The 72,089-nt window shown below is 38.4% G+C and overlaps 1 protein-coding gene across 1 annotated transcript; it reads left to right on the top strand.

Annotated features, from left to right (window-relative positions):
- The first annotated feature begins 45,550 nt into the window (after positions 1-45,550).
- Positions 45,551-59,901, top strand: LOC140870766 (myb family transcription factor PHL5-like). The gene is made up of 6 exons (XM_073273157.1): positions 45,551-45,607; positions 52,002-52,078; positions 52,681-52,720; positions 52,847-52,874; positions 58,412-58,481; positions 59,781-59,901. Exons 1-6 carry the CDS (start codon positions 45,565-45,567, stop codon positions 59,862-59,864), a joined length of 342 nt encoding a protein of 113 aa, XP_073129258.1. The 5' UTR covers positions 45,551-45,564; the 3' UTR covers positions 59,865-59,901.
- Positions 59,902-72,089: the final 12,188 nt, after the last annotated feature.

Here is a 72,089-nt window from a genome sequence, read left to right as displayed (position 1 = left end):
GCAACCTCCACGTTTTTACCTCATGTCCAATAAGGGCCCAATAATATGACGCCGATTATTGTGACATGTCAAGATGACCCATCAATATTAAGTTGTGATGGACGGTCGCCATGTGGATCCCCCAATAATATGAGCCGATCCCATGGGAGTTCCACCCAACTTACAACATGTGTCGATCTAATGTACAGCTTTCCGACGAACGGGCCCCCCCAATAATATGAGCCGGACCGTATCCGCGGGTAGCATCTCATACATTGATCGTTGATGGAAGGTAGGAATATTTAAACAAATTTAAATTTCCTTTATTTATCTTGATATCAATTTTAAATCATATTTAAAATGAGGGATTTTTAATTATAAAAATTTGTCTCATCATTTTTTAAAATTTTGTATGCTTGTCGGATTCACACAATTTTGTCTAAAACATGCATACAACTATAATATCACATATTATATAGGATGATCGATTCCATTTCTAATCGACCCGTGGTTGCCAATCACGAGTCTTAGTCCAATCCTAGGTAATATGCAGTATGCAATGCAATCCTATTACATTTGCTTCCAATTTACATTTCTTCTGTCTTTATTGTCTGCTGGGCCCACCTCCATCTTCAAATCTTGATCTCCCACTAAATCTAATGTATTTACAATAAATAACAATGACAAGTAGGGGATACATTTTTAAGGGGTGGGAATGGGCCATAAACCAAGCCCACTTTTATTACATATGACATTCATATTGGGCCATAAACCAGGCCCATTAATAAAACCAACAACAATAAAAACAAATGTAAATTCCTAACATACACCTACAAAATTGGTCATGGCAATCGATCATCCTTATCCAATAACATTTAATTCAAAATTAATTTATTGGATAACATGCAATGGCAATTTAAATTTAAAAGGATAAAATCATATTTCATACATAAAATCTTATTTTACATACAAAATCATATTTTATCTTTTTATCAAATAAAATCATATTTTATCTATAAAATCCAATTTTATACATAAAATCATATTTTACTCAATATATATCCATAAGATCATATCTTATCATCAATTGTACCAAAAATAATTAATTTCAAAATTCAATTAAAGGATAAAATATTAAAATTTTCCAAAAATTCAAATTTATCCAAAAATCAATTTTAAAATTTTCGGACTCGAACAATTCGATCCGACGCCTCGTGGACCAATCAAAACAATTTTCGATCGGACCAAAAATAGAATTTTAACATATTAAAATTTAATTTAAAAATTTAAAAATAATTTTTCCCGCGGGCCGCCCGGGACGTTCCCGGGCCGGGCAGCCCGGCTGCCCCTAGGGCAGCGACGATCGCTGCCCAGGGCAGCGATCACATCGCTGCACAGGGCGGCGCACGGCGCTGCCCAGGGCAGCGCCGCTGCCCTAGGCAGCGATCACATCGCTGCCCATGGGCAGCGCCGTGCGTTGCCCGGGGCAGCGACCATCGCTGCCCCTGCCGGGCAGCGATCCAATCGCTGCCCGGGTTTTTGCCCGAAAAAAAATATTTTTATTTTTAAAATATTTATTTTGTTTGAAAAACCGAGGCCTAAAAAAATTTTTGTACAATCGATTAATTTAATCGCTTGATCTGAGCAACCTTGCTCTGATACCACTGTTGGAGAACGCGGCCTTCAGATCAATTATGATTGATACCCGGTGCAGCGGAAGTTTAAAATTTTTGTATGGAACAATTTCATAATGGGTATCAACCTTACGATTAAATTGTGTGTGTAAAAATTAAATAACAATTATAAAATTTTTACCTTTAATCTCGAATCGAGATTTTGGACACCAACAGATTTCTCTGCTCTTGTTGTATATCCCTGGAACTGATGGACGAACTGTTATTCAATCAGGTCCACGAACAGAGATTTAATCCCTCTAATAGATTGCACTAGAAAATCTATCAGAAGTTTTCTACGAAGAGATTAACGAATTTGATCCGTTAAACCAGACTGTAATTCAAAATCACAGGCTGGATTTTTCTGTCAGACAGAGGGTAGGGGGCGGCCACTTTTTAGAAAAATACTTAGGGTTTTCGAAAATTGTGACCTGTTGTGTATTATTTTTGTACTGCAATAACTTATTTATAATGTAGGCCACTAACAGCTTAGGGCCCATTAGTCATAAGTTCAGGCCCGACAAGCAAAGCCCGCATGTTCAGAAATTAATATAAAATTCATCGTGACTCCGATTGATAAACCGATTTCACCAATGTGAACAGAAACCATTTCTGCACCTTTTAAAGTCAAGATAAAATTTTCTGAATCCGAATTCAGTGATTTCCAAAAATGGCCATCCCTATGTCATTTTAGGAAATCTTACTCCTCTACTCTTAAATAAGAAGTCCAACTTCTTCGTTCATTAAATTTAACTATCTCAACGGGGATTAAAAATCCATTACACTGTGTGACCCTCAATGGTTCAGGGATACAGCTAGCCGTGGGCTCACAACTCCTTGTGACTCGGAACAACAATTTCCGACTTGCCCATCGAATCATGGTATGAGCGCCTAGCAACATCGCCCCATGATTCCCTAGGTATCACTGATAGTGCCTACAAGAACCAGTAGATTTTGGTTAGCGTACAGTACGGTCCCTTCATCCATATATCCCGATCGAATCAACAACCATTGGTATATCGAGAGTCGCTCGAGATTCGATAACTATGCAATGCATCTTGAAGATCAAATAGTGACATCGCATGCGCTACTAAGAAACCATTTCTTAAATCACATCATGTACTCTGGCCAGAGATTCGTCACACTAATATCTCCTCAGATCGCATAGGATATCCACACTCGCAAGTATGTGGTGAATCCTTGACAACAAAGCATCGACTCCTACATGTGTTGTAACTGTACCCAATCCCGACACCTGATGACCCCAATAGAGTCGGTAAACGAGTCAAAGCACAGTACTAGCATATAGAGTCTCAATGATGTCTCAAGTAGTAAGGACTAATGGTGTACAACCAAAACCGCGGACTATATCCACTCGATAAGTGATAACCACTTGGAAAGTCCGGATAGGGTAGTTCGATCATTCATCATATGAATATCCATTTGCATGCTTTGAACATCTCTATGTTCCTTACCAATGAAACGTGGTACTCCGCATCGCAAATGCTAGTCTCAAACTCGAGCGATCCTTATCCTTATTATCGGACGGCTCAATCGACTAGGAACAGTTTAGAATATACAGTGACTATAAGATGTGTTTCATGATAGACATCTCCATGTTCTACCACATCTTACATACACTATAGTATATTCAAGGTCTTTATCAAAACAACAATAGTATATCACAATATAACAATATGAAGAAAGATAAAGTCATTGCCATTAATAAAATTGTAAATTATATTAAACAAAAGATTGTTTATACAAAGAGTCATCAAAGCCCTTAGCCACAAGTTGGCTCACTGGGCACCCACTCTTTCACATTCTATTCAGAATTGAATGATAATTCAAAAATAACTTTCTTGTTGACAAGTCAGTAACAACTTCAAATGTTATATCGATCATTCATTTACTAACTCTCTTCATTCTGTATAGATTCATATTCACATTCTCTACATTTCTCAAATCCAATCATACCTGATACTTCTTAAATATCATTTCAACACAAAGAAATCTGATTCTCGTCTCATCGAATATTCAAATCTCTATTCTGATATCACTCGATAGGTTAAACAGGAATCATAATAATCAAATGGCAATTCAAAAAATCAATTAATACAAAATCAGGTATTAGAGTTCTGAGAATATTCTCAAAATCTGGAAAATCAACTCAGATAGTCCAGTGATCAGAGAAATGGTATAATGTAATCACGTATAACTAAATACTCAGAACATCGATCACGCAATGCCACAATCGATTAAATAGATCTAAAGTTTCTATCATGACAATAGATTTCAATCCTTCCTGTAATTTCATCATATTATGAACTTCTTCTGATTCGTCTGTTCGGACTATTCATTAATCAGAGAATAATATGTTGTATTCTCAGCTCTCAAAGTACTTATATCATGTCAGATATAGTTTATTCTTGAATTCCGATTCATCTGCCCTGACTATTCTTCAATTCAAAGATAATATATTGTACTTTCTCATCAAAAAGTACTCAGAGCCTTTTGATCATCTGTATCACATTTCAAAAGTAAACCAGTTGTCTTAATCTAAAACAATATTTCTTGGCTTACTGTTCATCTTGCAACAAGTCTGATCACAAGTCAATGATCTAAACATAAATACAGATCATCTTATTCAGTAACTGCAATCAATCTGATCATAACTACCACCTGTTTACATCATATATACTATTTCATCTTGGTAGTTTCGCAAAATATTCGTTCAAATCATGATCGCGTTTCCAATTCTGGAGTTTCTAAACTGTCATTGAACCTATCTGGTCAATGTTTTTCAATTTCAACTGAAACTCTCTATGCGTTTAAGCTCTAGAACGCACAAATTCTGTCACATCTGTTTGCTCTATCTTTTGATAAAACAATTATTGGATGAATATTGAACTCATTATTTTGCATTTTTTTCCAAATCTGATATCTCTTTTTGGAAATAGCAAGCACAATCAAATAATCAATCACAAGAAATTCATCCACTCTGAATCTGAGGCTTCAATTCATATCTCAATCTGGTATTCTTTACTTTCTGTGTTTCTTTCATCTTCTTAAAAATTCTGGCTTCTTTCCAATCTAAAATCATTCAGATTGGGTATGTATTCATTTGACTACTCAAACCAGAATACACAGAAATTAGAAATCAGTTGATCGAATGACTATTTCATTTCTCATTTTGATTTCCAAAATACTGACAAATCATACAATCAATCCAAAATCTGGATAATATTCTAATTCTTCTATCAGTTACGAGCCAATAATCTCAAATACGCTGAAATATCCATCAAAGGAATCAGTAATTCTCAAAATCAAAAGAAATAAATCAAGATTGAGAAAATCTCTCAATCAAGGTCATCCAAAATCAAATCTTCTGGATAACAAACTCTGCAAAGTGAAAAAAAATCACTTGCATCTCATAACTCAGAATGAGTAAATCAACTCAGGCTCTATGAACAAAACAAGGAGAGCCACTCAAATCAAATATTTCAAGAATCATATTTCCAATTGATGTAATCGATTCAGCATAATCAGAGAAAAGACTCAACTGCAACTGATTTTCATATCGTCATCTATCTCATAGACCTCAAAAGCAGTATTCAATTCATAAACTCATCAATGCACTCTTAAATTTCAGTTCACAACTTAAACTACAGTTGAAATCTTACTGAAACATATCAACAATCTTCACTCATTGGCATATCTACCAATGCTGGTGTAGATCGTGAACATATCTAGTGCATAGAATATACTTAGTTCGGATCATTTCTGTAATCAACATCATATACACTGAACCGAAATCATAGAATCTTAATTCCAGATCCCATATTATATCATCATATTCATATGCACATTATGTTCTTGTTGCTCTAATTCAATCATTTCTTATCATCAATCTTCTGCTATTCATTAATTCTATTTCAGTCCTCCTTTGAGCAGACTATTCATACATTCTCAATAACTCGAGTTCTGATCAAGAACTAGTTCTACTTTAGTGACACGGAATACATGCTTCCACTCAACTCAGATATTCAGGTAAACATGTACTTGGTAAAGCATAAAGCATGCTGATTATTTAAAAATCAAGTGATTCAATAATCTGAAAACATCACTAATCAGCACTTGGTTATAGAATCATCATCTATCATGCAACGTAACCAAATATCTCAAGTATGAACAAAATCATGTTCAATTTCATTTCATTGAAGTAGTAGTTCAATTCCTAAGTTCAATTCCCAAATTCTCTTTTCTGATACAGAGTTTAGGATATAGCAAAGCTTTCAGCTATCATATATCTTGTGAAGCCTCGGGTTGCTAATCTCATTCTTAGTGCAATTAGTAATTAAACATTATTAATAAACAAAGGAAGTACTAAGATCAAACAAAAAAAAAAATTTCAAAGGGGGGTGCGCGGGGTCGGTCAAAAAGAGCAGACCGTTCGCCCCCTTAACCCAACTCTCGGGTTGGGAACAAAATAGGCAGCGCTCGGTCTGCTAAAAAGAGCAGACCGAGCACAACACTGGGCAGCCTTGTGCTCTGGTTTTTTACAGCAAAATTTGATCCTTCCAACCCCTCCATTTCAACATAATGATGTCCCAAAACATGTAGATATATATAGAACAAGATCTAAACATGTTTATAACAAGCTAATATATCAAAGTAGAGGTTTGAATCCAACCAAAAGAATGAAATTATACAAAGTGTTCATCAATTCTTCAAGACAACAACTAGAGTGTTTTTTAACATGCTTTCTAGACTTAATATACATTATTGCAACTACAACAACCCGAGTCCACATCTCTAGACTCTCTCATGAGATACCCTCGTCGACTTTGGCCAGCTCCTGCTCCATCTGCTGTCATGCACACATACAAAACAAAGCAACAACCAGATAAACTCCTGTGAGAAAACATTCCCAGTATAATCGACATATATAAAGAGTTAAATAAATCACATCGACTCTATTCATTTTGACTCAACAATAGAGTAAATAACACATATATCGATTAAGAATTGATTCATAATTTGTCGTTGCCATCAAGATTCGTAACCGATCTTGACATGGATATCCATCTATCGTAGTCATTCTGGACTAGAAAATAAGATCGCCTCAGATCTTGGCATAGAATCAATTCAATATCATATCATATCATCATCATATCTACTCAAACTCAAAGATCCACTACCTGAGATGGATCGACAACATCAAAATCAAATCAAAACATAAACAAGTATGTGATTTTGGCGGGACAACTCAAGAAACGTCATCTCGAGTTTCAAATCCCTGACTCGCGATGTCGTCATTATACCTTCGTATTTCTTGGTCCTGAATACTTCAAATCTGAAATATAACAATCAGAACATTCATATCAAACTTCATTCAAGATGATCAATCCAAAATCTGATCAAACTCATCAATATAACTTCAATACAATCACTTCAAACCTCAAGCAAACTTCTTCGGTTCAAAGTCGGGCTTCCTGAGTTGATCGAACATGAAACTAATATGAAATGTAACGATTATGATCAAGAAACATCAGTATACAATCACAAGATACTCAGCTCAATCATAGGCTAGCAGAACAGTCTCAAAACACGATTTGACGGCGTAGCGATTGAAAATCGGTAACCGACAAAATATCGAAAACATTTCTAACTTCATATACGATTCACCACATAATAAACCTGCAAAACATCATTCACATCTTCTTATCAGCAGCTATAACAATTGATATACATGCTGGAATCATAAGTGAATACAATTAACATGAACTCTTCAATCCGGTTTCGATATCGAATCATATAACCGTTGAAGAACATGATCAAAGTGTAAAATCTGATCTCTGCTCATATACTGATCTCGAAACCTAAACAAACATCATAATACTTACAAGAGATCGAAGCCCTCGTCACAAGGATTCCAGAACAATTTACGGAATTGAAATCGGACGATCGGATCAAAAGATACGGCGATTTGAAAATCGGAATTTCAAATGAAAATGGAAGATCTCGGTTTCTCTGTTCAAGTTTTGAAATTTGTATAATACATACACGTTGCAAGCTGAGTATTACATTTAAAATCAGATAACTTCAGCCAATATTGCCATTTAGTCCCTTAATTATTTAGAAATTGCAATTAAGTCCTCGGCCATTATTTTAATTTAATTTCAATCCTAAATAATTTAAGAATATTAGAATTTAAATCAAAACTCTAAATATTCCCAAATTAAATATACTCGGATTAAAATTAAATTACCTCGGATTACATTAAATAATCTTGGATTAAATTAAATAATCCTGGGCCTTACATTTCTCCCCCACTAAGACATGAGTTCGTCCTCGAATTCATAAACAGTATAGAAATGCAGTTTGTATACTCATAAGAATAAATAATAACTGTAAACTGAATAAGAACTCACATCAGTGAAATAGATAAGGAAATCGTTGTCTCATGTCGACTTCAGCTTCCCATGTCGCTTCTTCAACTCCGTGCCGACTCCATTGAATCTTCACCAATGGAATGGTCTTTGTTTGGAGTTGTTTTACCTTCCTATCGAGTATCTGAATCGACTGTTCAAAGTAGCTAAGAGTTTCATCCAATTCAGCTTCATCGGGTTTTAAGATATGAGATTCATCAGGTTGATACTTGCGAAGCATCGAGACATGAAATACATCATGGATACCAGATAAAGATATAGGAAGAGCGAGTCGATAAGCAAGATTTCCTATCTTCTCGAGAATCTCATACGGTCCAATAAATCGTGGAGATAACTTTCCTCGCTTGTCAAATCTAACTGTGCCCCTGAACGGTGAAATCTTCAAAAACACTCTTTCTCTCTGTTCAAAAGATAATGGCCGACGTCGAACATTCGCATATCTGGCTTGTCTATGCTGCACTGTTCTCATTCTCTGCTATATCAACTTCACCTTCTCAGTCATCTGTCTAATCATATCCGGCCCTAACTCAGGTACCTCAAACACATCATCCCAATATAATGGTGATCGACACTACTTCCCATATAACGCTTCAAATGGTGCCATCTCTATACTAATCTGATAACTATTGTTATAAGAAAATTCCACGAGTGGTATAGAATCTTGCCATGTAGTACCAAAATCAAGTACCACAGCTCTCAGCATATCCTCGAGCGTCTGAATAGTTCGTTCTGATTGACCGTCAGTTTGAGGATTGTAAGCGGTACTCAAATGTAAGCGCGTACCTAGAGCTTCCTGTAGGCTATGCCAAAAGTGCGAAGTGAATCTTGGATCTCGATCAGATACTATCGACTTTGGAACACCGTGTAGTCTTACCACTTCTCGAATATAGAGATCTGCCATCTGATCATGACGATAAGTCATTCGGTAAGGAATAAAGCACGCAGATTTTGTCAATCTGTCAATGATCACCCAAATAGCATCACATCCTCGGGATGATCGTGGCAATTTCGTCACAAAGTCCTTAGAAATATGATCTCATTTCCATTCAGGAATAGACAAATTCTGTAATAAACCACCTGGTTTCTTCCTCTCAGCCTTCACCTATTGGCAATTCAAACATTTTGATACAAATTCAGTCACATCAAACTTCATTTGCTTCCACCAGTACTGAGTTTTCAAATCTTTGTACATCTTTCTGCCTCCAGGGTGAATACTGAATCGACTACAATGAGCTTCTTTCAAAATATTCTGTTTCAAATCTGAAAGATCGGGAACAACAATTCGGTTATTCACATACAATACATCAACATCACTAACCTTATATTCAGACTGATGTCCTGATCTGATCATTTCAATCGACCTCTGAACATTCAAATCAAATTTTTGTGCTTCTTTGATTCGAATCAATAGTTCTGGCTCAGCACTGATCGCATATACTCTCATCGGTCTTCTATCTGTCTCAAATATATATCCAGAAATACAGCGATCTTCAATAAAATTAGATACACCTATAGTAGACAAGGACAAAGCACATACCTTCCTACTTAGGGCATCTGCTGTTGCATTCGACTTCCCTGGATAATATTTGATTTCACAATCAAAATCTTTCAATAAATCGAGCCATCTTCGTTGTCTCATATTTAGTTCTAACTGTGAGAACAGATACTTCAAACTCTTGTGATCAGAAAAGATTTCAAATTTCTCACCATATAAATAATGTCGCCAGATCTTCAATGCAAAGACGATCGCTGCCAATTCAAGATCATGAATTGGATATCTAACTTCATCGGTTTCAGTTGTCGAGAAGCATAAGCGACAACATGTCCTCTCTGCATTAATACACATCCCAAACCTTGGTGAGAAGCATCGCAATAAACAACAAAACCACAAATACCTGAAGGGATTGTCAAGACTGGTGCTGTAGTCAATATTTTTTTCAGCTCTAGAAAACTAGATTCACATGCTTCAGACCACACAAACGGTGCATTTTTCTGTGTAAGATGTTTAATAGGCTTTGCAATAGACGAGAAGTCTCGAATAAATCGATGATAATATCCTGCCAAGCCCATGAAACTTCGAATTTCTGGCACAGATGTTGGCCTCTTCCAACTAATCACAGCTTCCACTTTTCTTGGATCAACTGAAATACCATCTCCTGATATAATATGACCCAGAAATACTACCTGTTTCAACCAAAACTCACATTTGGATAGCTTAGCATACAGTTTCTCTTCTCTCAATGTCTTCAAAACTGCTCTCAAGTGGTCAGCATGATCACACAAATTTTTAGAGTATATCAAAATATCATCGATAAATATGATCACGAAGTCATCTAGATACTTTTGAAATACTCTATTCATTAATCCCATAAACACTGCTGGTGCATTCGTTAGACCAAAAGGCATGACTATAAATTCATAATGGTCATGCCTGGTTCTAAAAGCAGTCTTAGGGATATCCTCGTCTCTTACCCTCAATTGATGATAGCCAGATCGTAAATCAATCTTCGAATATACTGACGAACCCTGCAATTGATCAAATAAATCATCTATACGAGGTAAAGGGTATTGATTCTTTACCATTGCTTTATTCAATTGCTGGTAGTCAATATATAGCCTCATCGATCCATCTTTCTTTCTAACAAATAATATCGGAGCACCCCATGGGGAAACACTTGGTCTGATATAACCTTTGGCTAACAACTCTTCAAGTTGTTCTTTCAGTTCTTTCAATTCAATTGGTGTCATACGGTAAGGTGCTTTTGATATCAGTTGCGTACCTATCATCAATTCTATGCTGAAGTCAACCTCTCGAAATGGAGGCAATCCCGGAATCTTATCAGGGAAAACGTCAGCGAATTCACTAACCACTGGCAAGTCATCCAATTTTGGGCTAGTTTTCATCGTATCAACTGCATAAATCAGAAATCCTTCTGCTCCGTTCTGCAATATATCAGTCATAGCAAGAACAAATATCAAAGGAATTTTGGCTTGTGAACCCTTACCATAAAATTTCCACTCGTCAGCCATATCAGGTCTGAATTCTACAATCTTCAGAAAACAATCAACTGTAGCTCTGTACTTGGTTAGCATATCGATACCGATAATACAATCAAAATCAGATAAACCAAGAACAATACAGTCCAGCTCAATGTCAAAACCTTCATACTATAGTACGCAATTCCTGACAGACTTCACAAATACTAAACCTTTTTCCCAACGGTGAAGATATAGACACTACAGTAGCTAATGGTTCAACAGGAAATTCATGTAACGCAACAAATTTCTCAGAAATAAAGGTATGTGATGCAATAGTATCAAATAAGACATATGCAGGATAACCATAAAGGAAACAGTTACCTGCAATCACATCATCAGGTGCCGCTTGTGCTTGCTCCTCAATCAATGCAAACACCCTAGCCTGCTGCCTTGGAGGTTGATTCACTGAATGACGTCCACCTCCTCCTGCTCTACCCTGTGCTGCTGGTTTTGGTTGAAATGAATGCACAGAAGATCCTAACTGATCCACTGGTCTCGATGATCTAGTACCCTGTGCACCTCCAGAACCATGCTGTTGGCAGACTCGTGCAAAATGACCTGTCTGATTGCAAATGTGACAAGTACCAAAAACTCCTCAGCATTGTTCACTAGTATGATGTCCTCCACACTTGGTACAGTATACTTCAGACGTCTGTCCAACTCTCGACTGTTTGGATCCACTTAAACTCAAAAAGCTACCACCTGGATGCTTAAACTGTTTGATTTTGCCCTTAAAGAAATTTTTCTTACCACTACTACTACCTCCAGCATCAAATCGAGGTGGTGGTGGAATCTGTGGCTGCTCTTGTGATTGTCTCACTGGCTGCGGTACAAACTGTGCTCGTCGTTGCCTCAGTATCCCAGCTTCAGCTCCCTTTGCACGATTCAAAGCATCGGCAAAGTTATTCGGTATTCCCAAATTTACAAGAGTGAACACATCTGGATTCAAGCCATTTATAAATTGATCGGCTTGAGCTTCATCATTGACAGAAATATGTGGAGCAAACTTCAACATGCTAGTGAACTTTGCAACATATTCTTCGATATTCATCGGTCCCTGTTGCAAACTCGCAAACTCTGCTCCCTTGTCCTTACGTTAAGAAACAGGAAAGAATCGCTGAAAGAAAGCAGTTTCAAATACATACCATGTGATAACTGTACCTTGATGGTCATATGCCCTCTTTGTCGCTATCCACCAACTCTTTGCAAGTCCATGTAGTTGATGAATCACCAATCTCACACGACGATCATCTGTATAGTCGAGGGACTCGAATAACTGCTCAATATCCTCTAGCCAATTCTCAGAGTCAACAAAATTTTCAGTTCCTTGCAAAGTTGGTGGTTTGAATGACTGGAATCGTTTCAGAAGTTTTTCCATCGGACTAGCATCACCAAACACATCAGCAGAATTACTACTCTGTCCATGTTCAGGTGATGTCGCTGGTATTTGTGCAGCATTAGTCTGTTCAGGCTGATTTACTGCCAATGTCTGTCTAACTCTCGGTGTTGGTCGGTTAGGCATATCTGATAATCAAACAGATTAGTGTACAGTTCACTATCATATCATAACACATTTCTGTTTCAGTCCCTTCTCTGATTAGCACTTTCATGCATCTTCAAGAGATCGAGTTCTGATTCATACTTATTCAATACATGCTGTTACTCAACTTCAGAAAATCAGATAGCATGTAATTTGAAATAATGTACTACATACTCTTCTCATTTAATCACATAATCATGTGATCATAAACATCGGAAGGTAATAACTCATATACCATACAAGTATGAAATCATTAAATAAAGCAATCAATCAAACTTGATCTACCCCGCTCATCTATTCTCAGTCCGAGAAACTTAATGCTCTGATACCACCTGTTGTGAAGCCTCGGGTTGCTAATCTCATTCTTAGGGCAATTAGTAATTAAACATCATTAATAAACAAAGGAAGGAATAAGATCAAACAAAAAAAAAAATTTTTTTTTTCAAAGGGGGGTGCGCGGGGTTGGTCAAAAAGAGCAGACCGTTCGCCCCCTTAACCCAACTCTCGGGTTGGGAACAAAATAGGCAGCGCTCGGTCCGCTAAAAAGAGCAGACCGAGCACAACACTGGGCAGCCTTGTGCTCTGGTTTTTGACAGCAAAATTTGATCCTTCCAATCCCTCCATTTCAACATAATGATGTCCCAAAACATGTAGATATATATAGAACAAGATCTAAACATGTTTATAACAAGCTAATACATCAAAATAGAGGTTTGAATCCAACCAAAAGCATGAAATTATACAAAGTGTTCATCAATTCTTCAAGAACAACAACTAGAGTGTTTTCTAACAAGCTTTCTAGACTTAATATACATTATTGCAACTACAACAACCCGAGTCCACATCTCTAGACTCTCTCATGAGCTAACCTCGTCGACTTTGGCCAGTTCCTGCCCCATCTGTTTCTATGCACACATACAAAACAAAGAAACAGCCGGATAAACTCCGGTGAGAAAACATTCCCAGTATAATCGACATATATAAAGCGTTAAATAAATCACATCGACTCTATTCATATTGACTCAACAATAGAGTAAATAACGCATATATTGATTAAGAATTGATTCATAATTCGTCGTTGCCATCAAGATTCGTAACCGATCTTGACATGGATATCCATATATCATAGTCATTCTGGACTAGAAAATAAGATCGCATCAGATCTTGGCATAGAATCAATTCAATATCATATCATATCATCATCATATATACTCAAACTCAAAGATCCACTACCTGAGATGGATCGACAACATCAAAATCAAATCAAAACATAAACAAGTATGTGATTTTGGCGGGACAACTCAAGAAATGTCATTCTCGAGTTTCAAATCCCTGACTCGCGATGTCATCATTATACCTTCGTATTTCTGGGTTCTGAATACTTCAAATATGAAATATAACAATCAGAACATTCATATAAACTTCATTCCAAATGATCAATCAAAAATCTGATCAAACTCATTAATATAACTTCAATACAATCACTTCAAACCTCAAGCAAACTTCTTCGGTTCAAAGTCGGACTTCCTGAATTGATCGAACTTGAAACTAATCTGAAATGTAACTATTATGATCAAGAAACATCAGTATACAATCACAAGATTCTCAGCTCAATCATAGGCTAGCAGAACAGTCTCAAAACACGATTTGACGGCGTAGCGATTGAAAATCGGTAACCGACAAAATATCGAAAAAATTTCTAACTTCATATACGATTCACCACATAATAAACCAGCAAAACATCATTCACACCTTCTTATCAGCAGCTATAACAATCGATATACATGCTGGAATCATAAGTGAATACAATTAACACGAACTCTTTAATCCGGTTTCGATATCGAATCATATAACCGTTGAAGAACATGATCAAAGTGTAAGACCTGATATCTGCTCATATACTGATCTCGAAACCTAAAAAAACATCATAATACTTACAAGAGATCGAAGCCCTCATCACAAGGATTCCAGAACAATTTACGGAATCGAAATCGGACGATCGGATCAAAAGATACGGCGATTTGAAAATTGGAATTTCAAATGAAAATGGAAGATCTCGGTTTCTCTGTTCAAGTTTCTGAATTTGTATAATACATACACGTTACAAGCTGAGTATTACATTTAAAATCAGATAACTTCAGCCAATATTTCCATTTAGTCCCTCAATTCTTCAAAAATTGCAATTAAGTCCTCGGCCCTTATTTTAATTCAATTTCAATCCTAAATAATTTAAGAATATTAGAATTTAAATCAAAACTCTAAATATTCCCAAATTAAATATACTCGGATTAAAATTAAATTACCTCGGATTACATTAAATAATCCTGGATTAAATTAAATAAATCCTGGGCCTTACATATCTCTTGCACCAATAGCATAACATAAACAAAGTAAAAAAAAATAAATCTGTTACCTGCAACCTCATTTCCAAGTGCACTTTCATTCTTATACTCTGTCTATTTCTGGAACTATTCTTCATTCGAATTTCCTCTAAATCTAATTCCAGATTTCTCTACACCAATTGTTAGGATGTCTCCTGCCACAATGAGTGTAATAATCAATAGCATACTCTACATTCAGACTCATACCAATCTGTCTTAGTTCGCTAGAGCTAAAGAAACTACTTCCATATATTTTATCTCGTATCTGCTCTATCATGAAAATTGTAGCTGAGATGGTGATTGTCTCACATACTATAACATGTCTACAATTTTATTCATTCTGCCTCATCACTCAGTTTCAATTCTTTTGGCCCTTTTCTTCGCAAAATGTTTCAATCATCAACATTTGCTCAAACAAAATCTTAAGATTCAAGCCATGAATAGACAACTCAATCTTGAGTTTTTCATCATTCAAAATTCAATGAATCTTAGTAGGCTTACCTTCAAATGAGCATCTCCTGTTTTCTTGGCATAATCTTCTATTTTGCATGATCATTTCTATCTATGTTGTATCAGAATTTCTTCGTCACAATTCATTCGCTGGTTGCTAGGTTTTTAAGTTGATATACAGTCCATCTGTTACAACATTCATCTGTATCTTTCAAGGATGTAAATAACTGATCAAGTTCTCCAAACCAACTTCTACCTGCAAGAGCATCTATTTATTCGCTGATATACTATTCTGTTCAATCGGAGATACTTCCTTCAGCTGAGCAATACAATTCTATTTAGTCTGACCATACAATTCTATTCAGTATGGGGTGCTTACGTCACCCAAAGAACACCGTTCTATTCAATTCTGGGTGCTTACATCACCCGGGGAATATTTAAACAAAATCAGTAAGAAATTGAGAAATTACAAATCAGTACATGTAGTAGCCCGTACCCTAATTGAGTAATTAAAGGATTAATGCTAATTAATTGAATTGGGTATTGGACGGATCGGAAGCTCCGAAGGCACGATCGGAAGCTCCGAACAGGATCGGAAGCTCCGATGAGCGATCGGAGGCACCGATGTTATTACGTCAGGCATGACGTGTGGTTGGATCGGAAGCTCCGATCAGGACCGGAGGCTCCGATCACCCCTATCCGGAGTCAACAAGTGATATTTTGACACGTGGCAGATCAGGATCTTCGAAAGCTCCGATGGCAGGATCGGACATTCCGATCGAGGTTCGGACGTTCCGATCAAGGATCGGAAGTTCCGATCGTTGTCTATAAATAGAAGGCCGAGACTTCACTTTCAATTGCCAATTCCGAGTTCTCCTTTCCTTTCTAGTCCTTTTGGAGCTGTTCTAGTCTTCTTAGGCTTGGTCCGGAGGTCGGCGAGGCATTCGGTAGTCGTAGCGGAGTTGTGCCCAAGTTCTGGAGGCATCGACATCAAAGGACTAACGACGGACGAAGGTATAGCTTTTGCTTCCTATAAATATTTAGGAGTATGCAATAGCTTAGTTAAGGCTTTTAGAGCACTTTAATGATAGTAGTATCATTTGGCAGTGTAGAGCAGACTAGGCGTGGACCTAGAGTTGGTAGAGCTTGCACTGTTTTGAGGTACGAAAGTACTGTTCGAGATATCCTGACTGAGTATGCATGTATTATGTGACCGCATGATTTATATGCCATGATATTATGCTGCATTCATTTGCATCTTGTTGTATCTCCTTCGAGATGTCTGTTAGTAGGGTTGTACCCTATCCTATTAGTGGATGGACTTCCATCGATTTGGGTCCGGTGTTTCCACGGTTATCGGTATGGGAGCCACCTCCTGAAGCGACGGCACAGCGTGCTACATACCAGGGCCCAGTCTGTCTCTGTTATCTGATCCTTGACCTCGAGTCTATAGGAAGTTCACTTTGCATGCATGTATACTCGTACTCTCGCACTGAGCGTTTTATGCTCACGTCTCGTACTCTGTATTTTTTGGACACCCTATTCCATGGGGCAGGTTTGCGATTGGACGAGGAGGGTGGATCCAGGAGGGGCTAGTCAGTGGTTGGCCAGCTGGAGCTTCGCTTAGGTTTTATTACTGTTGTTTGGGTTTATACAGCTATTCGATTTGGTTGTATATTATTGGATAAATTACAGATTCCTTTACTTGGGATTGTATAATGTTTATGGTTTCCGCAGTTTTATTCTGATATCTGTTTTATTAAGTTAATTGCATGCCTAAGTTCTGTTTAGTAGGTGATCCGGGTAAGGGTCACTACATTTATGGTATCAGAGCATGCAAAAGATTTCTTGGGATTTAGTCTCATCTTGAGGTATTTTTGTAGATGTCAAATCGTGACGACCAGAGTTCTCATGGCAGTGTTGGTGGGCGTTGGGGTGATGCCGACCGGGAGCCTCGTCGAGAACGGCGTCATCGTCACCATGACGACAAGCGTTTCACTGTGCGTCGATTCTTAGCTATGGGTCCTAAGCCCTTAGTTGGAGGTGAGTCTCCGGAGGATGCGGAGAACTGGTTAGACCGCATGGAGACGACTTTTCAGACTTTCCAATGCACCGATGAGCAGAAGGTGGAGACCCTTGGCTATCTTCTGGATGGGCGTGCGCGCAGGTGGTGGAGGTTTACTTCTGCACCTTTTGTTACGGCGAGAGGAGTGGCCACCTGGGCCGAGTTCCGCACAGCTTTCCAAAAGCGGTATTTTCCTCCTGCACTCCGTCAGTCGAAGGCAGGCGAGCTACTGAGTCTGCGACAGGGAGCCATGTCTATCGATGAGTATCAGCAGAGGTTCTTTGATCTGCTATCCTATTGCCCCGAGATTGCTGATAGCTCAGAGATGAAGTATAATCTGTTCCTTCAGGGCCTTAACCCTGAGATCCATGACCGTGTGGCGGTTGGCGACGACATGTCCTACGAGGGTTTGGTGAGCCGTTGTCACCAGGCGGAGGACAGCATTCGGCGGAACAGGTCTTTCCCTCAGTCAAGGCCTGATAGTTCTTTGGGTTCCCGTGCCCAAGCTTTCAAGAAGTCTGGATCTTCTTCTTCCTCTGGTTCTGGGGGTGTTGTCCGTTTCGGTAAGAAGTACAAGTGTGATCACTGTGGGAAGAACCATCCATTCGACAAGTGCCGTAGAGCTTCTGGAGCTTGTTTCCGTTGTGGAGAGACTGGTCATATCCGGAGGGATTGTCCACTATCTTGGGGAGGCTGTTCTGGTTCTGGTTCAGGATCAGGTTCTCAGGCCACCGTTCAGCAGAGGTCGCAGGGACAGTCTGCTGGGAGTTCTCATTTGAGGCCACGAGCTTCTGGCCAAGTGTTTGCCCTAAGACATGATCAGGCGGTGGAGGAGAATGAGAAATTCATCGCAGGTACATTTTTGCTTTATGGTATACCTGCTCTTGTACTTATTGACACTGGTGCATCTCATTCCTTCATTTCTGCACGTTTTGTTAAGAGGCATAAGTTACCATGCATTGCACTAGACGTAGTGATGTCTGTTTCTACTCCGACGGGCCAATCTGCTTTGGCTAAGCGTCTAGTGATGGGTTGCCCTTTAGAGTTCGAAGGGAACATTCTGTTAGCGAATCTCATGGTCCTGGCGATGGACGACTTTGATTGCATTCTGGGAATAGATGTGTTAACTACCTATCGAGCTTCAGTGGACTGCTATCAGAGATTAGTACGCTTTCATCCAGAAGGGAGTGAGAGTTGGTTTTTCTATGGTGAGGGAGCGCGACCCCCGATGCCTTTGGTATCAGCTTTGAGAGCCTGTCGAGCTCTAGAGTCTGGCAGGGAAGGTTACCTTATCTATGCAGTTGATTTGTCCGCTGAGAGTATTGGGATAGAGAGCATTCCTGTTGTGGATGAATTTCCAGATGTATTTCCTGATGAGATTCTGGGTTTTCCTCCTGCTAGGGAAGTCGAGTTTGGCATAGAGTTGATGCCGGGTACTTCGCCTATTTCTAGAGCACCGTATCGTCTGGCTCCGTCAGAGATGCGTTAGTTGAAGAATCAGCTACAGGATCTTTTGGATAAGGGGTACATTCGTCCTAGTGTATCTCCTTGGGGAGCTCCTGTTCTCTTCGTGAAGAAGAAGGATGGGTCGATGCGGCTGTGCATTGACTATCGGCAGCTGAATCGAGTCACTGTGAAGAACAAGTATTTGTTGCCTCATATTGATGACTTGTTCGATCAGCTGCAGGGCACGTCAGTTTACTCCAAGATTGACTTGAGATCTGGGTATCATCAGTTGAGAGTCCGTGATCAGGACGTAGCCAAGACTGCATTCCGTACTCTCTATGGGCATTACGAGTTCCTAGTGATGCCATTTGGTTTGACTAATGCGCCGGCTATATTCATGGATTTGATGAACCGTGTCTTCAGGGAGTATTTGGACAAGTTTGTCGTGGTCTTCATTGACGATATCTTGGTGTATTCGCGTAATACGGAAGAGCATGTTTCTCACTTGTGGTTGGTACTGCAGACTCTTCGAGATGAGCAATTGTACGCCAAGCTGAGCAAGTGTGAGTTCTGGATGGATAGAGTGGTCTTTCTTGGCCATATCATATCCAGGGAGGGGATTTCTGTTGATCCAAGCAAGATTGAAGCGGTACTTAATTGGTCGCGTCCGACGACAGTTGCTGAGATCCGTAGTTTTCTGGGTCTAGCAGGGTATTATCGTCGCTTCATTCTAAACTTCTCTCAGTTAGCTCGACCGTTGACGCAGCTTACCCGCAAGGGTGTGGATTTCGAGTGGTCCTCCGAGTGTGAGGAGAATTTCCGTGAGCTTCGACGGCGGTTGACTTCTGCGCCGGTGTTGGCATTACCGACAGGATCTGGAGGGTATGTAGTTTACACGGATGCTTCTCTTCAGGGGTTAGGTTGTGTCCTGACTCAGAATGGGCATGTGATCGCATATGCTTCTAGACAGCTGAAGCTTCACGAGGACAACTACCCAGTCCATGATTTGGAATTAGCAGCCATTGTGTTCGCTTTGAAGATCTGGCGTCATTATCTGTATGGCGAGAAATTTGAGATCTTCACCGACCATAAGAGTCTCAAGTATTTGTTCACTCAGGCAGAGTTGAACATGAGGCAGAGACGTTGGATGGACTTGCTTAAGGATTATGATTGCGAGATTAAGTACCATCCGGGAGCTGCTAATCTCACCGCTGATGCTTTGAGTCGCAAGGTGCGACTATCCGCACTTCAGGCTTGTTCGATGTCTAGTGCGATCAGTGACTGTTGTACTTCAGGTTATACCTTCAAGCATAAGAAAGGTATGCATAGAATCCAGATGTTTGCGATATTATCTGAGCCAGCCTTGTATTCGCGGATTCGAGATGCTCAGATGTCTGATTCGAAGACCCAGCGTTTAGCTCATCTAGCTAACGAGGGTAGCTCGTCTGGATTTCATTATCAGTCAGATGGCTTTCTGTGTTTGTCTGGTAGTCTTGTGATTCCGCAGGATGAAGAGTTGCGAGAGGAGATTTTGTCTCAGGCGCATCGCACTAAGTTGAGTATTCATCCTGGGAGCAACAAGATGTACAAGGATCTACGTACTCGTTTCTGGTGGAAGGGAATGAAACGCAGTGTTTATCAGTTTGTTTCGAGTTGTTTGGTGTGTCAACAGGTCAAGGCAGAGCACCGACGACCTGGAGGATTGCTTCACAGTCTGCCTATTCCTTAATGGAAATGGGAGTTTATCACTATAGACTTTGTGACCCATTTGCCGGTATCCCCGAGGAACTGTGATGCTATCTGGGTTGTGGTGGACCGACTCACCAAGTCAGCGCATTTCATTGCCTATAGCCGAGAGTACTCTGTGGATCGCATGGCACGGATGTACATTCAGGAGATCGTCCGACTTCATGGAGTGCCTGTGAGCATTGTCAGCGATCGGGACCCCAGGTTTACTTCTAGATTCTGGGGGAGTTTTCAGCGTGCGATGGGTACTACTCTCAGTTTGAGTACAGCCTATCATCCAGAGACTGATGGTCAGTCAGAGCGCACTATCCGTACGTTACAGGATATGCTTAGAGCGTGCGTCTTGGATTTTGGTTCAGCCTGGCAGGATCATTTGCCGTTGATCGAGTTCGCGTACAACAATAGCTATCATACTAGTATTGGGATGGCACCTTTTGAGGCGTTGTATGGGCGACGTTGTCGTACTCCACTCTTTTGGGAAGAAGTGGGGGAGAGACAGGCTGAGGGACCGGAGTTTATCTAGCAGGCGATAGACATTGTTGATCAGATCAAGAAACGGATTAAGACTGCACAGGATCGTCAGGCCAGCTATGCTAATATCAAGCGTAGGCCTTTGCAGTTCGAGGTCGGGGAGAAAGTGTTTTTGAGAGTGTCACCTTTCCGCAAGATTCTCATATTTGGCCTTAAGGGCAAGTTGTCTCCCAGATTCATCGGTCCGTTTGAGATCTTGGAGAGCATTGGCGATTTGGCTTATCGACTAGCTTTGCCACCGCATCTGTCCAGTATTCACGACGTGTTCCACGTATCTCTGTTACGACGGTATGTGGCAGATGAATCTCATATTCTGCAGCGGTCTGAGGTTCAGGTAGAAAAGGATTTGACTTATGTTGAGAAACCTCTTCGTATCCTGTATTATAAGGATAAGGTCTTACGGAACAAAGTCATCCCTTTGGTTTTAGTTCAGTGGCAGCGCCGAGGCACTGAGGAAGCTACTTGGGAGCTTGAGGATAGGATGCGTAAAGACCATCCTGAGTTGTTTTGATTTCATTCTTTAAGTTGTATTCAGTTGCAAACTCTGTAAACGTTTGATTTGAATAAAGAATGTTTCTGATTTCTGTATTTGCATTTGGTACTTAAGATCCGATTTCGAGGACGAAATATCTTAAGTGGGGGAGAATGTAGTAGCCCGTACCCTAATTGAGTAATTAAAGGATTAATGCTAATTAATTGAATTGGGTATTGGACAGATCGGAAGCTCCGAAGGCACGATCGGAAGCTCCGAACAGGATCGGAAGCTCCGATGAGCGATCGGAGGCACCGATGTTATTACGTCAGGCATGACGTGTGGTTGGATCGGAAGCTCCGATCAGGACCGGAGGCTCCGATCACCCCTATCCGGAGTCAACAAGTGATATTTTGACACGTGGCAGATCAGGATCTTCGGAAGCTCCGATGGCAGGATCGGACGTTCCGATCGAGGTTCGAACGTTCCGATCAAGGATCGGAAGTTCCGATCGTTGTCTATAAATAGAAGGCCGAGACTTCACTTTCAATTGCCAATTCCGAGTTCTCCTTTCCTTTCTAGTCCTTTTGGAGCTGTTCTAGTCTTCTTAGGCTTGGTCCGGAGGTCGGCGAGGCATTCGGTAGTCGTAGCGGAGTTGTGCCCAAGTTCTGGAGGCATCGACATCAAAGGACTAACGACGGACGAAGGTATAGCTTTTGCTTCCTATAAATATTTAGGAGTATGCAATAGCTTAGTTAAGGCTTTTAGAGCACTTTAATGATAGTAGTATCATTTGGCAGTGTAGAGCAGACTAGGCGTGGACCTAGAGTTGGTAGAGCTTGCACTGTTTTGAGGTACGAAAGTACTGTTCGAGATATCCTGACTGAGTATGCATGTATTATGTGACCGCATGATTTATATGCCATGATATTATGCTGCATTCATTTGCATCTTGTTGTATCTCCTTCGAGATGTCTGTTAGTAGGGTTGTACCCTATCCTATTAGTGGATGGACTTCCATCGATTTGGGTCCGGCGTTTCCACGGTTATCTCGGTATGGGAGCCACCTTCTGAAGCGACGGCACAGCGTGCTACATATCAGGGCCCGGTCTGTCTCTGTTATCTCATCCTTGACCTCGAGTCTATAGGGAGTTCACTTTGCATGCATGTATACTCGTACTCTCGCACTGAGCATTTTATGCTCACGTCTCGTACTCTGTATTTTCTGGACACCCTATTCCATGGGGCAGGTTTGCGATTGGACGAGGAGGGTGGATCCAGGAGGGGCTAGTCAGTGGTTGGCCAGCTGGAGCTTCGCTTAGGTTTTATTACTGTTGTTTGGGTTTATACAGCTATTCGATTTGGTTTTATATTATTGGATAAATTATAGATTCCTTTACTTGGGATTGTATAATGTTTATGGTTTCCGCAGTTTTATTCTGATATCTGTTTTATTAAGTTAATTGCATGCCTAAGTTCTGTTTAGTAGGTGATCCGGGTAAGGGTCACTACAGTACATCATCAGGCAGTTGAATTTCAAGAGTAGATCATGCGCACATGCAATTCATCAAATCATCAAATCAAGTAATGCATAATCATGCAATACTATAAATGCATGCGACTCAATCTACCCCGCTCAACTTCTATCTCAGTCCAAGAAACTTATGCTCTGATACCACCTGTTGTGAGAACCTCGGGTTGCTAATCTCGTCTTAGGGCAATTAACAATTAATAAAACAATTAATCAAACATTAAAAGAATAAATAAAATTAAGAGCTAAAATATTTTTTTTTAATTCAAGAGCCTCGCTCGATCTGACAAACTTCACCGATCGAGCGAGCTATAAAAATAAAGCTCTCGGGTCTGTACACATTTTTGCCTCGCTCGATCGGTCAAATCCTACCGATCGAGCGAGCAAAAAATATTCAAGTTTCTGTCCAATAAAAATAGGCCTCGCTCGATCGGTGATATTCACCCGATTGAGCGGGCACTACAAGAAAAAAGGGATACGACAACGGATATAATCCGTTGTCGTAGGGATCAAAAAACCGTTGTACTTTTAGGTGTTGTCGAAAGTGTAACATACAACAACGGTTTATATCCGTTGTGGATTCCAACATATAACGACGGTTTATAACCGTTGTCTTAAGTTTCCTTTTACGACAGTTATAAACTGTTGTCTATGTTGGCATAAGACAACATATTTACAACAATTTATATCTGTTGTCGTATGTTGACATTATTCAACCACATTTCAAAATCGATGTCTTATGTAGGTGTACGACAACAGTTCTGCGACAGTTTAAATCTGTTGTCTTTTGAGACTTACGACAACAGTTTTGCAACAGGTTAAATCGGTTGTCGTTTCTTAAATAAAAAAAAATTAATATACAAATTTTCAATATTATAAATCAATCAAAATTTAAAATTTTTAAAATAAAATTTAATATACAATTTTCCAGTATTACAAAACATCATATCAAAGCAACAAACTTTACAAGGGAATGCTGAAACTTCGCAGTTCATTCTTTGCTAAACACAAGACACTTCACCTTAAAAGCATCGAAAAGATTTCTTAGGAATCTGCTTGGTTGCACGGTATGCATGTATTAGCCGCCTTCGTTGCCTTGAATATCTCATCTTTACGTGTAGCTTCAACCGTGTCTCTCTTCTCTTTTGTCTGCTTGTGTATTAGTGCCACCTTGTTTATCACACTTTCTGCATATTACAAGCCTGAATCAACATTTTATATTTATAACTTTCAAACTTTGTTCAGGATTTCATGTAAACCAAAAGTGATGGTCATGAATAGCTTTATGGCCAAAATATTTACATTAGAACACACGCAAATTTGAAGATATATGCAAACAAGCAAATCGAAGTTGAATGTTTTTACCTCAAGCTTTCTTAATTGGGCGTCAAAAGATGCCTTCTTGGTGTTCTCCCATGAAGCTATATATGCTACCTTCGTTTGAGCTCTGTTCCATCACACTAAATTGTGATCACAATCTCAAACAGTTCCAAATAAATTCATACAAAAAAATTTACATAAACATATGACACTTTGCATGAACATTTTTATTGGCCACATATGAAACATGATGTTGAGAATATTTGTGAGAGGTGTGTGACTTGTAGGAAAGCTAAGTCTAAGACAAAATCACATGGATTGTATACTCCACTTCCCATTCCTAGTTAACCATGGGTAGACATTTCTATGGATTTTGTTTTAGGATTACCAAGGTCTAAGAAGGGGAGGGATTCTTTGTTTGTGGTGGTTGATAGATTTTCTAAGATGGCTCATTTCATTGTGTGTCATATATCTGATGATGCATCTCATGTTGTGGACTTGTTCTTTAATGAAATTTTTAGATTGCATGGCATGCCTAGAAGTATTGTGTCTGATAGAGTTACTCGTTTCTTGAGCTACTTTTGGAAAAAATTATGGTGCAAACTTGGTACTAAACTACTGTTTTCGACTACATGTCATCCTCAAACGGAATAGTCAAACTGAGGTTGTTAATAGGACGTTAAAAACTTTGTTGCGTACTATAATTAAAAAGAATTTGAAGAGTTTATATGAATGTTTGCCATTTGTTGAGTTTTCATATAATCGTAGTGTGCATTCTACTACAATTTTTTCACCATTTGAAATTGTGTATGGTTTTAATCCTTTAACCCCGTTGAATTTAATGTCTTTGCCTATGAGTGAAAGTGAAACGACCCTAACCTCTACTTAATTAAATAATAAAGAAAAATACGGATTTTTTTAAAATTTTGACATGACCTATTTGAAAAAACATAAAACCAACCTGTCTCACTCAGCAATTCAAAAATAGAATAGACGCTAAAAAGGAAGGCAAACAAGATAATCATAATCTTTCGAAAATACAACATCCAAAAGTTCAACATTCTGACTTTACATGCACACAAACAATACTGTAAATCCTTAAGCTTACATTTATCCAATCAACAAAAATGAAAGACTTTAAAGCTTTAAAGTAAACTTTTGCGGAATTCTAGCATAGGTCGGATGGATGTGTCGTGCCCGCATCGCTGTCCACTCGATGGTCCTGCCCCTCGATCTCAACGATAATCTAACCTACACCAAGCAAGCATAGTGAGTCTAATACACACTTCCAAATAGCTGGTATCACGAAATTATTATGCAAGCGAAGATGAGGGCTGAGGCACACAAAGTAGATGAAGTGATCTGTGCTTTTTTGTAGGCCGGCTAAGTAGTCAGTCGTTATACGTGGACTACTGATACTAATATGATGAAGGGAATGGAGGATAGTGTGATATATATATATATATATATATATATATATATATATATATAAATATATTTAATTCATCGGAATTTCTCATGAAGTGGGATAAAGGGTAAAGACGATGATCCCAACAAGCTGGTATCAGGATCAACCCGAAAAATCACCGATCTTAGAAGGAAAAAAGATGAATATCGAAAGAGATATGTGATTGTGCAACTTCAGAAACTATATGAATTAGACAAGCGGGTTATTAACTAACTAACTGATCATATATATATATATATATATATATATATATATATACATATATAAACAAAAATTATTTTGAAAAATGAAAGAAAAATACAGCTCAAATTAAATTTCAAGTTAAAGTGAGTGTAGAGGTGAAAGCTGGACCATCACGGAATGTGGCTGCTATACGGGCCATAAAGAAGTTGGAGGCAACATGGATTATTCTCGACAGGTAGCTAGCTAGTGATCATGTAATTAATAATTATATATATATATATATAACATAAGTAGGGAGATGAAGAAAGACAAGAAATACTTCATGGATCGGCTGTCTTGTGGGATATCGTGTATTAAAAGTAACAACATTGTTCTAAAAATTAGAGGTCCTATCAATGAACACGTTTCTTATGATGAAATGATACCTTCTTATTTGTGGGAAGACGGCATGTCTCCTTTGCCTCAGACTAGTAAGTTATGGATTTGAATGCATTGCTAACCAAACAAGTTATATATATATATATATATATATATATATATATATATATATATATATGTGTGTGTATGTATGTATGTACGTACCATGAAGAATCTGCCCCACTAATTATCCCAAGCCAAGAAATAGCATCTTGCTGTTATCAGAATGAAACTAACAAGATAGAAAGGGCTACCACGGCAATGACCGCGTTCTCAAGCACCAATATACGATACAAAATAATCAGAGATAGCCAAATACCTGTTACAAATTAGCGGACGTGCAAGCATTGAGCCACTGAAGCAATTGCACAAACAGGTGAGGGGCAAAAGTAAGCACCCCTCAAATTTCTCTATCTCGCTGGCAGCCCAGCCACTACAACAAGAGGAAATCAACAAAACACCACACCCACAAGCTCCAGACCCACCAGATCAGCCAAAGAAGAGAAAATATCAAATCACACAAAGAGCTTCCTTTGTAGATGAAGAACAACGCGAGCAAAAAACCCAGAGCTAAATGATTCGAAATCCAGTAACAAAACGATGAAAAATCATCCTAGGATTCAAAAACACAAAACCCACGGTGAAATATAACGATCTCGAAACCACGACAACTCACTCCCAAATGGCCATTCAAAGAGAATGGAGAACTAGGGTTCATCTCTAAAAAACGTGAAGACTCAGGCAATCATGAGCACCAAACAAAGAAGAAAAAGAAAGAGATGACCTGTTCCGGCGTTTGATCGGCGAATAGGGTGACGGGTTAGGCTAGGGCTTGGGCTCCCATCACTTTCTATTTTTCATTCTTTAATTTTGAGCGTTATATATGTATATATATATATATATATATGTAATTTTTTTTTTTTAAAAAAAAAAAGAAAAGCAAAGACAACGGTTTAAGAAAAGTGTTGTCTTAAACAACATAAAACAATAGAAAACGACAACGGTTAATTAAAACCGTTGTCGTAGACCATAAAAACCCGCTCATAGACAACGGTTAATTAAAACCGTTGTCGTAGGCCATAAAAAACCAGCTCATAGACAACAGTTTTAAAAAAACCGTTGTCTTTGACATATATAAGACAACGATTTTTTAAAAACCGTTGTTATTTTTCATTAAAAAAGGGCAAACAACAACGGTTTTCATAAAAACCGTTGTTAAATGTAAAAAGACGACAGTTTGTGTCTAAAACCGTTGTCTTTTTAGTGTGGTTAATTAGCATATTTGTTGTAGTGGGGCTCCTGTTCCAGAAAATAACAACAATATTTTCTTGCTGTCAACCTTGCATCATCAGTTCAAATGAATTCAATATCAGCTCAATTCATGGTTTATAAATTCTAAAACATGCATATCAACATGTATAAAGTTTCAAGTATCAAATCATGCATTTAATACATCAATCGAATAGCGTAAAAACATGAAACGATAAGCTACACTACGTCTCAAAAGTGAGCTTCTAAATCACAAGTTTCATGTCAAATTCAATGTTATATAACTACCATTCATCAGCTTAAACCCGAGTCCACACTTGCTAAATCTCGCTCCCGAGCTATCAACGTTATCTCAGATTAGCTCCTGCCCCATCTGTTGCAATGCACACATATAAAACAAAGCAACAGCCGGATAAACTCCGGTGAGAATCATTCTCAGTATAATCGACATATAAATGCGTTAAATAAATCATATCACTCTAATCGTAAACGACTCAACAATAGAGTAAATAACGCATATCTCGATTAAGAATTGATTCATATATGATTGTTTCCATCAAGATTCGTATCCGATCTTGATATGGATATCCATCTATCGAAATCATTCCGAATTCGAAAATAAGGTCACCCTCTGACCTCGGCATAGAATCAATTCAATATCATCTCATATCATAATCATAACGACTCAAATCAAAGATCCATTACCTGGGATGGATCGACAACATCAAAGACAAATCAAAACATAAACAAGTATGTGGTTTTGGCGGGACAACTCAAGAAACGTCATTCTCGAGTTTCAAAATCCCTGACTCGCAATGTCGTCATTATACCTTCATATGAACGCTTCAAATCTGAAACATAACATCAAAACATTCATATAAAACTTAATTCAATCTTATCAATACTTACATCAAATCGAAGTCCTCATTGCAAGGATTCCAAAACAATTTTCGAAATCGAAATCGGACGATCGGATCAAAAGTTACGGGGTTTTTAAAATCAGAAATCAAAAGGAAAAGAAGGTTTCGGCTCCTCTGTTCAGAATTTCTGAATTCATATGCATTTTACACGTTGACATGCTGATAATCTAATTAAAATCAGATATGTATTGCATAAATTGAAATTTAGTCCCTGAACCTTTGTAAATTGCAATTCAGTCCTCGACCCTCTTTTTAATTCAATTTCAATCCTAAATAATTTAAGAATATTAGAATTTAAATCAAAATCTAAATATTCCCAAATTAAATATACTTGGACTAAAATTAAATAAGTTCGGATTAAATTAAATAATCCCAGCCTTTTGCACTTTAGCCCTTGCAACTTTGATATTTGCAATTCAACCCCTAATCTGGTTTCACTTCCAAATTAAATCATATTAATTCCCAAAACTTGGAATTTAATCTTAAATTCCATAAATATTCAAATCGAATATTTATTCTTTTAATTTAAGAATTCCCGAAATTTAATTCTAAAAATCCGTAAAATTCTCAAATTAAATATTTTCGGCTCGGAAATTAAATCTCTAATTTCCAAAACTTCTCAAATCAATTTTTTGCCCAAATTACGAAATTTAATTCTCAAATCCCATAATTAATAACTTAATATTTTCTGGGTCTTACAATTTTATTCCCCGGGATCCCAAGAACCGAGATTCTATTGATATCAGATTTGATAGCCGTCTTTTGAAACATGCATTGCATTCATTTTTAATATCTTGCATGTTATGTTATTTATACTGGGAATTTTATTTCTCACCGGAGTTAGCCTATTGCTGTGTTTTGTATGTTTGCCTGGCAATAGGAGGGGCAAGAGCTGGACAGAGAGGTCGTGAATAGCTCAAGATAGAAAGATTAGCACGTGGTGACTTCGGGCTATGATTAGAGTTGCTGTCAAACTTTGTATTGATTTTAGTTGGAACTTCCTTGTACATAGAATAAACCTTGTAGAACACTTGGTTATGTTTGTATCTAGCATGTGTATATGTTTGGTACCAACTTTGGAGAGATTGAGGTAGCAATACATGATTAGTTTGTGTTTTTTATGTGTTCTTCATTTGTACATTATATTTGGCATGTATAGATACATTCACATCAACAAAACAAGAAAGATCAGCTTCAGAGCAGAATTTCAGCAGGTCGGGCATAACTCAGCTCGCTCGAGCGTAGCCTGGGGCCGCTCGAGCGAGCCAAGGGGGTCCTTGACCCAAGTTAGGCTCGCTCGAGCGAGCCACTCTATTAAAAAAAACATTTTTTTGTTTCATTTCTTTCATGCTTGGTTGTTGATTATGGGTTAACGATGATTAACTTCTAATTGCCCCTTAATATGAGATTGGGACCCGAGGTCCCCACAAAATAACAACATTTGGTAACAAAATATTTGAAAAACTCAACCCCATCCGGATTTCAGACAAGGGATTGAAATCCTAATCACCTAGTCCGAAACTAATTCTGCGGATGCAATGGGGTTGATGCTCCATTCGGACTATAGACGAGGGGATTGAAATCCAAATCCTATCAAAGTTATAGCTAAGTTTGCGAGTAATTTATGGGGCTTAATAAAGCTGGTTGCAAAAGCCGGTGGTGCGTAATAATAATCTCAAGGGAGGTGTGTTCGTTAGAGTAATTGGAAGGAATGGATGCATATGAGTGATTTTGCACTGATGTGTTATTAGGTCTCTAAGCAGTCTTGAAAACGGATTCATTTTAAGTTTCATGAAACTGGAATAACATTGCACATACACATGTTCAAGTTAAACCGAGGGTGTATTGTGAATAGTTGAGGGTATTTTTGAGTTTGGCATATGACTTCTGTGAGACCCCATTTTCTAATCATCTATTCAGGGACTAATGAATCAATAAGCATCATAAACGAAAACCAAAAGAAAAGGAATTTTTTTTTTTTTTTATGAACAGTGCTGCGATCGATCGCACGATAATTGCCAAAGTTCTGTCAGGGGGCAAGAGAGCTGCGCTCGATCGCACTAAACTCGTGCGATCAAGCGCACCCAAAAATGCAAGGATGCTGCCTAGATATCCACATAACCGAAAGAGGCTAAACAAATCCATTCCATTGAAAGATTCATAACAAATACATGCTCTACGAATTTCACATGCATAATACAATACAATACAAGTCGAAATACAAACTAAGTTCGACGATAGGGTTCGTTCGACTAATCAAAATAATACAAGTTCAACGACATGACCCTACAAAACACGGTGTCTCACTTCTATCAATTCTCACCCCGAGCTAACCCAAACGACTCGATCCAGCTCCTAATCCTCCTGTTTCCAAGTACACATACAAACAAAAACAACAGCCGGATAAACCGATTAGACATACAATTTCTAAGTAAAAGGGACAGGCATAAAATATCAGTTAAACATCTCATATCGAAATGTAACAATCATCAATAACTCAAAAGAGAGTGAATGTATGCATGGCTTCAAAAGCTCGAGACTATCAAATCAGATAATCGAAATATCAATCGGTATTCGGTTGGGATCCCGGGGCCAAGTCACTACAACAACCCACCTACACACCCATTCGGGGCGGATGTCGCACGACTCAAACCCTTAGACTTCAGAGCAACTATAAAAAGTATTCTAGTACTTGGAAAAACTAGAAATCCATGACCACTTCAATATAGCTCCCTAAATCGTCTAAATTCAAAACGAATCGAATATTCGGCTCAATATGAATGCAAGTGTAATCAACATAATCAATCAAGTTCAACACAAGAAATTAACATGCAGTATGTGATTTTCGGGGCTCGAGAATAAATCGAACTCGAGTATTCTACCCCATTCGAATCAATGTCGTCTTTTACCTTTCAAGTTCGTCGAGGATTCAAATCTGTAAATAACAATGAACTCAAATAAATAATCAATCGAATCACAACAAATCGAAACAAAGAAATTCAATCAATATACCGTCTCCAACTCTCGATTCGATTCAACTTCCAAGTTCAAACCAAACCCAAAACTCCAATCCAAATCTGAAAATGAAGAATATATGGATTCGATATCAATCCAACAAGTAAATCAAACCCGGAAATGAACCGAACAACAAACGATAATCCAAACTCGATTTCGACGGCATAACGGCTATAAACAGTCAAACCAAAAATCTCCAACAACAACAAACAATCCCAAACCATCCACAACATCTTCTAAACCAACCAAACAATCCAAAATCAATCAAATCCATCAAAATTCAACAACACCATTTTCAAAATAATGCCTCAAAAATCAAATAAAATCCAAACTTTGATCTTTTTCCAAACCGACTTTGAATACACGATCTATGCTAGCTCAAGAACAACATACTCCAAGATTATCAAATTATGACAACCCAACTAAAATCAAAGTTCGAGGATCGTAGAAAAACTTACGTCAAAACGAAGCCCTCGTTGCGGTGATCGTGAATCTCAACTCGGAATGAAAATCTAACGGTCGGATCGTGCGAATCGGACGGAAGAGAAGCTCGAAGAAGCTTCCATGGCTTCTCTGATCGGTACGAGCGGATGGGGGAGAGGAGAAGGAGTGAAATGAAGGTGATGTGATGTGCAAGTTGCAAGATAATATATATAAAATCCACATTTTGTATTATGGTCCCTCAATTCTTCAAAGTTTGCAAAATGACCCCCTGCGAATTATCAAACGGCCCTCAAATGCTGAAAATCCTGATTATCTCAATTAAACTCAATATAAAAAAAATCGGGGCATTACAACTTCACTTAGGCTTTTATTTCCCATTAACTTATCCTATTTTCGTTGTTTTGTTGTGTATTTGTTGCAATGTTTGTCTAGCTCGAGGGAGATTAAGATTCAAGTATGGGAGAGTTGATAATTGCATTTTATGTGCATTATTTTTTTTTTATCATTTTCATGTTTAGTTTGCATGCATTCTGTAGCGACCCGACCCAGATCCACTACCTAATCAGAGTTAAGAGCATAATTAAGCATGCATTAAATAAAATCGCTGCGAAAGACTTAAATACAAGCAGATCGGCAGAATAAAACCGGCTAACAAACTCGATTTATACAACCCAATCGAATTACTTAGATAAAAACCTACAGCTAAATACTGCTGTCTTCAAGGTCACTGGCTCCTCCAGGCTCCTGGTGCTCAATCCTGCACCTACACCTGCCCCGTCGAATAGGGTATCCAGATACACAGAAAATATTGGACGTGAGCTCTAAGCTCAATACGAAAGCACGTATAAACATACAAATATTATGCATGCAAATTACAGGGTATCCATATCTGGGATAACTGTATACGAACTGCTCAGACTGGCGCCTGGGATATAAGCACGTCACATCGGGGTAGCTAACCACTGTGTGCGACCACTCATTCCCGAATCACGGACACGGACCACGGAGTCCTCGAGGTATCAGTACCTAAGGGTACTCGATATCAAACGTTCTAACAGGGCTGAGCAACCCTAACTGGCTCATCTCGAAAGATATACAGATGTTCATGCACAAGATGATATGCACATGCCGCATAACAATAATAACATGCAAACACATAAATGAAACATATAAGCATGCATATCCGCTGGAAATCTCAGTCAGTACTTACGTACCTTTCTAAGGCAGTCCTAGTAGTCCCACTCTAGGTTCCAAGCCTATTATCAAGTCTACAATGCAAATACCCATGCATCATTCAATAAGCTCTAAAAGCCTTAACTAAGTTATTGCATACTCCTAAATAATTTAAGGAGACCATAGCTATACCTACGTCCGTCTTCAGCCCACTGATGGCGACTATCCCGCAACTAGGGCACTCCCCTGCTGCAAATCCACAGCCTCAAACACGGCTCTACAACACGAGCACTGCTCCGCTACTATGTCAGACATTGTCTGACTATACTAAAACAAATATCCTACTCCAACTCTAAAATAAGAGTACCCAAAGCCCTAAAATAGGACCACGAGGGCGAAGGATAGAATTCGGAATTGGTAAGAAATGAATGCCTCGGACCTTATATTTATAGGCATCGATCGGAACCTCCGATCCTCGATCGGAACCTCCGATCCTTGATCGGAACGTCCGATCCTGCCATCGGAGCTTCCGAACATCCTCATCTGCCACGTGTCAAAATCTCACTGGTTGACTTCGGATAGGGGTGATCGGAGCTTCCGATCAACCACACGTCATGGATGATGTAATTCGATCGGAGCTTCCGATCGTTCATCGGAGCTTCCGATCACCTTCGGAGCATCCGATCCTAACTTCGGAGCTTCCGATTTGTCTGACCCTCCGGACCATTTCTGATCATTTTGGGTCTATTTTCGGGCTTCGTTAATCCATTTAGAAGTCTCCTTAATCACGTTTTACTAAATCTAACATGATCACACGATAATTACTCATTATCGTTAATTCTGGATATGGGCCACTACATTCCCACCACCTTAAAAGGATTTCGTCCTCGAAATCTAAGGTAAACCTCGGGACTATAGTATAAACCATTCGTCCAATTCATTAGTAGTTCCGGTTCAAAACATCTGGTCAAATAACCTTCGACAATACCAAACCTCGCTAAACCTGCAGGGTCTGTTCATTCACTGAACCACATCAGAACATAAACTCGATTTATAATTCGCACGCTTTTAACGATCACTCTGGAAATCACTGCCTTCTTATCAGCAATCCTGCGAGAATCGAGTAACACTACTGACTATCATCAGTTATCCATCGATAACCGCAACAACACGGCACCTTCGGTCCAAATTGCCGACTGTATCAGCCACACTGCCTACAAATCTTAGCGATGACACTCCTGCTAAGATCGTAACTAGCCGTCAGCTATTCTCTAGACATGCACGAACTCCATCGCTGCCCACGATAAAACCAGATACAACACATTGTATTTCACTGGTCTAACGGTAACATCGCATCCCTTGACGTTATCGCAAAGTTCTAAACAAATTGATCTAGATTTGACTTTCGGTCAAATCCTCGATATCCTTCTTCCAAGAACTCATGTGAGTTACTCTTTATTACTAAGGATAAAATATTTCTTCCCAAAATATTACCTTATGCGAATATAAATGGCAACTACCGGCCACCAGTTCTCAAAGCAATCGCATCACTGCCACCACTCTAACCATCTGAAATCCTCAGACTGATTGCGATAAACCTTGATCCAAATCCCGCTATCGTAGATAGCATCTACTCGATCGCATTAGTCATCCTTCCATGCATAACAACAAAATCCTGACAATTCCTGGCGTCATAGTACGTACTTTCAGTACTCACTCTGCTCGATGAATGTTTCCCAAAGAACACCAACTAAGTAAACAGATGACAAAATCTTTATACACAATTTCTTTTCTAAATGCATCCTTCGAGGTTATCGCCTTGAAATTCACTACCATCCTGCTGAAACCCTCAGATGGACCAACACCACCCTCAGTATTAGTAGCCTATATCGAATGCTTACTTCTATCTTGGAACTAGAGATAATATCGACGAAAACGATTCCGGTTATCCTGTTCCAGATAACCAAACCTTTAGCTCACTAGCGGGGATAACCAAACTGATTCAACTTGATCCCGCACAGAATCTATCAATACTAGTGGCAATTACGTTATCTAATCCTTTCAATGCCACAGCATATCAAAACGCACTGGGATATCAGTGACAACAATCCTGCCAGACTTAGAAACACAAGTCTCAGCTGTTGTCTCATCCCATGAAACAACTAATGCTAACCTGCTAATGTTCATTGAAATCCATGAGCACTTGTCGAATCGTCTCTCAAGAACAAATCTCGAGAAATCTGCTGGAAGCCCTCAAGCTAAAGATTCTGACTAACAATCCCCAAAATTTGTCCACTGACAATCCTGAGACAATCATTGAATCCTATTTCCGCAAACTGGATAAATCATTGCTAAAACCAAGCAATGTTCAGATCAAAATCCATCAATGGTAATCTCAGTAATGCTATTAACTAGAAAATGATCACAAGAGCCATCCTATGGCTACTCTCGTGATCTGCAGAATCCAAAATCCCCGATTCTAGCATTTCTGGAGATTCCTTAGCGACTAAAGAATTTCCTAAATGCACTTGAATCGCTATATCAAAGCATACCATACTTAATTACTATTCCCAGTACTTCTTGATTCACTATATCCCAATCATTACCGATTGGAATAATCTGATCAATCAAATCGATATACTGTAGCTCTCGCCATGCTTGACGGTACCAATTCTAATCAGACAATCATTGATCGATGAAACTCTCATGGCCGATCAATATCGATGATCTCATTGCCACACGTCCGCAGATCCCAACTACATGGAATCAAAAGAATCACCGCTGATTCAATCACTCATCTTTGACAGAGTCAGAAAACAGTTACAAGTAGTCACTAGTGCTAAACCTGCACCAGTCTAGACATATTATCCACTGTCTATATTCATTCAAGATGATCATAAGGACTCGTTCAACCCAAGCCGCAATACAAGTTCGAAAGATTTCAACTACCGCTGAACATGCTCCTGATAACTATATCTCTTGCTAAGACTGCAACAATTCGAGACTGAGGTTACTTGTCGTGGTGTCCCACCTGAAATCACCACCAAGTGTACACTGGCATAAATCATGCTATCCTCACGCCTCAAATAGTCATGTACAATCCTTAGCATCGGATATAATCTATCACTGAAGGAAACCATCATTGCTGAAAAATACTCATCCCCGAGTCAAATGTTCCAGAAAGTTCACAAACCCATCTCCTGGATGACCCTTATCACAAGAGCATCCAAACACCGACTAGATCCACTAGTCTAGCAGTATCCAATAGGCTAGAACTATCTGCTCAGAGTACGCACTTTTCAAGGAAATCCCTCCAAGACTGGTCCTTATGACAAAACTACAAACCAATATCTCTGACGACAGTCAGACGATATCTAAACCACTGATACATAACCAGTCATCTAATCCAAAGTCATACCCCGTCGTGACTGTTACCAAAACTCTAGACTAGGTAGCCTTCCCACCGCCAATCCTGAAGCACGAAGGCTTCCAGGAATTCTCCGAAGTACAAAAGACTCCCAGAGTAATATTGGCATAGGGTCGCGCTACATCATATCTCATCATGGTCATAGTCCACGACTCTCGGCATGTACTCAACTGGTTCCTGATGAAATCCCATCATCACGAATTCTCAACCTATGAAGGTCAATCAGGCTAATGTTCTACGGAAACAACCTAGAACGAAACTCAAAATTCTAAACAAGATCAATATTTCCATACTCCCAGATGATTCACCTCATCATTGGCACTAACCCAGTCGAACGAATAATTAGGTCAATCCTAGGAAAACACCTAGACTAACCCCATGTCGATCCTATATAGCTGGCTTACTCAAAACCCATGAGCTAACATAGTTGATCACCAATCAACTAATTCCAAGTCAAACTTATTAAAATTACTTGCAATCTATCACGAATTGCTGAGCAAACAAATCAATAAAACATGTATCATTACTTCAAGTTTGTACAATTTCTTTATTACAATCAAATGTAATACATTACAATATCCCTAAAATACAACAAAATATACATCCAATAACTTGAAATGATACAACCAAATTTTGATGATTCATTACAACTGAAATATTGTTTACAACTACATCAATACAGTATTTAAAATCATCATACTAGTCTTGTTCCTTGAGCATGAAGCTTCTAATCGACACATGCATCGATACAAGCATACTCCCGTCCAAGTCTCTCTACATGTCCTCCAACAAAGAACTCCGAAGAAATGACACGTGATAGCTAACCAGCTATGCTCTGCGTCAGTGCACGTCAGTCAACTTCTTTTGCTCGCGATCTACCATCAGCGTTCTTCTTGCATCCAAATCATGCTTTTGAACATGAAGTTTCCCGTATGCCTACCAAAAGCATCGATACAAGCATACCGGCAAAACCATGTTCTGCATGAGTTTACAGACCTTACGCGGGAAACCTGTCATGCCTTAGGCACTCGAAGCATTCCCTGGTAAAGGTCTATCTGACAATCTCTCCAGCTATGATTGGAGATTCCTTAGAGTAGTGTCATCATGGTACAGACTGTATAGATGCAAGCATCAAGTGTGTCCTCACCAATCCATTGGCAATACCTCTGGCATCCGGTACTCGATCCAAAGCTAGGATCCGCATGAGTAGAAGTCTCGAAAGCTTGGACACTATCTATCGCTCCTGTCCGCACTTGTTGGAAATCCCATAAGCCAAATCTTTAGAAATTCTGCTGATGATGATAGTCTTCGAGCAATCTAATCGCCACATCATCTTCCATGGTCTCATCAATCCTACAAGGATAACCCAAAAGTCTTATTACTATCTCCCTAGTCTCTTGCATGCAGCTTTGATACCATAAATGTAGCGATCCGACCCAGATCCACTACCTAATCAGAGTTAAGAGCATAATTAAGCATACATTAAATAAAATCGCTGCGGAAGACTTAAATTCAAGCAGACCGACAGAATACAACCGGCTAACAAACTCGATTTATACAACCCAATCGAATTACTTAGATAAAAACCTACAGCTAAATACTGATGTCTTCAAGGTCACTGGCTCCTCCAGGCTCCTAGTGCTCAATCCTGCACCTATACCTGCCCCGTCGAATAGGGTATCCAGATACACAGAAAATACTAGACGTGAGCTCTAAGCTCAATACGAAAGCACGGATAAACATACAAATATGATGCATGCAAATGACAGGATATCCATATCTGGGATAACTGTATACGAACTGCTCAGACTGGCGCCTGGGATATGAGCTCGTCACATCGGGGTAGCTAACCACTGTGTGCGACCACTCATTCCCGAATCACGGACGCAGACCACGGAGTCCTCGAGGTATCAGTACCTAAGGGTACTCGATATCAAACGTCCTAACAGGACTGAGCAACCCTAACTGGCTCATCTCGAAAGATATACAGATGTTTAGGCACAAGATGATATGCACATGCCGCATAACAATAATAACATGCAAACACATAAATGCAACATATAAGCATGCATATCTGCTGGCAATCTCAGTCAGTACTTACGTACCTTTCTAAGGCAGTCCTAGTAGTCCCACTCTAGGTTCCAAGCCTATCATCAAGTCTACAATGCAAATACCCATGCATCATTCAATAAGCTCTAAAAGCCTTAACTAAGCTATTGCATACTCCTAAATAATTTAAGGAGACCATAGCTATACCTGCGTCCGTCGTCAGCCCACTGATGGCGATTATCCCGCAACTAGGGCACTCCCCTGCTGCGAATCCACAGCCTCGAACATGGCTCTACAACACGAGCACTGCTCCGCTACTATGTCAGACACTGTCTGACTATACTAAAACAAATATCCTACTTCAACTCTAAAATAAGAGTACCCAAAGCCCTAAAATAGGACCACGAGGGCAAAGTAGAGAATTCGGAATTGGTAAAAAATGAATGAATCGGACCTTATATTTATAGGCATCGATCGGAACCTCCGATCCTCGATCGGAACTTTCGATCCTTGATCGGAACGTCCGATCCTGCCATCGGAGCTTTCGAACATCCTCATCTGCCACGTGTCAAAATCTCACTGGTTGATTTTGGATAGGGGTGATCGGAGCTTCCGATCCTGTTCGGAGCTTCCGATCAACCACACGTCATGGATGACGTAATTCGATCGGAGCTTCCGATCACCTTCGGAGCATCCGATCCTAACTTCGGAGCTTCCGATCTGTCTGACCCTCCGGACCATTTATGATCATTTTGGGACTATTTTTGGCTCCGTTAATCCATTTAGAAGTCTCCTTAATCACGTTTTACTAAATCTAACATGATCACACGATAATTACTCATTATCGTTAATTCTGGATATGGGCCACTACACATTCATCGTGTCTTTTGGTCGTTTTTGTTTTATTTAGTCATTATTTCATGCATGCGGTTTACATCTCATTCTCCCGGGTTTATTTGCAGGAACCTTGAAAAAGTAGCAATTTTTGGGCAGAATACATTGCGCTCGAACGGTTACTTTATACCGCTCGAGCGCGAAAGAGGAAATTTCATTTTCAGGAAAAAGACAACGCGCTCGAGCGGGATCTTTATACCGCTCGAGCGCGTCCGTGAGGAAATTTAAGTAACAGGCAGAGAAGTGTGCGCTCGAGCGGTTATTTTATTTTATACCGCTCGAGCGCGATCGCGGGAAAAAGAGTTTCCAAAATTGTGGAGTCTTGGTTCAAAAGGCAATTATATTTTGTGGATTTGGGGACATATAAATAGCAAGATTGTCATCAATTGAAGGGTTACCAGACATCAGAACACGTGAAAGGATGGCTAGGGCTTGGGATTAAAGCGTTCGACACTCAGTTTTCATCTCTTCCTATTTTACTTTTTAGTTTATGATTAAAAACTTTGTTTGAATCATGTTTATGTTTATGGAGTAGTCTTTTTTCGATTAAGGCCGCGAGATTGGGCCAAGACAATTTTATGTTGAACACGTGAATGTTTATTTAGGATTTTTGTTTTATATTAAGTTATTGATTATTGGATTTATCTCTTGATTGTTAATGATCTGGCCAATTATTTACTTGATTGTTTATTGATTCTGAGTCGAAAGATTAGGAATTGATTGTGTTCACTCAAATAATTGACATATGGTTAAATTAAAAAAAAATAATATTCGGTTTCAGTATACAGTTTTAGGTGAAAACTGAATTCTCATAATTCCTAATTCATTTGAATTTGATTAGAATTAATTAGAGATAATTAATCCGTCAATATTTGAATAGGTTTAACAAATTCTAGAAATAGATTGTTGAATAAATAAGGAGAATTCGTCGTGACTTATATTAAATTTAGATTCCAAATTTTGCCACGTGTTTGCATAAATTGTCTGGTACTTTCGTGTGCTTTAATCGATTCGCTTCTATTGAATTTAAAACCTGAGTTTTAGTTGCAAGTTTACCTTTCATTTATTTTTCAGTTATTTAGTTATTAATTAAATTTAATTCAATTCGCAAATCACTTTTATTGCTTAGTCTAGATTAAGTTAGAATAATCATATTTTGGTAATCATAATTCAGTCTCTGTGGGTTCGATACTTGGACTCATTATCCACTTAATATTACTTGATCTAGTGCACTTGCTAGTAATTATCGAAAAATTCGGTCACCCACTCCGATATGTTGTCGTAATTTTAAAATAAATCGCCAAATCCAAAAAAGTCATCCTGCGAACCCGTCTGTTTCGGGTTTTCTTCTCGTGGAAAATTATCATATCCATATCTTTTTGTTCCAAATTTTTAGCCGACCCTTTCAACAAGAGATATACACGAACCTTTAAATTAGACCTTTTCATTCAAGATAGTTAATTATTCGATTACTAACAATTCCCACATTATTCAAGTTATCTTCTCAAAATTCTGAAAGGCCAACTTAATTTAGAGGACAACTGGATCGATAAATTTGGCATTAAGCTCCTGAGTGGGTTGCGAACTTGTTTGGTGGGACCAACCAAAATCATCGTAAAAGATCAAACGTGTAACAACATGCTTATTCGACAATATATGTAACTGACAAATTCTTGTTTTTTCAGACATTAATTTTTATAGGAAAGGCGATACGTATGTGTGCGCGTACACTTTGGAGCTTCCGATTTTGAAAAACCGATTTAAATTTTATGTATAATATGGAAATGTTTGTTTTCTCTATAAGAATTTGTTTTCTATTAGAATTAATGTATAAAATTTATAGTTGATTTGAAATGAATTTATTTGAGCCTTTAGATGAAAGATGAGTATTCACTATCCAACATAATTTTATTTTATCTAATAAATCCCAATTTTTTTTGGAACTTTTTCTGAAAATAAAAATAAAATAATCATTCAAGAACGTGTAATTATACCATAAAATGATGAATTTTAAATTATTACATGTTAGAAGAAATTCTAAACATTTTATGAGATTTGGTAATAAATTAAATAACTATAAAGTCTAAAAATATATAATTTTTTGTAATATTTACAATCGTTTAATTTATAAATATATTCAAAATTATCCTAATATGAAATAGTTTTGAATTTTATATCTTCTCAAATAATTTTGAAGGCATTCAACAAATTTACTAATCTTTAAAAGGGTTGACCCCGGAGGGGACCCCATCCCACATGAGTTAGAGACCCATTGGCTCATGCGGGGGTTAAATCGAGGGATGTGTACGAGTAGGCAGAGACCTGAGGGAGGGAACAACATAGTCCAACCCCCAGAGCATACCCCCAAATATTTCAATGAGGAATATGCTCCACACGAGGATCGAACCCGCAACGCTAGGGAATTTCTTCCCACGTCACCTCAGGTCTTACCAACTCGCCTATGCCCCTGTGGGCTCAAATTTACTAATCTTGATTTTATCATCCGACTATCCGAGTACCATATATATTTTCTCGTGCTAAAAGACTGAATTTTTACGACTGAATAAAGCAAGAAATTTAGTTAGAGCACCTGCACTGTATCTTTTATATATGTTGGGTATTCAATCAAAGTCCCACATTGGAAAATCAAGCAAAGATCATGAGTTAATATATGGAATGATATCTTCATTGGTTTGAGACCTTTTTGATGGTTTTAAAAGCAAAATCATGAGGGCTTGTGCCCAAAGTGGACAATATCGTACTAATGTGAAGATATCTGGATTTCATTGCTTAACAATATATATACTTGCATAACTGCTCACACTCGATACGTGTTATATATAAATAGTATATTTTATTTTTCATTAAATTAATTATGATTTTTTTTATTTCTAAAGTAATGTAAAAAAATTAATAAATATTTATCTTATCTATAATTATTAATTGAGAAAAATGTAGAAAATATATACAAATAAAATAAAATTTTAAATATTTATTTAGTATGAGGACAATGTTGGGAAAAAGTTGGTGTCCACTATCCAAGGGGCTCAACTAGTGTGTGCGTCTATATATATATATATAAATAAGTGTTATTTACACTCCCAAAAGTATTAATAACACTTCATTTTATCAATATAATTCTCTTATAGACAATATTACCCCTAATTAATTACTTTCCTTACATGATAAAATATCTATAAACCTTAAAAAAAGCTCAAATTCAATCTCTCAATTTGTAAACCACTAAATTTTTAATAATTCAAAAATTTGTGACGGTTTTAACTCATATGAAATAAATCATAAAATAACAAAAAAAATATTTTTTTTAATCCTAAAAGTTAATATTATTCATATTATATCTTAATATTTTGTACGATATACAAAATATTATTCCAATTTTTTTTAATATGCAACCACATTTTTATTAATTACCAAGATTATTTTAATATGTCTGGAATAAGTTTCAAATTTAAATTTATTAACAATTAATATTAAAAAATTTATTATTTTAGAATAATTTTTTTGAAAGCATGTCATACATATATTAGTGATTAAGAACATAATTACAATGTCATAAGATACTGTTGAACCCCATTCAGGATAATTCATTCGTTTCATATAATTCATACCCTATTTTATTTTTTGTTTAGAAAAATGTTTATTATACAAATATATATATTAACTTCAAATTTGAAAATTTATACTTTTTTGAAATAATTTTTTTTATTGGTAGTCATACCCCTTCAATTATAAGATATTGCGATTATTTATAAGTTTGATTTTTTTAAGTTATAATAACAATTAAAATAAATTATTAAAAATAAGAATGAAATATCTCAAAAATTGGAAAAAAAACATAATAATGAACGGGGTTTTTTTAAGGGTAATGAACGGTTATTTAAATCAATAATGTTAACGAATTTACTAAAATTGATTAAAGTGTACGTAATATAGTCAAGTTGTAGTAAAAAATTAATAAACAAAGTGTGTGTAACAAAAATTGGAGTATCAATAACACTCTCAATAAATATATATATATATATATATATATATATATATATATATATATATATATATTTATAATTTACTCAATTACCTTATTGTGTTGACATTGTGACAGCATTTTCTTTTTACCATTTAGTGATATATTTATGATTATTTTTTTGACTTCATCCACCTTCATAAAGTAACACATATTTCAGTCTAGGGACGTAGATTTATTTTATTTTATTACATTAAAATAATCTATAGTTATATACTATAGTTTCTTTGTCCAAGTTCTTTCAGGGATCGAATCTATTATACTTTTTCGTCCCTATCCATTTCTTGACAATCGAAGACTTGTTATTTCAAGTGAAGACATTCTTTTTTGTAAGATCGAACATTGTTTAGTGCTCCCATTAGTTTCTTGCAATTTTTTTTTAATATTTCGTACCAATATTTAAACATACCCTTCATTCTTGATTTTAAATTGCCTTTATTTTCCTTACAGATTTTGAAGTTTTGGGAGCCAAAAAATGAACAATCAAGGCTTTGGATCGTTCCGCAATTTATCAGGTATCAATCTCTTCCAACCATTTATATATATTGTTCTATATATAAGCTAGAAAGATTATGCATACTGGTCTTTATAATTAAATTTGCACTCCTTGATGAAAAAAAAGTTTAGTTAGTTAATCACGAGTTTTTCGAATCTATTCACATTATTCAAGTAGTACTCGAAACTTATATTGAGTTCGAGTCATATCCCCAAATATAATTTTTCAGTTGAATCCAACAAAAATGTGAAATACTACTCGTGAAATATAGTATATTCATGCATATTGAGCTCAAAATTTGGAAAATACAAGAGTGTATATTTTCAATACATATGTGATATGTATATTCGAATACGCCCTAAATTTTGACCCAAATTTGAGAAATATTCGAAGGCAAAAAATGACATAAAATGCAGTCCACAACCCCAGAAAGTCGACAAAAAAATGCCTTCTTTTGTGTATTATAAGCTGCATTTTTCATTTTTATTCAACAATTTAAGTGCATTAATTTTATTAGTAGAAACTGGATGGTTAATTATAATTGAGTTATGAATATTGGCATTAAATTTTTGTGCAGATTGTGGGCAGTTGGATGCCAGCCATATCTCATATTCACCACAGATGTTAGATGCTATCAATGATCCACCATTTATTAAATATCCTTCCAAAAACGAACAGCATTTTCGATCCGCAGACACTTTGCAGTCGCTTGTTCAATCTTGTTTGTGCACTAAACAATGCCAGCAGCTTTCTCCACAACAAATGCCAATCAAATCTCGCAACATTGATATTGTCCCAGAATGCAAGAACCTCAGGCTTCGACCGGACAAAACGATATGCAAGAGCTCGAGCTCGAGATACTCGAGCTTGGGTTTCGACAAAAGTAATCTTGTTGTAAGTACATGCATTATAAGAAGCTAGCTAGCTAGCTAGGTTCTATATATAATATGTCGAGTACTGTTAACTTAGTTAAAAGATCTTTGTTGATATTATATATCAATATTTATATATATATATCTTGAATGATAATTCATCAGTGCAGCAAATTTCAGCCCATTGTTAGTTTCAAATTAGGGACAACATCGAATGTTGTTTCGGAAAAAGAAAATAAGAAGCGGATTAGATGGACTGCGGATCTTCACATGAAGTTTATAACGAGTGTTTGTCGGCTGGGTGGTGCAAAAAGTAAGTATCTATATATATATTCTCAGATACGTAATTCAATTTTTAAGAGTACGGATACTTTTTTCCTGTCCCTATTGTCTTCAATTTTCGTATTTTTTATTCTTTTTGTTTTGTATGTCACACCGCGGGGAGTAATATGAACAAATGAATTCCAAACAAAAAAGGTACTGATCAGTCTTTTGAGTTCAGATTATAAAAATGTGTCGCGAGTAACATTCTCAGAGTAACCATAGAATTAATCATCTTTTTTATTGGGGGGTCCCAAGAGATACACATGTTTGTTAAGGGGAGTGGACCTAGTCTAGGCTAGGTTCGAACCATTAGCCACACGCGCGCCGCCGGCCGTTCGACTGGCCGGCACGGGCTCGGGCTTGGGCTTGGGTTGGCTTTGGCTTTGGCACATGTTTGTCAGAGTGCATCTGTTGTGTCCGAAACAGTGCGTCTTTTCAATCCAAAAAAGTGCATCTTTTGAGGCTGAACCAGTGCATCCCCTCGGCTGAATGTGCATCCATCCGCATGCATCTGTCCAACGTCTATAAATAGACCGCCCCACTTGCATTCATTCTCACCAATTCACTTATTCTCTTCTTTTCTGCATACTTCTGCATCTGAAGTTTCTTACAAACACTTTTGTTCGAAGTTCTTCGTGTTGGCAGTGCTGCTACTCGAAGTTCATCAGCGTTCTATCTTGGGAAACATGTTGCATCAATCCCGTTAGCACCTAGGTGGGGTAAATCTGTCTTAAAGATAGAAAGTATTACTCTCGGCTCGCTGTTGTAGATCGTGTTGATCGTTGATTGCATATTCAGACTGCTTGCATATTGAGGCTGTTCGTGATAACTTTTGGTAACAAGTTTAAGACAGATTTTTTTCATGATGGCTACTGATCCTTCTGCCAAAGTCACGCCTCCCTCTGTTACGCCCCCACCACCAACCCCTGTTACGCCGCCCACACCGGTTGTCACGGCCCCTGCTGCTTCTAATGCACATGCTGAGAAACTGAGAAGTTCTCCGGAACTGACTTCAAAACATGGCAACAGAAGATGTTGTTTTACCTCACGACACTTCATCTTGCAAGGTTTTTGAAGGAAGTGGTTGCTGTTCCGGCACCAAATGCTGACACACAAACAAGGTCTGCTTTCGATGCATGGTCTCACAGCGACTTCTTGTGCCGAAACTACGTACTGAATGGGTTGGACAATACGATGTATAGCGTATACTCTGCAACCAAGACGGCTAAGGAACTTTGGGAGTCCTTAGAAAAGAAATACAAGACGGAGGATACCGGTTCAAAGAAATTTGTAGTCGGAAGGTTCCTCGAATTCAAGATGGTTGATACCAAAACGGTGATAAACCAAGTGCAAGAATTTTAGATCATCATCCATGACATAATGGCCGAAGGGATGATGCTAAGTGAATCCTTCCAGGTTGCTTCCTTGATCGAAATGCTGCCACCCTTATGGAAGGAGTTCAAGAATTATTTGAAGAACAAACGAAAGGAAATGAGGCTCAAAGACTTGATAGTCAGACTGCGAATTGAAGAAGACAATCGCAAAGCGGAGATCAAAGCTGGTAAGATGCCGATGGAAGCGAAGGCAAATTTGGTGGAGCCAAACGCTATAAAGAAAAGAAAGCATTTTGGAAAAGATGTGAAGCAAGGAAAGAATAAGAAATAGAAAGGAACCTGCTGGAACTGTGAAAAGTCGAACCACAAAGCCAAGGATTGTCGCTTACCGAAGAAGGACAATCAGTACCGGGAAAATGTGGTCCAACACAAATCTATGCCTATTGATCTGTCCGAGATAGATTTTTCAGCAGTAGTATTCGAGGCTAACATGGTTGATCATCCTAAAGAGTGGTTTATCGACACTCAAGCTACAAGACATGTATGTGCTGACAAAGAGCTATTCTCGAAGTATACTCCCATAAGTGGACGAGAGCTCTATATGGGTAACAATGCGACTTCTAAGATCATTGGATTAGGCAAAGTGGTGATCAAGATGACTTCGGGAAAAGAGCTTACTCTCATCGATGTCCTCCATGTTCCAGACATAAGAAAGAATCTTGTATCGGGGTCTAGACTGGTCAAGGCCGGATTTAAAATAGTGTTTGAAGCCGGCAAAGTTGTAATCATGAAAAATGGACAGTTCCTAGGAAAAGGATATATAGAAAAAGGACTGTTCAAAATGAATGTAATGACTGTACTTCGTGATCTTGAAAGTAATAAATTTAATGCTTTGAATTACTTGGTTGAATGTTCTAATTTATGGCATACTAGATTAGGACATGTTAACTTCAACACTTTGAGAAAACTTGGAAAACTAAATCTTATTCCAAGGACTAAAATTGATTCAAACTACAAATGTGAAGTATGTGTTGAAGTTAAGCTAACTAAAGTACCTTTTCACACAGTGGAAAGAAGTACAATACCTCTAGAACTAATTCACACTGATGTTGTGATTTAAAGTTTGTACAAACTAGAGGTGGGAAAAAGTACTTTATTACATTCATAGATGATTGCACAAGATTCTGTTATGTGTTTCTTTTAAGAAGCAAAGATAAAGCACTTGAAGCATTTAAGACCTATAAGAATGAAGTTGAAAATCAATTAGGCAAAAGAATCAAGAAAATTCGTAGTGATAGAGGAGGTGAATATGTTGCTCCGTTTGAAGAATTTTGCAATGAATCTGGCATTATTCATCAAACAACTGCTTCTTATTCACCACAATCTAATGATATTGCGGAAAGAAAAAACCGTACTCTGAAAGAAATGATGAATGTCATGCTAATAAGTTCTGGACTTTCCCAAAACTTGTGGGGGGAAGCAATACTTTCGGCAAATCATATTCTTAACAAAATTCCACATAAAAAGAAGAATGAAACTCCTTAAGAATTGTGGAAAGGACATAAACCCTCATACAAATACTTGAAAGTGTGGGGGTGTTTGGCGAAAGTAGAAATACCGAAGCCAAAACAAGTAAAGATTGGACCTAAGACTGTAGATTGCATCTTCATTGGATATGCAAACAACAGTAGTGCATATAGATTCCTAGTGCACAAGTCAGTAATTCCTGATATACATGAGAATACGATTATTGAATCAATGAATGCTGCATTTTTTGAGAACGTCTTTCCTTGTAAGGAAGGAAAAGAAAATAGCTCTATTAAAAGAGCTTATGAATCCATAAATGAGGAAACTCATGAAAAAGAAGAACCAAGGCGTAGCAAAAGAGCTAAGATAGCTAAAACATTTGGTCCTGATTTTCTTAGTTATGCTATAGAAAATGATCCAAGGACTTTAAGTGAAGCTCTATCCAGTCCTAATGCTCCACTTTGGAAAGAGGCCATAAAAAGTGAAATAGATTCCATCATGCAAAATCATACTTGGGAGTTAGTAGATCTCCCACCGGGAAGCAAACCTTTAGGATGAAAATGGATCTTAAAAAGGAAATACAAAGCTGATGGAACAGTGGAAAAATACAAAGCAAGGTTGGTGACCAAAGGATTTAGACAAAAAGAAGGATTGGATTTCTTCGACATATATTCACCTGTTACGAGAATAATGTCTATTCGAGTACTTTTAGCAATTGCTGCTTTAAATAATCTCGAAATACATCAAATGGATGTAAAAACGGCATTTTTAAATGGTGAGTTAGAGGAAGAAATATATATGGCACAACCTGAAGGATTCATTGCTCCCGGTCAAGAAAGAAAAGTGTGTCGACTCATTAAATCATTGTATGGGTTAAAACAAGCTCATAAACAATGACATGAAAAATTTGACAAAACAATGATGTCAAATGGATTCAAGATTAATGAGTGTGATAAATGTGTTTATATAAAAGGCACACATGACTCGTATGTAATTGCTTGTCTATATGTAGACGACATGCTCATAATGGGTAGTAATCATGATATCATCATGAAAACTAAGAAAATGTTGACAAAACATTTTGATATGAAAGATATGGGAAAAGCAGACGTTATCTTAGGAATTAAGATTGTAAAAGCACCTGAAGGAATTGTCCTAACACAATCTCATTATATTGAGAAAGTACTTAGGAAATTCAACGCGTATGATGTTACGCCGTTAAGATCACCCGTGGATTTAAGTTTACATTTATCCAAAAATCGAGGTGAACCCGTATCTCAACAGCAATATGCAAGGATAATTGGGAGTTTAATGTATATTACAAATTGTACTCGTCCTGATATTGCATACTCAATAAATAAATTGAGTAGATTCACAAGTAATCCTAGTCATGATCATTGGAAAGCGTTAGAAAGAGTATTTAAATACTTAAAGTACTCAGTGGACTATGGATTACATTATAGCACATATCCTTCCGTACTAGAAGGCTACTGCAATGCAAATTGGATATCCGACACAAAAGACTCTAAGTCCACAAGTGGATATGTGTTCACCATCGGTGGAGGAGCTGTGTCGTGGAAATCCTCTAAACAAACGTGTATAGCTCGTTCAAATATGGAATCGGAATTTATAGCTCTAGACAAAGCGGGAGAAGAAGCGGAATGGCTTCGTAATTTCCTAGAAGATATTCCGTGTTGGACGAAACCAGTGCCAGCAATAATGATACATTGCGATAGTCAATCGGCTATAGGTAGGGCATAAAGTAGTATGTATAATGGTAAGTCAAGACACATACGTCGAAGACATAATACCATTAGGCAGTTGATCTCAAATGGTGTTATCGCAGTTGATTATGTAAAATCAAAAGATAACTTAGCGGATCCGTTGATAAAAGGTTTAGGGAGAGATCAAGTAAACTGCTTATCCAGAGGAATGGGATTAAAATCTACAAAATTAAAGAATATTCATAGCGGAAACCCAATCTTGTAGATTGGAGATCCCAAGATCTTGGTTCAATGGGAAAATCAAGTTATGAATGTTTGCGTGCACTTAGAACTTCGTTCTCTTCTCATTCCTAGAATAAAAGTGCAACCTGTGCAAGTAGTGAGGGTAAGTTTTAACAAACTTTTAATGATTCCTATATTTCTTTAAGAAATAGAGTATGACAGGATACTCAAATACTAGGAGGTCACCTATTTAAGTGTGAAGACGGACCGCTTCAACGAAACACTTAAGAATCCAAGATGTTGTCCAGGGCCAAAACGGACAAAATCATGAGAACAAATAAAGTGTTAGAAAAATTATTGTGTGAATACTGTTGTCTTGGTTTACATCAACAGCTGAATAGTTCAAGACATCACGTTCACTAGACAGCCTAGTAAATCCGATAGTATTTCACTAAGGAAGGTTCAAAGCCGCAAGCTACCTCTCCCCATGCAATAATTTTTTGGAAGAAACTCTCTTTTAGCATATGCATACATATTCGCATAAAATCACATTCATGTGGGGGATTTTTGGAAATAATGGATGATAAAAAAGATGGTGAATGAGGCTTTCATGCTCATTATCCCACATTGGTAAAATATGAAAATGGATGACACTATATAATGCCCAAGGTTAGACAATGGGTTGGGGTCCCAAGGGATACCCATGTTTGTTAAGGGGAGCGGACCTAGTCTAGGCTAGGTTCGAACCATTAGCCACATGCGCGCGCGCGCGCGCCGCCGCCGCCGCCATCCGGCTGGCTCGGCTCGGCACAGGCTCGGGCTTTGGCTTGGCTTGGCTTTGGCACATGTTTAAATTTTTTGGACAAAATAAATTTATTTTGTTTCCGGAAATTAATATATTAATTTTATTTTTCTTCCGGAATGTTCTGTCAGAGTGCATCTGTTGTGTCCGAAACAGTGCGTCTTTTCAATCCAAAAAAGTGCATCTTTTGAGGCCGAACCAGCGCGTCCCTTCGGTCTGAACCAGTGCATCCCCTCGGCTGAGTGTGCATCCAACTGATGCATCCATCCGCATGCATCTGTCCAACGTCTATAAATAGACCGCCCCACTTGCATTCATTCTCACCAATTCACTTATTCTCTTCTTTTCTGCATACTTCTGCATCTGAAGTTTCTTACAAACACTTCTGTTCGAAGTTCTTCGTGTTGGCAGTGCTGCTACTCGAAGTTCATCAGCGTTCTATCTTGGGAGACATTTTGCATCAATCCCGTTAGCACCTAGGCGGGGCAAATCTGTCTTAAAGATAGAGAGTATTACTCTCGGCTCGCTGTTGTAGATCGTGTTGATCGTTGATTGCATATTCAGACTGCTTGCATATTGAGGCTGTTCGTGATAACTTTTGGTAACAAAAGATACTGATTGTAGATTTCAACGTCATAAAAAATAAGTATAATATTATGATATATTTGAGCTCTAACTAGATTATATTTCATTTATTCAGTTACTACTTACTATACAGTCGTTGAATAGTACTTGAGAGATGGCACTAATACTTGTATTCTTGGCTGTGTGCAGAGGCAACACCAAAGGCAATTCTCAACCTAATGAATTGTGATGGGCTGACAATTTTTCATGTTAAAAGCCACTTACAGGTTTCACTACTAACTAATGGATCATTTAATTTATTATGAGGCATTATTTTGTTGGAGGATTTATTTAACTCTCACACAAGTCTTAAATCACTTGTAAGCTATGTCAAATAATAGATTTTTAGTACAATGATTTTTCTTTGATTTCCACTCATCATTATTATAGCCAAATATTTTCATTAATTATAACCCATGTTTTTATTAAACTTGAGATTTGAAGTATTGCGTAATTCTTTTTTATTATTTGAAAATGATTACTAGCTTTATATATAGATACGATACTCATGATCAAAGATATTGTTTTATTCATGATTATGATTTTGAATTGATTTTATTCAATCTTGAAATGATTCTTGGATTTTACCAATGTGTGACACAACGGGCATTGTTAAATGATTCTTGTAAATCAATCTCTCGCATTTAATATTGGTCAAATATAATTGACATTAATATTCCTTGTAAAGGATTGAATAGTTGGAATAAAGCCATCGCTAGTATCAACGACTTGATATTGCACAAGAACTGTTAAAACCGTCGCTAAAACCAAAATTTGTTGTAATTCTCCATAAAAGCTGTTAGTAATTATTTTTTCCATATTATTACAGAAATATCGGGTCTCCCAACTCATGCAACAAGCCACAGAAGGTGCCATATAGCTTTGCTTCTTCAATCCGTATCGATCCTTAATTTAACTTTTATTATTATCTTTCTTTAACGTTAATATATAACATATATATCACTGAATAATATTTAATTTATTTATTAATGCAGGGATTACTGAGCAGCTCGACACAAAAATGTGAGTTTAATTAGAATGTTGGGGAAAATCTTTAAAAATCTGTTCATGTGATTATTTTTCATTCGTTCACATTCAGCTGATTTTCACTGGAATACTGACATGATCCGAATATATATATATATATATATATATAGTTTTGATCCCCCACGCACCCTAGGGTGCGTGAAGTTCCACGTGCACTCGTGCCCAAAACATCTTTGATTGTCTTGAAATTTTCACGGTAAGATCGTCTCAAAAATGTGAATCCATCGATATATCATATTATACCTAAGAACACGATGAACCACAGAATATTGAGGCTTCATGATTCATTCATTGAGCTCGTAAAAAATGTTAACTAGAGAATTACATCAAGTCACTTATTTATACTAAGATAAATATAGTTAGTGTGTAAACTAACTTGCTAATTTGTTATCATCTAACTAACTAAATAATTCTGTATATGTTGTAAAACTCCCCCTCAAGATGGACAACAAATATCTTTGAGGGACATCTTGGATAGTAGTGTATCCAATGTAGCTTTCGGTAAAGGCTTTGTAAAGACATCCGCAAGTTGCAAATGAGTGCGAATTGACAAGAGTTTGATAGAGCCATCAGTAACTTTGTCCCGAATTAAGTGGCAATCAAGCTCGACGTGTTTAGTGCGTTCGTGGAAGATTGGATTTGAGGCGATATGAATTGCAGCCTAGTTGTCGCAAAATAAGATTGCTGGCGAAGGAGGGTGAATGGACAATTCTGATAATAGTTGATTGATCCAGACAATCTCACTGGCAGTGGCTGCCATGGCACAGTACTCAGCTTCGGCAGAAGAACGAGCAATTGTTGGTTGCTTTTTGGCTTTCTAGGAGATGAGAGAATCATCGAGGAAGACGTAGTAACCTGTAGTGGACTTTCTCGAGTCGAGGCATGACCCCCAATCTGCATCAGAAAATGCCTTAAGTTGTAATGAAGAAGAAGAAGAAAAAAATAAACCTTGACTAGGACAACCCTTCAGATATCTCAGTAAATGATGAATGGCTTGGAGATGTTGAGATTTAGGTCGAGCCACAAATTGACTGAGCTTATGCACAACAAATGCTATGTCGGGCCTGGAAATGGTGAGATATAAGAGACGACCAATGAGTCGGCGATAGTGAGAGATGTCTGGTAAATCATCACCATCAGCTGCATTTAGGCAGACTTTGTGATGCATTGGAACATTTGCTGGTTTGCAAGAGAGAAAACCGGTATCCTCTAGGAGTTGCAATGTATAATGTCTTTGAGAGAGTACAGTACCCTTGGCAGAATGAGCAATTTCAAGGCCAAGGAAGTACTTGAGTTGACCAAGATCTTTGAGGTGAAATTGTTGATGTAAGACATTCTTAATCCGATCGAGCTCTTGAAGTGATGGTCCAGTAATAATAATGTCGACGACATATACTAATAGAGCCATGAAACTGGAACCCGGGCCTGTAAGAAACAGAGTGTGATCCGACTTAGATTGTTGAAACCCAAGTTGAAGAACAAAAGAAGAAAACTTGGAATACCATTAGCGTGATGCCTGCTTTAACCCATATAAGGATTTGTTTAATTTACAGACTAACTTTCCCGCAACAGAAGTGTGCTCCCCCTGTCAGTGATAGCCAAGTGGAAGATCCATATACACTTCTTCAAAGAGATCACCATGAAGAAATGCGTTATTGACATCTAATTGAATTGTATGCCATTTCTGAATTGCAGCAAGGGCGAGAAGAATTTTAACTGTGACATGTTTGGCGACGGGAGAGAAAGTTTCAAAAAAATCAATTCTCTTTTTTTGATTATAGCCCTTAGCGACCAAGCGTGCTTTATATCGTTCAATGGAGCCAGACGAATTGTATTTGAGTTTGTACACCCATTTTGAAACAATCGTATGCTTTCCAACAGGAAGAGGTACGACAGACCAAGTGTTATTAGTTTCAAGAGCTTGAAGCTCTGCTGCCATGGCATGCCGCCACTCAGCAGATTGAACTGCTTGATGATAAAAACTGAGGTTCAGAGTTTGCAGATACATTGAGAGCTAAATTTCGGAACGAGGTACCCAATGATTTGTAGCTGACGAACTGAGATATGGGATATTCATATTTGGAAGATGGAGCTGGCTCAACAAAATTATTTGCTAATAAATTGCAATGGAACTCTTGCAAATAAGAAGGAGCTCTTGATTGTCTCGTAGAGCGTCGAGGAAGTGAATCCCTAGGAGCTGGAACTTGGAACTCAGAAGTATTAGATGACAATGTAGGAACATGGTCCTGTGATGAGAGTCCATTTTGAGGTTCAAATCCTAACACGGGATGGGGCAAAACGAAGTCTGGAAATGGATCCATTGACACTGGAGTGTGCTGACTCGAGTGATATGGGAATACATCTTCATGAAATATCACATCCCTTGAGATAAACACTTGATTGGTGTTAAGATCAAGTAGTTTATATGCTTTCATACCAGGTGGATACCCGATAAAAATGCAATGTCGTGCTCGGGGCGCAAACTTTGTACGGTCTTGAGTCAAAGTGGAGGCAAATGCCAGGCAACCAAAAACGTATAGAGCTATAGTCAACAGGTGTTTTATACAACTCTTCAAATGATGTGCGATTATGAAGAAGATGAGACGGAGTTCGATTAATGAGAAAGACAGCTGTAAGAATGCATTATGTCCAGAAGATTAATGGAACTCTTGCTTGAAAGAATAATGCCCGAGCAACATTTAATAGGTGTTGATGTTTCCTCTCGACTATAGAATTCTGTTGGGGTCGTTCAACGCAAGAAAGTTGATGAATGATGCCTTTTTGTTGGAAGAAGGCACTGAGATTCAATCCTTTGGCATTATTAGAACGTATAGCTTTTATATGTGTTCCAAATTGAGTTAATATCAAATTGTAGAACCGAGGGAGAACATGTGCAGCGTTTGACTTCTATGTAAGTAAGTAAATCCATGTGAAACGTGTAGCATCATCAACAAGAGTGAGAAAATATCGATATCCATTATAAGACGTTGTACTAAGTGGACCCCAAATATCATAATGTATCAATGCAAAAGGACTTTGAGCCATGTTATTATTAGAAGTAAATGGTAATCTCCTTTGTTTGGACAATGGGCAAACATAACATGGAGTGTGAGTATACGTCTTTGAAGTATCAAAACACAAAATATTTTTCAAAGCATCGAGTCTTTGATCAAACAAGTGGCCTAGCCGATTGGGCCAAGTATGCACAAAAACTTTATTGACAACAACATGTGAATTATTTGTCATAGAATGAATCCTCGAAGGGTTGCAATCGAACACATAGAGGCCTTCAATGCAATTACCCTTTCCAATCATCCTCATGTTGGTGGCATCCTGAATTAAGAAGGAATCAGGAGATCAAGTCACAGTGAATCGGGAAGCAGCTGCTAAAGCACTAACAGATATGAGATTAAACTTGAACTGTGGGACATATAGTACATCATGCAGAATAAAATCTGGACCAAGATGAATATCATCACTAAACTCAACGATGATAGAAGTCTGATCTGGTACAGTGACTGTGGAATCATATATTGACTTCATATGTAGGAAGATACTACGATCAGGACAAACGTGCCTCGTGGCACCTGAATCAACAATCCAAACATGTGGATTAGAAAACACAGGATTTGTCAAGACAGATAGACAAGTACCTGTGTGAAAGATATTGGCATGCCCTGCATCAGTAGGTGGTGAAACCGTAGTAGAACCAAGATGACTGGAAATTAATGTCATAAGTTCTTGGCACTGTGTATTGTTGAGAGTATGAAGGAATGAGCCAAGAGTTCCAGGATGAGAAGAAGAGATATCCTCGGGCTCATGATTTTGTGGAGCAGCAACCTGGTTGATCACCGCAGAGGAGGAAGATATGGTTGGTGGACGACGATTTTGACGAAAACCAGGAGGTTATCCATGGAGCTTATAACATGTATAAAGTGTATGCCCATTGATTCGACATTTGGTACAATAGGGACGCTTTTTCCGGACGCCTTGGAAATTTCCATGAGTCGAATGACTAGCCTGACCTTTGTTGGGTTTGGATGCTTGTACAGCAAATGTTGTCGCTTGAGATGAATCCGAAGACCTGATTGTAGGATAACCAATATTTTTCAGACGCTCATCTTGAGAGAGTAAGGAGAATACCCTGACAATCGAAGGAATGTGATCTAATAGCAAAATCTGTCCACGGATATGGGCAAAAGATTCATTGAGTCCCATGAGAAAAGAAAGAACATATTCACGGTGAAAGTAATCTTGAAGATCCTTGATACCACCACAGCTACAATTTCCACATCTGCATGTTGGCCTGTAATTAGCCAATTCTTCCCACAATGTCTTCAATTTTGTGAAATAAACACTGATAGAGTCTTGATTCTGTGTAAGAGTGAGTATATCACGCCGTAACTTAAACACCCGAGGTCCATTACTTTGCTGGAAACGATCTTGACAATCTTTCCATATGGCAGCAGCCGAATTAGAAAAAATGATTCTCGCAGAGATCTCCTTGCATACAGAATTTAAGATCCAGGAGATCACATTATTATTATTGTGGATCCAATAGGGAAGAAAAACTGAGTCGGCACCTTCAGGGGTTGGGATAGATCCATCAACGAACCCAAATTTGTTCTTAGCAGATAGTGCGATGGTCATCGCACGGCTCCAAGCTGCATAATTTTCACCATTCAGGAGCTGAGATACAAGGATCATTCCCTGATTATCGGCATGATGAATGAAATACGGATTCAAAGGATCATCAATGATTGATGCAGACGAACCATATGGATTGATGGGAGCCAAGGAAGAAATTCGAGCTCAAATTTGTGAAGAAGATTTGAGATAATTCTGGGATTTCTTTGATCGAGTGAAAAATCAGTGCGCAACTAACTAACTACTTCTGTATATGTTGTAAAATATCATATGATACAAATTTCAATCTAAGTGGTCGAAAATGGGAAGATGACCGAAATTTAGGTGAAATATGCAATTTTCGGTTATCTTCAAATTTTCGATCACCGGGATTGAAATTTATATCATATGATATATCGTTGGATTCGCATTTTAGATACGATCCTATCGTGAAAATTTCAAGACAATCGAAGTTGTTTTGGGCATGGGTGCACGTGAAACCTCACACACCCTAGGATGCCTGAGATCAAAACTGATACACATATATCAGCAATATCCAATACCATGTTGATATAAATTCTGGCGAAGAATATGGAACTAAATGTTCAAAAATAATTAATTTATTTGCAATGAGATTAATTTTTGGCTAATTAAGTTAAGAACCAAAATCCCATTTAATTAGGGCCGACTTACGTACAAGACGATTTTTGGAATTTTGTCAAAAGATGCTTAAAAAAACTTGTAATTTAGCCCACGAAAATAATTATATGGTATAAAATAAACATTTTTTGAAAATTACTCGTAAAGTTTAATGCATGCAAAAGCTTATTTAAATTAATCTCTCCTACGGGTTTCTTGATTAATTAACTTGTGCATGAATTTCGCAGGAACGTGCATATTGTGGAAGCACTAAGGCTACAAATGGATGTTCAGAATCATTTATGCCAACAATTAGAGGTATTACTTAATTGTACGTGTACTAAATTAAAAAATCTCGAAAATGTTTTGAAAACCTTTAATTTATAAAAAAATAATATACTAAACTTTTTTTAAAATTTTAAAAAATGTAATTCCACAAGAAAATCAAACTAGGAAAATTAAAACCGTCTCGTAAGTGAGCGTAGATTTGACTTCGCTTCTCTAATTACTACAAATTTGATCTTAATACAATTAATTTGCTATATATTATTCTTAATTCTTTTTCTTTTTGCTCATTTAGTATGATTTTTAGCACAGCGCTGACATATATTGAGTCTGATATTGTTGAAATTCATATCCGATCGAAATTGAGAATTCCGATTAAAATAATATTAAACGTGGAAAAAAAACAAGTAATTTTTTTGCACTAAACCAAAATATTTTATACCAAGTATAGGATAAATATGAATATTGAAGAACCCTTAGAATTAAACATCTCAGTCATTTTAATAGATGGACAAAAATATTTATTCTTTATATTTCAATAAATTTATTATTTACTACTTACTATCAGCTTTCAACAATATTATTTCAATTTAAAAATATACAAAAATATTAATTTATTTTCAGATGTAAGATAAACTATTTATATATATATGGAAATTTTTGAGTGTGAGGATTACTAATATATATCCTAATTATAGAACCAATATTAAAATTTTCCACGACCAAATCATTCGACTTAAAGGCTGGGGTTTTATCCAATAGCAATATATATATATATATATATATATATATATAGTTTTGCTATGCTGCCCACCTCCATGTTCACCTATGATGTGGCAATCATCCAATGAATGAGATAAATCATATACAAATGATTCATCCAATGGATGAGTGCCACCTCATAGGTAGGCATGGAGGTGGACACGGGAGGTGGGCAACATAGCAAAACTCTATATATATATATTATGTTATGCTGCCCATTTTTCGTGCCCACCACCATGTCCACCTATGAAGTGTCACTCATCCATTGGATGAACCATTTGTATATGATTCATCTCATCCATTGGATGATGGCCACCTCATAGGTGGACATGAAGATGGGCACGGGAGGTGAGCAGCATATCATAACTCATATATATATATATATATATATATATATATATTAATCTATCCAATTAACAATTTCGAAAGGATGTTTATTCATAGTTTTTTATGTAGTCCAATTAATCAAGCGATATTTGTCCATGTTTATTATAAACATGTAATTGATGCGTTGATATTTGTACAATAACAATGATTTTTTTTTAATTGTGCACTTTTATACATGTGAAGAATCAGAAGAAATTACAAATGAGAATTGAAGAACAAGCAAAGCAGCTAGAGAGCATGATCAAGAGTCAATTGAAAACAAAATAGGCTGTGTGTTTTAATGTTCAACAATGGTTATGTTTTTGGAGATTCATATTCTTTTTGACAATTATGGATTGGCAATTTTTTCCATCAAGCTAGCATATAGTGAAATTAGATTTATGATAAGGAATCTATCAGAAAGATATATTTTTGGTGATAAATTATATGAAATTGTTAGATAAATTATGAAAGCAATTTACTGTCGTACGTAGTTTTTTTTTTCTTTTTATTTGAAAAAGGGTAAATTTGCTTTAAATTTCCAAATTTAAACTCATATTTAATTACATTGTTTGCACTTTTTAATCAACATAAATACATTTATGCACTCTTTGGGCTCACACGTTTTTTCTCGAAAGAAAGTCGGTACAGAACATTGAAAATATGGTACTAATGTTTGAGCACTTACTAGCTTCGATCGGATACAAAATATTAGATTTTGAGCATAAAATTGGAACAAATTTATTAATATCAACACTTACAACACATGTTTGAGTACTCAAAAGTCATATATTTGTAGTGGATCTAAAACAGTTAGAACTCAAATGTCATATATATTTTTTTAGAGGAAATATCGTATATTAGTACCATATTTTAATATTTTGTATCAATTTTCATCCAAAAAAAGTCAAATATGTCATTGATATCAATATTTACATACATATTTTAGTACTAAAAAATTATATATTAGTACCAGATCTCAAACAATTAGTACTCAAATCTCATATATTAGCATCATATTTTTAATGTTTTATACCGGCTTTCATCCGATAAAAATATATGAGATCATGAGGGAGTGCAAAAATATTTTGTGCAGATCAAGAAGTGCAAAAAAACATTTTTTTTCCTGATATGGACGGAATGTAAAGTTAAGTTAATTTGAAGTTAGGGATTTAAAGAAAATCTACCCTTAACAAAAAAGTAGCAATAAATATATATATATAAAAAGAAATCTAAAATAAATTATAAGAATGTAAACAAGTTATAGTGACACGTTTCGGAATCACTAACCAATTAAGCTTATGAATGCAATAATATCTTAAATCACAGTAATATTTAAAAGACCAGCAGAAACTTAAATAAAACAACTAAAACACCAGCATAAGATACAACCGGCACCGGAGTCAAGTGTAGACAAATGTTATACAACCCTATCGGATATCAGTACTAAAAATCTACTAATAGATACCTGGTACAATACATATCCAACTATGTTGCATCTCAACGACCGCTACCTCCCGATCCGTCCAACCTAAACCCTGTCCAGTAGAATGAGGTGTCCAGAACCAAAAAACGAGGACATGATCTAACAACGCTCAGTATGAAATTATGAGTATAAACATGCTATGAATGCTAATGTAAATGAACGGGTACCGGTAACTTATCACGGTAAGAAACTCTTTCTCGGATAAATAACGTCATGGTATGTAGCATGCTGGGCCATCGCATCAGGAGGTGACTTCCATACCATAAGGAAATATGTAGATATAAGTAACCGGATCCGAATCCACGGAATCCATCCACACAATAATCCGGGGCTGAGCATCCTCACTACAGGTAATATCAAGGTACAGACTAAACATGATAATGCATGTAGCATAATAACCGTGACAAATAAATGCACATAAGTCATTCCATATAAACCATGCAAACATAAAACATGCATACTCAATCAGGATATCTAGGATACTACGTCCGTACCTCTATCAAGCAACTAAAGTGATGCGATCATGGATAGCTAGCCCTCTAAGTAATCAAGTTGCTAAGAGAGCTATGGATTGTTGGAGTTGCCGGAAAGACCAATAACAAGAGGTAGAAGCAAATGATTCAAGGAGGCACTTTAAGGAATGTTTACACGTATGTTTGAAGGCCTTGGGGAGCATGGAAATCAAGTTCGAGTTCATTACAATGTGATTGAAGTGTTAGAAGAAAAAGATCTCAAAACAAGCGCTCCAGCGCAAACTGAAAAATTGGATAGAATCTTTTGCGCTCGAGCCGCAAATTTTATCCGCTCGAGCCGCAAATTTTTACCGCTCGAGCACGAGTACGTTATTTTGAAGCTGCGGAACAAAAAGTTTTGCACTTCAGCGGGAAATTTTGTCCTCTCGAGCGCGTTCGCGATAAGAAAACTTATTTCTACTCGGATTCTTAAATATTTTACCTTTTTAAGAGTTTTAGAACATTAGAAAAATTAATTCCATGATATTCACTGATATCTTGCATTATTTTTAGTCTATTTAAAGTTTTAACAACATTAGAAGAAACAATTCATTATTGATATTCAGATTTGATATTTTCTATCAAAAATTCTCTTTAAAATTTTGTCAAATGTTTGCTTTATTTTTCAAATCAAACTTATCAAAGTTTAATAACTTTGTGGTGTTTGTGTAGTGACCCTTACCCGGATCACCTACTAAACAGAACTTAGGCATGCAATTAACTTAATTAAACAGATATCATAATAAAACTGCGGAAACCATAAAAATAATACAATCCCAAGAAAAGGAATCTGTAATTTATCCAAATAATATACAACCAAATCGAATAGCTGTATCAACCTCAAAACAACAGAAATAAAACCTAGACGAAGCTCCAGCTGGTCAACCACTGACTAGCCCCTCCTGGATCCCCCCTCCTCGTCCAATCGCAAACCTGCCCCATGGAATAGGGTGTCCAGAAACACAGAGTACGAGACGTGAGCATAAAACGCTCAGTACGAGAGTATGAGTATACATGCATGCAAAGTGAACTCCCTATAAACTCGAGGTCAAGGATCAGATAACAGAGACAGACCGGGCCCTGGTATGTAGCACGCTGTGCCGTCGCTTCAGGAGGTGGCTCCCATACCATAATACCAGTGGATATGCCGGATCCAAATCGATGGAATTCCAACCACTAACAGGATAGGGAAAAACCCTACTAACAGACATCTCGAATGAGATAGCTCAGTATGCAAATGAATGCAGCCTAAATCAATGACATATAAACCATGCAGTCACATAATACATGCATACTCAGTCAGGATATCTCGAACAGTACTTCCGTACCTCAAATCAGTGCAAGCTCTACCAACTCTAGGTCCACGCCTATAGTCTGCTCTACACTGCCAAATGATATTACTATCATTAAAGTGCTCTAAAAGCCTTAACTAAGCTATTGCATACTCCTAAATATTTATAGGAAGCAAAAGCTATACCTTCGTCCGTCGTTAGCCCTTTGATGTCGATGCCTCCAGAACTTGGGCACAACTCCTCTACGACTACCGAACGACTCGCCGACCGCCGGGTCAAGCCTAGGAAGGCTAGAACTACTCGAATAGACTAGAAAGGAGAGGGAAATACTCGGAATTTGCAATTGGAAATGAAGCCTCGGCCCTCTATTTATAGTCAACGATCGGAACTTCCGATCCTTGATCGGAACGTCCGAACCTCGATCGGAACGTTCGATCCTGCCATCGGAGCTTCCGAAGATCCTGATCTGCCACGTGTCAAAATATCACTTGTTGACTCCGGATAGGGGTGATCGGAGCTTCCGATCCAACCACATGTCATGCCTGACGTAATATTATCGGTGCCTCCGATCGCTCATCGGAGCTTTCGATCCTGTTCAGAGCTTCCGATCGTGCCTTCGGAGCTTCCGACCCGTCCGATACCCAATTTATTTAATTAGCATTAATCCTTTAATTACTCAATTAGGGTAAGGGCTACTACATTCTCCCCCACTTAAGATATTTCGTCCTCGAAATCAGATCTTAAGTACCGAATGCAATACAGAAATCAGAAACATTCTTTATTCAAATCAAACGTTTACAGAGTTTGCAACTGAATACAACTTAAGAATGAAATCAAAACAACTCAGGATGGTCTTCACGCATCCTTTCCTCAAGCTCTCAAGTAGCTTCCTCAGTGCCTCGGCACTGCCACTGAACTAAAACCAAAGGAATGACTTTGTTCCGTAAAATCTTATCCTTATAATCCAGGATACGAATAGGTTTCTCAACATAGGTAAAATCCTTGTTCACCTGAACCTCAGAACGCTGCAGAATATGAGATTCATCCGCCACATACCGTCGCAACAGAGATACGTGGAACACGTCGTGAATACTGGATAGATGTGGTGGCAAAGCTAGTCGATAAGCCAAATCGCCAATGCTCTCCAAGATCTCAAACGGACCGATAAACCTGGGAGACAACTTGCCCTTAAGGCCAAATCTGAGAATCTTGCGGAAAGGTGACACTCTCAGAAACACTTTCTCCCCGACATCGAACTGCAAAGGCCTACGCTTGATATTAGCATAGCTGGCCTGACGATCCTGTGCAGTCTTAATCCGTTTCTTGATCTGATCAACAATGTCTATTGCCTGCTGGATAAACTCCGGTCCCTCAGCCTGTCTCTCCCCCACTTCTTCCCAGAAGAGTGGAGTACGACAACGTCGCCGATACAACGCCTCAAAAGGTGCCATCCCAATACTAGTGTGATAGCTGTTGTTGTACGCGAACTCGATGAACGGCAAATGATCCTGCCAGGCTGAACCAAAATCCATGACGCACGCTCTAAGCATATCCTCCAATACGGATAGTGCGCTCTGACTGACCATCAGTCTCTGGATGATAGGCAGTACTCAAACTGAGAGTAGTACCCATCGCACGCTGAACACTCCCCCAGAATCTAGAAGTGAACCTGGGGTCCCGATCGCTGACAATGCTCACAGGCACTCCATGAAGTCGAACGATCTCCTGAATGTACATCCGTGCCATGCGATCCACAGATTACTCTCGGCTATAGGCAATGAAATGCGCTGACTTGGTGAGTCGGTCCACCACAACCCAGATAGCATCACAGTTCCTTGGGGATACCGGCAAATGGGTCACAAAGTCCATTGTGATAAACTCCCATTTCTATTCAGGAATAGGCAGACTGTGAAGCAATCCCCCAGGTCGTCGGTGCTCTGCTTTGACCTATTGACACACCAAACATCTCGAAACAAACTGATAAACACTGTGTTTCATTCCCTTCCACCAGAAACGAGTACGTATATCCTTGTACATCTTGTTGCTCCCAGGATGAATACTCAACTTAGTGCGATGTGCCTGAGACAAAATATCCTCTCGCAACTCTTCATCGTGCGGAATCACAAGCCTACCAGACAAACACAGAAAGTCATCTGACTGATAATGAAATCCAGACGAGCTACCCTCGTTAGCTAGACGAGCTAAATGCTGGGTCTTCGAATCAGACATCTGAGCATCTCGGATCCGCGAATACAAGGCTGGCTCAGATAATATCGCAAACATCTTGAAGGTATAACCTGAAGTACAACAGTCACTGATCGCACTAGACATCGAACAAGTCTGAAGTATGGATAGTCACACCTTGCGACTCAAAGCATCAGCGGTGAGATTAGCAGCTCCCGGATGGTACTTTATCTCGCAATCATAGTCCTTAAGCAAGTCCATCCAACGTCTCTGCCTCATGTTCAACTCCGCCTGAGTGAACAAATATTTGAGACTCTTATGGTCGGTGAAGATTTCAAATTTCTCGTCATACAGATAATGACGCCAGATCTTCAAAGAGAACACAATGGTTGCCAATTCCAAATCATGGACTGGATAGTTCTCCTCGTGAAGCTTCAGCTGTCTAGAAGCGTATGCGATCACATGCCCATTCTGAGTCAGGACACAACCTAACCCCTGAAGAGAAGCATTCGTGTAAACCACATACCCTCCAGATCCTGACGGTAATGCCAACACCGACGCAGAAGTCAACCTCCGTCGAAGCTCACAGAAATTCTCCTCACACTCGGAGGACCACTCGAAATCCACACCCTTGCGGGTAAGCTGCGTCAAAGGTCGAGCTAGTTGAGAAAACTTAAGAATGAAGAGACGATAATACCCTGCTAGACCCAGAAAACTACGGATCTCAGCAACTGTCGTTGGACGCGACCAATTAAGTACCGCTTCAATCTTGCTTGGATCAACAGAAATCCCCTCCCTGGATATAATATGGCCAAGAAAGACCACTCTATCCATCCAGAACTCACACTTGCTCAGCTTGGCGTACAACTGCTCATCTTGAAGAGTCTGTAGTACCAACCGCAAGTGAGAAACATGCTCTTCCGTATTATGCGAATACCCCAAGATGTCGTCAATGAAGACCACGACAAACTTGTCCAAATACTCCCTGAAGACACGGTTCATCAGATCCATGAATATAGCCGGCGCATTAGTCAAACCAAATAGCATCACTAGGAATTCGTAATGCCCATAACGAGTACGGAATGCAGTCTTGGCTACGTCCTGATCACGGACTCTCAACTGAGGATACCCAGATCTCAAGTCAATCTTGGAGTAAACTGACGTGCCCTGCAGCTGATCAAAAAAGTCATCAATACGAGGCAACGAATACTTGTTCTTCACAGTGACTCGATTCAGCTACCGATAGTCAATGCACAGCCGCATCGACCCATCGTTCTTCTTTACAAAAAGAACAGGAGCTCCCCAAGGAGATACACTAGGACGAATGTACCCCTTTTCCAAAAGATCCTGTAGATGATTCTTCAACTCACGCATCTCTGATGGAGCCAGACAATACGGTGCTCTAGAAATTGGCGAAGTACCCAGCATCAGCTCTATGCAAAACTCGACTTCCCTAGCAGGAGGAAAACCCGGAATCTCATCAGGAAATACATCTGAAAATTCATCCACAACAGGAATGCTCTCTATCCCAATTCTCTCATCGGACAAATCAACTGCATAGATAAGGTAGCCTTCCCCGCCAAACTCTAGAGCTCGATAGGCTCTCAAAGCTGATACCAAAAGCATCGGGGGTCGCGCTCCCTCACCATAGAAAAACCAGCTCTCACTCCCCTCCGGATGAAAGCGTACTAATCTCTGATAGCAGTCCACTGAAGCTCGAAAGGTAGTCAACATATCTATTTCCAGAATGCAATCAAAGTCATCCATCGCCAGGACCATGAGATTCGCTAACAGAATGTTCCCTTCGAACTCTAAAGGGCAACCCATCACTAGACGCTTAGCCAAAGCAGATTGGCCCGTCAGAGTAGAAACAGACATCACTACGTCTAGTGCAATGCATGGTAACTTATGTCTCTTAACAAAACGTGCAGAAATAAAGGAATGAGATGCACCAGTGTCAATAAGTACAAGAGCAGGTATACCATAAAGTAGAAATGTACCTGCGATGACTTTCTCATTCTCCTCCACTGCCTGATCATGCCTTAAGGCAAACACCTGGCCAGAAGCTCGTGGCCTCAAATGAGAACTCCCAGCAGGCTGTCCCTGCGACCTCTGCTGAACGGTGGCCTGAGAACCCGATCCTGAACCAGAACCAGAACCGCCTCCCCCAGATAGTGGACAATCCCTCCGGATATGACCAGTCTCTCCACAACAGAAACAAGCTCCAGAAGCTCTACGGCACTTGTCGGATGGATGGTTCTTCCCACAGTGATCACACTTGTCCTTCTTACCATAACGGACAACACCAGCAGAGCCAGAGGAAGAAGAAGTAGATCCAGACTTCTTGAAAGTTTGGGCACGGGGACCCAAAAAACTAGCAGGCCTCGACTGAGGGAAAGACCTGTTCCGCCGAATGCTGTCCTCCGCCTGGTGACAACGGCTCACCAAACCCTCGTAGGACATGTCGTCTCCAACCGCCACACGGTCATGGATCTCAGGGTTAAGGCCCTGAAGGAACAGATTATACTTCATCTCTGAGCTATCAGCAATCTCGGGGCAATAGGATAGCAGATCAAAGAACCTCTGCTGATACTCATCAATAGACATGGCTCCCTGTCGCAGACTCAGTAGCTCGCCTGCCTTCGACTGACGGAGTGCAGGATGAAAATACCGCTTTTGGAAAGCTGTGCGGAACTCGGCCCAGGTGGCCACTCCTTTCGCCGCAACAAAAGGTGCAGAAGTAAACCTCCACCACCTGCGCGCACGTCCATCCAGAAGATAGCCAAGGGTCTCCATCTTCTGCTCCTCGGTGCAGTGGAAAGTCTGAAAATTCATCTCCATGCGGTCTAACCAATTTTCCGCATTCTCCGGAGACTCACCTCCAACTAAGGGCTTAGGACCCATAGCTAAGAATCGATGCACAGTGAAACGCTCGTCGTCATGATGACGATGACACCGTTCTCGACGAGGCTCCCGGTCGGCATCACCCCAACGCCCACCAATACTTCCATGAGAACTCCGGTCGTCACGATTTGCCATCTACAAAAATACCTCACGTTTACCTTATGCAGAGTCTAAATCCCAAGAATACTATGCATGCTCTGATACCATAAATGTAGTGACCCTTACCCGGATCACCTACTAAACAGAACTTAGGCATGCAATTAACTTAATTAAACAGATATCAGAATAAAACTGCGGAAACCATAAACATAATACAATCCCAAGAAAAGGAATCTGTAATTTATCCAAATAATATACAACCAAATCGAATAACTGTATCAACCTCAAAACAACAGAAATAAAACCTAGACGAAGCTCCAGCTGGTCAACCACTGACTAGCCCCTCCTGGATCCACCCTCCTCGTCCAATCGCAAACCTGCCCCATGGAATAGGGTGTACAGAAACACAGAGTACGAGACGTGAGCATAAAACGCTCAGTACGAGAGTATGAGTATACATGCATGCAAAGTGAACTCCCTATAAACTCGAGGTCAAGGATCAGATAACAGAGATAGACCGGGCCCTGGTATGTTGCATGCTGTGCCGTCGCTTCAGGAGGTGGCTCCCATACCATAATACCAGTGGATATGCCGGACCCAAATCGATGGAAGTCCAACCACTAACAGGATAAGGAAATACCCTACTAATAGACATCTCGAAGGAGATAGCTCAATATGCAAATGAATGCAGCATAAATCAATGACATATAAACCATGCAGTCACATAATACATGCATACTCAGTCAGGATATCTTGAACAGTACTTCCGTACCTCAAATCAGTGCAAGCTCTACCAACTCTAGGTCCACGCCTATAGTCTGCTCTACACTGCCAAATGATACTACTATCATTAAAGCGCTCTAAAAGCCTTAACTAAGCTATTGCATACTCCTAAATATTTATAGAAAGCAAAAGCTATACCTTCGTCCGTCGTTAGCCCTTTGATGTCGATGCCTCCAGAACTTGGGCACAACTCCGCTACGACTACCGAACGCCTCGCCGACCACCGGGTCAAGCCTAGGAAGGCTAGAAATACTCAAATAGACTAGAAAGGAGAGGAAAATACTCATAATTGGCAATTGGAAATGAAGCCTCGGCCCTCTATTTATAGAAAACGATCGGAACTTCCGATCCTTGATCGGAACATCCGAACCTCGATCGGAACGTCCGATTCTGCCATCGGAGCTTCCGAAGGTCCTGATCTGCCACATGTCAAAATATCACTTTGAAAGAATGGGTGCCCGGTGAGCCAACTTGTGGCTAAGGGCTTTGATGACTCTTTGTATAAACAATCTTTTGTTTAATATAATTTACACTTTTATAAAGGCAATGACTTTATCTTTCTTCATATTGTTATATTGTGATATACTATTGTTGTTTTGATAAAGACCTTGAATATACTATAGTGTATGTAAGATGTGGTAGTACATAGGGATGTCTATCATGAAACACATCTTATAGTCACTGTATATTCTAAATTGTTCCTAGTCGATTGAGCCGTCCGTTAATAAGGATAAGGATCGCTCGAGATTGAGACTAGCATTTGTGATGCAGAGTACCACGTTTCATTGGTAGGGAACATAGAGATGTTCGAAGCATGCAAATGGATATTCATATGATGAATGATCGAACTACCCTATTCGGACTTTCCAAGTGGTTATCACTTATCGAGTGGATAAAGTCCGCGGTTTTGGTTGTACACCATAAGTCCTTACTACTTGAAACATCATTGAGACTCTATATGCTAGTACTGTGCTTTGACTCGTTTACCGACTCTATTGGGGTCATCAGGTGTCGGGATTGGGTACAGTTACAACACATATAGGAGTCGATGCTTTGTTGTCAAGGATTCACCACATACTTGCGAGTGTGGATATACTATGCGATCTGAGGAGATATTAGTGTGACGAATCTCTGGCCAGAGTACATGATGTGTTTTAAGAAATGGTTTCTTAGTAGCACATGCGATGTCACTATTTGATCTTCAAGATGTATTGCATAGTTATCGAATCTCGAACGACTCTCGATTTACCAATGGTTATTGATTCGATCGGGATATATGGATGAAGGGACCGTACTGTACGCTAACCAAAATCTATTGGTTCTTGCAGGCACTATCAGTGATACCTAGGAAATCATGGGGCGATGTTGCTAGGCGCTCTTACCATGATTCGATGGGCAAGTCGGAAATTGTTGTTCCGAGTCACAAGGAGTTGTGAGCCCACGGCTAGCTGTATCCTTGAACCATTGAGGGTCACACAGAGTAATGGATTTTTAATCCCCGTTGAGATAGTTAAATTTAAAGAGTTAAATTTAATGAACAAAGAAGTGGGACTTCTTATTTAAGAGTAGAGGAGTAAGATTTCCTAAAATGACATAGGGATGGGCATTTTTGGAAATCACTGAATTCGGATTCAGAAAATTTATCTTGACTCTAAAAGATGCAGAAATGGTTTCTGTGAACATTGGTGAAATTGGTTTATCAATCTGAGTCACGATGAATTTTATATTAATTTTTGAACATGCGGGCTTTGCTTGTCAGGCTTGAACTTATGACTAATGGGCCCTAAGCTGTTAGCAGCCCACATTATAAATAATTTATTGCAGTACAGAAATTAAGGAACAGAGGTCACAAAATATTTTTGAAAACCCTAGCCTTGTTTTCTCTGAAGTGGCGGCCTCCCTCCCCTCTGCTCGGGAAAAATCCAGCCTGTGAATTTTGAATTACAGTCTGGTTTAACGGATCAAATTCGTTAATTCTCTTCGTAGAAACTTCTGATAGATTTTCTAGTGCAATCTATCAGAGGGATTAAATCTCTGTTCGTGGACCTGATTGAAGAACAGTTCGTCCATCAGTTCCAGGGATATACAACAAGAGCAGAGTAATCTGTTGGTGTCCATAATCTCGATTCGAGATTGGAGGTAAAAGTTTATAATTGTTATTTAATTTTTACACACACAATTTAATCGTAAAGTTTTGATACCCATTATGGAATTGTTCCATATAAAATTTTTAAACTTCCGCTGCACCGGGTATCAATTCTGATTGCTCTGATAGGGCACTGCCCTAGGGGCAGTTGGGCTGCCCGGCCCGAGCCCCTTTGGGGCGCGGGCAGCCCGGGAGCGTCCCGGGCGGCCCGCGAAAATTAATTTTTAATTTTAAAATTAAAATTTTAATATGTTAAAATTCTATTTTTGGTCCGATCGAAAATTATTTTTGATTGGTCCACGAGGCGTCGGATCGAATTGTTCGAGTCCGAAAATTTTAAAATTGATTTTTGGATAAATTTGAATTTTTGGAAAATTTATAGATTTTATCCGTTAAATCAGATTTTATGAAATTAATTATTTTTGGTACAATTGATGATAAGATATGATCTTATGGAGATATTGAGTAAAATATGATTTTATGTATAAAATTGGATTTTATATGTAAAATATGATTTTATTTGATAAAAATATAAAATATGATTTTGTATGTAAAATAAGATTTTATATATGAAATATGATTTTATCCTTTTAATTTAAATTTCCATTGCATGTTATCCAATAAATTAATTTTGAATTAAATATTATTGGATAAGGATGATCGATTACCATGACCAATTTTGTAGGTGTATGTTAGGAATTTACATTTGTTTTTATTGTTGTTGGATTTATTAATGGGCCTGGTTTATGGCCTAATATGAATTGTCATATGTAATAAAAGTGGGCCTGGTTTATGGCCAGTTCCCACCCCTTAAAATGTATCCCCTACTTGTCATGGTTATTTATTGTAAATACATTAGACTTAGTGGGAGATGAAGATTTGAAGACGGAGGTGGGCCCAGCAGACAATAAAGACTGAAGAAATATAAATTGGAAGCTCAATGTAATAGGATTGCATTGCATACCTGCATATTACCTCGGATTAGACTAAGACTCGTGATTGGCAACCACGGGTCGATTAGAAATGGAATCGATCATCCTATATAATATATGATATTATAGTTGTATGCATGTTTTAGACAAAATTGTATGAATCCCGCAAGCATAC

The sequence above is a fragment of the Henckelia pumila genome, unplaced genomic scaffold (genome assembly GCF_033568475.1).
Source record: "Henckelia pumila isolate YLH828 unplaced genomic scaffold, ASM3356847v2 CTG_207, whole genome shotgun sequence".
Lineage (NCBI taxonomy): Eukaryota > Viridiplantae > Streptophyta > Magnoliopsida > Lamiales > Gesneriaceae > Henckelia > Henckelia pumila.
This window is presented reverse-complemented; position numbering and strand designations above follow the sequence as displayed.

Excerpts from the sequence above, each read along its gene's own strand:
- LOC140870766 (XM_073273157.1), top strand. The coding sequence starts at position 45,565 with ATGAAGTTTATAACGAGTGTTTGTCGGCTGGGTGGTGCAAAAA. Across the intron at positions 52,875-58,411 it reads GAGCAGCTCGACACAAAAAT|GAACGTGCATATTGTGGAAG; the intron begins GTGAGTTTAATT and ends TGAATTTCGCAG. Across the intron at positions 58,482-59,780 it reads ATTTATGCCAACAATTAGAG|AATCAGAAGAAATTACAAAT; the intron begins GTATTACTTAAT and ends ATACATGTGAAG.